Genomic DNA, 72,089 nt, shown 5'->3' with positions numbered 1-72,089 from the left:
AGTAGGACAAGTGGTTAGGCATAGTCCATGAGCATAAGTATTGGTGAAAAGAAAGTGTTCGGTGGTGCCACACCTCACCAAGCACGGTTGAAAGACTACTGTAGGCCTGGGGGTGTGACATCGAGGGTTCCAACGGTAGGGATCGAGCTCAGGAATTTAAGTTTTCCAAGATTAAGACTTGAAGATCTATAATGCTACAATTAAGAGTCTATTCCCAGACTCAAGATACTAAGGTGACAACTCCTGCCAATGTTAACATGATCCTTGCTGCTAAATCCCACTGTCAAAATTTAGGTGAAGGGATCGTACTCAAAAAACCCTAGATCGATTTCAATGATATTGAAGTTTTTTCCACAGATGATAAATTTCTCAGAGGTTAGTTGAAATTAACCCTCAAGCAAGAGAAATTTTCTGTTTTAACTTCTACCTTGAACTCCTAATTGTGTACAAATTCTTGATATGTGGGGAAAAACCTTAATGACATCTGTAAGTAACATGATTTTTATTGTTAGTTCATTTTTGTAATTGCAGTATAAACAATTGTTTTATTGGAATTCAGATCTAAATGGTAATATTAAATTTAGATTGTCAATATTAGTCTCATTGTCCTAGGAACGTGCTGCACACACACTAAAGAAAATTGTTAGTGTTGTTGAAGAGATCAAAGATTCAAGATACGACACGACTAAATTCATGTCACATGAGGCTGAATCAAAGGATCTACAATTCTTGTTCACAAATTATCTATGTGTAAGGGTAGGGAGAAAGGTATACAAAGTAGTAGTAGAAACTTAAAAGAGTCTTTAGGATGGATATCAATCTTAATATTTTTTACAATATTTTGTATTTTGACATTCTATGATATTTTTTTTAGATACCTGGAAGCAAATTTCCAACAAATAACTTTCCTAGAAATGTAGAAAGTAAAAAAATTGACAAACTACGTAGTTTTTTTATTAGTAAGAGTTGTAATCTATTATCTCGATGCGTTATCACTGGAGATGCATACAGAAGGATAAATGAAATTTGTATGCCTATAGAGATGGCCAAGAGAGTAACATTTGTAGAGTGTGTAAATGTTTACAATAGGGAAAAATTGCAGAAAATTGTAGACTATGTTGAAAAAGGAGGTAATTATTGTTCAAATGCATTCAGAAAAGCAATGAAGAAAGTTGAAATTGGTGAAGTGATCAACCATGGACTTCATGATGGGGATTTTGTTTTGATTAATTATCCTCCAAGTGTCCAAAAACATTCATTGTAGGAATTAAAAACATACATTCATCTGGGATCTACAGTGATTATTAATCCTCTCATAAGTTGGCCACTTGGTGTAGATTTTGATGGGGATTTCATTCATGTTTTTTATCCGCAATATTTAGAATATCAAGTTGAGCTTTTGTAGCTTCTAAGCTTGGATCAAAAAATGTTTAGTTCCCATTGTGGTGAGGCAAACATAGCATTGAGTGTTGATAGTAGATACATTGTTGGTTGGTCAGTCATGATGATATAATCCAATGGTTAGGTGGGGAGGTTTGGTTCCCACAGTTGTTAGCAATCCCAAGCAGGACTATGTACACCCCAGAGCTACTCTAAACATTATTTCTTCGGTTGAAAGAAAAAAAATACATTATTGGTTGCCAAGCTTCTATCCAAAAAATCTATGTTGGATAAACCCACACTGAATCAACTATCATTATGGAATTCTGGAACTTTGCCTGAACCAACAGTCACTAAAGTGCATGATGGAGGGCCATTTTGGACAGCTAGCAAACTTCTTCATATGGATTTACGTCGGAATTGAACTGCGAGGAGAATGGGTTTCTCATAAGCAACAGTGAAATACTATTATTCAATGATGATAAAACACAATTGCTAAGTTCCAGACTCAGATTTTTAATGCAATTGTTAAACGAGAAGGTCCAGGAGAGACAATGAATTTCTTGAATTCAGTTCAATGTTTTTTTATTGAATTTTTAATTTTAAATGGTTTTAGTGCAGGTTTGGATGATTTGGTTCTTGCTCATTGTGTTTCTCAAAGAAAGATATCTACGGAAGAGCTAGGAAATGAACTTATTGAAATTTCTAGGCTTATGAAGCATGTGAGGGGAGGAAGATATGATAATGCCATCATTTCCCAAGTGGAGAAGCATCTACTTAGAGTGCAGGAAAATGTTACCAAGGCTATTTATTCTTCAAGTTCCTTTTTTTTTTTGTTTCTGATGGTTGATAGTGGAAATGCAAGATCTACTAAGAAAGTGGTTCAACAACTTGGCTTCTTACGACTTCAAATGTTTCGAGGAAAATGTTTCCTAGAGATTGGCTTAAAAATATTTTTTCACATCTTCCATTCAATGGTTCTCATCCTTTGGATCCACACCAGAAAGATGATTCAGCTATAAGTTTGTGGACTCGTTAAATCATCCTATGTTTGTGGATTAAATCACCGCGAGGCATTTATTCATTTTATCTCTTCCAAAGAAGGTCTTTTCTGCCAGAAGATGGGAATGAAAGAATTAGGAATGATTTTTAAAAATCTACTGGACTTTCTACTTGATTGACAATTAGCTATGATGGGACGATCAAAGATGCTTGTGGAAAATTTCTCATTCAGTTTGAATATGGGAACATAAACTCTTTAGTAGCATGTAATTCCTCAAACAAGATGGAGTCTGGGAGTAGCTTGGATCATTCATCTCCAGGAGAACACGTAGGGACTCTAGCTGCTACAACAATTGCAAACTCAACTTACAAAGCACTTGTTGATTCCTATTTCCCCTTTGGACATCCTTAAGGTAGTTGAGATCATGTTCCTTACCTGTCATTAACGTTCTATTTCAGTATGATTTCCTTTTGTACAGTGGGAGGGCTGAATTTGAAGCCAATGACAACAAGAAACGTTAATGAGTAGATATAATTCTACCTTACAACCAAATGATAGATGGGTAATTATTCACATGAGAAGATGTTGTGCTGATGAAACACATTTTGAGGAGAAAGCTGCAAGAATTCAAGAATCTTTGAAGAGGATTCCTTTGAAATATTTTTCTCTCCAATTTGTTGTTGAGTAAGTGGATCTCTATGTTGCACCTTTTGTTTCAGTTGTGTTACACATAATCATAAAGGTGTCTTACTCTCCAGGTCAATCATCTAACCAATCTGATTCAGAATGCATTTTTGTATTTGAAGGTTGACCCTAATAAAAAATTGTGAATGAACTTCTTGTTGTTTCAAAGTTTCTAGTTGATAATTGTCTTCAACATTAATATTAAAGAAAAATACACCCTAGAATCTTCGATATTCAGTGTTCTCATGTTTAATGAGATTTCTTCAAAAAAACTTCAGTTCGAAATTTCAAACTAAATGTGAATATCAGATCCATGATAATTGAAAAAATGTAGTAATTTATGTTTTGATTCTCTTTGTTCTTTTATCTTTTATCTTTTAATGCAAATGCAATAGAAAATGCATGCATTATAAACTAGTTTTAATCTTCTACATGCAAAAAATGATTTATCCGTGGTAGACATGAGGTTCCTTCACACAACATTCACACTAGCATAAGAAACAATTATTTCACCTTCGACTTTTTGAGAATGTTTCATTGATAAATTGAGTTGCTAAACCACATCCCTCTTCAAGTCACAAACACCTTTGCATCTAAAGTACAAGGCTGCAAATATATTATTATTTGTGGATGTTTAGTGTAAGAATCTATTGTCAGTCTGAACCCAACTTGAAAATCCCAATACCAAATCCATGATAATGGATAAAAAAATGCATTAGTTTCTATTTTGATTCTCTTTGTTCTTTTATATTTTAAATTTTAAAGAAAACACAAAAGAAAATGCATATGTGATAAGCTATTTTTCATATTCTATAAGAAAAAGGAATATTTATTCATGGTAGACATGGACTTCTTTCACATAACATTCACTGATATAAGAAACAATCATTTTACCTTCTACCTATTGAGAATGTTTCATGAAGAAGAAATTGATTTTCTAAACCACATCTTCCTTTAAGTTACAAGTACCTTTGCGTTTTATGTATAAGGCTGCAAATTGATTTTTGTTTTCAGAAGTTTAGTGCAAGAATCTATTGTCAGCCTAAATCTAGTTTGATTTCAATTATGAGGTTAGGTGGAAATCAATTTAAGCTCATTACAAATTTTGATAATCATGATGTCTTTGATGCTACAACAAGAATCTGTTATGATGGTGGAACATCACTCTTTGGATAAGAATACTTCCAAAATACCATTGAGGCTTATTGAAACATTCAAGTAATATGCTATACCATTTTATGTTAGTTTCAGTCTATTGTCCATTTGCATCATGTTCATGGTTATAGGAAAGTACGAGGATGAGAATTTTTTTAGTAGTGGTAGCAAGGAACTGCTTTTCAATGATATTCCTTATAGTGTAGCTGCAACTGTTTTAGGTGAGTTCCTTTATGTTGTAGTGAGAAAGTATTGGATTCAAGAGGATGTTATATTCTTCAAGGATGTACCTCTAAGATACCATTGAGGCTTCTTGAAACATTTAGGTAATATGGGTTCCCTTCTATGTAAATTAGATTATTCATTCCTCTATCTGCATTATATTCCTTTCATGGTTTGGAAAAAGTACATGGACAAGGTGGAAGTTTTATAATGTTAGCAAGCTACAACGTTTTGATTATTGTCCTTGTAGCTCAACAACTATTATAGGTGAGTCCCTTTGAGATTTAGTGTTAACTTTTTAGTGTTTAAGAGTTGTAATATATCATCTCAATGTGTTGTCATTGGAAATGCATATAGAAGGATAATTGAAATTGGTATATCTATAGAAATAGCCAAGAGAGGAACATTTGTGGAGCATGTAAATGTTTACAATAGTGAAAAATTGTAAAAAATTGTACAAAAGGGACAATGTATAACCTATGTTGATTAAGGAGGTAATTTTTGTTCAAATGGATTTGGAAAAACAATGAAGAAAGTTGAAATCAGTGAAGTGATTAATCGTGGACTTCATGATGGGGATTTTTTTTATTAATCGTCCTCCAAGTGTCCACAAACATTCATTGGAGGCATTAAAAGCATATGTACATCCGTGCTCTACAATGATTATTAACCCTCTCATATGTTGGCCACTTGGTGCAGATTTTGATGGGGATGGAATTCATGTTTTTTATCCCCAATCTTTAAAATATCAAGCTGAGCTTTCTTAGCTTCTAAGTGTGGATCAAAAAATGCTTAGTTCCCATTATGGAGAGGCAAACAAAACTGAGTGTTGATAGTAGATACATTGTTGGCTTCCAAGCTTCTATCCAGAAAATCTATGTTGGATAAAACCACACTAAATCAACTATGAATGTAGACTTCTAAAAAATTTCTTGAACCAACAATGACTAAAGTGCATGATGGAGGGCCTTTTTGGAAAGCTAACCAAATTCTTCATATGGGTTTACCTCCGGAATTGAACTGTAAGAAGAATGGGCTTCTCATAAGAAATAGTGAAATAATATTATTCAATGGTGATAAAACCCAATTGCTGAGTTCTTTGACTAAATTTTTTAATGCAATTGTTAAGTGTAAAGGTCTACGAGTGGCAATGAAGTGCTTGAATTTAGTTGAACATTTTTTTTATCCTTAGATGGTTTTAGTGCAAGTTTGGATGATTTGGTTCTTGCTCACTGTGTTTCTCAGAGAAAGATATTTACGGAAGATCTAGGAAATGAACTTACTGAAATTTCTAGGCTTATAAATCATGTGAGGGGTGGAAGATATGATAATTCGATCATTTCCTAAGTTGAAAAGCATCTACTTGGAGTGTGGGAAAATGTTACCAAGGCTATTTCTTCTTCAAGTTCCTTTTTTCTGATGGTTGACAGTGGAAATGCAAGATCTGCTAAGAAAGTGATTCAATAACTTGGCTTCTTAGAGCTTCATATGTTTCCAGGGAGGAAAATGTTTCCTAGAGATTGGCTTAAAAATCTTTTTTCACATCTTCCATTCAATGGTTCTCATCCTTTGGAGCCAAACAAGAAATATGATTCGCCTAAAGTTTGTGGACTTGTTAAATCATCCTATATTTTTCGATTACATCACTGCGAGCCATTTATTCATTCTATCTCTGTCAGAGAAGCTAATTTCTATCAAAAGATGGGAATGAAAGAACAAGGAACACATTTTAAGAATCTAATGACCTTTCTACTCGATATGATGATCTGCTATGATGGGACGGTGAGAGATGCTTGTTGAAAATTTCTCATTCAGTTTGAATATGGGAACATAAACTCTTCAGTAGCATGTAATTCCTCAAACAAGAGGGAGTATGGGAGTAGCTTTGATCATTCATACCCAAGAGAACAGGTAGGGACTCTAGTTGCTACAACAATTGCAAACTCAGCTTACAAAGCACTTGTTGATTCCTTTCAAAAATGTATTTCCCCTTGGGACATCCTTAAGGTAGTTGAGATCACGTTCCTTACCTGTCATTAATGTTCTATTTTAGTATGATTTCCTTTTGTATGGTGCTAGAGGGTTGAATTTGAAGCCAATGAAAACAAGAAACGTTAATGAGTAGATATAATTCTACCTTACAACCAAATGATCGACGGGTAATTCTTCACATGAGAATTTGTTGTGTCGATGAAACACATTTTGAGGAGAAAGCTGCAAGAATTCAAGAATCTTTGAAGAGGATTCCTTTGAAATATTTTTCTCTCCAAATTATTGTTGAGTAAGTGGATCTCTATGTTGCACCTTTTGTTTCAGTTGTGTTACACATAATCATAAAGGTGTCTTACTCTCCAGGTCAATCACCTAACCAACCTAATTAAGAATGCATCTTTGTATGTGAAGGTTGACCCTAATTTTTTTTTACGAATGAACTACTTGTTGTTTCAAGGTCTCTAGTTGATGTCTGTCTTCATTTTTAATATTAAATAAAACTACACCCTAGAAGATTTGATATTCAATGTTCTCATGTTTAATGGGATCTCTAAAAATTGTGCAGTTCTCAATTTCAAACTAAATGTGAATATCAAATCCATGATAATTGTAACAACTGAACCTAAGGCTCAAAACACTTACAGGTCTTTTATTCCATGACGCTAAACTGTCAAGAAGGGCATCTAATGCATACACAACAATTATTTTGATTACCATCATGGATAAAATACTGAGTTCATTCATATAAAATTAATAGAAAAAATATAATTAGGTACTTTTCCTTAGAATGTTACAGTTAATTGCGTTTACTTTCCTAAGAAGCCATTGTCTAACTTTATACCATGATATGTAGTTACTGCAAAGATCTTGACAAACCTAACCAATCATTTATACCTACTATCAAGTAAATATGTAACAAATATCAATTTTCAATCAAGGGTGCCATTAAGAGTTTTAACCAACAAGGGGTAGGCAATGAATCTCTAGATCTCACTAACCTAATTCTGCTCTACCTACCAAGCTACCAGTCTGGCTTGAAATTAGCAGAACTTCCAATGGTTATTACAGTTTACACATGTGACAAATGTAGTCATAGGTTCATCTGCACTTCTTGTTTGCAACTGATAGTAAGTACACTTCCACTGGCCACATTTACCACACTTGAATTGGTATGTTGTAGCTTTAGGCTTTATCCCACGCTCACACTCAAAAAGTTCCTTGTCTTTGATCTGTTTGTTCTCGAGATTTCTTTGATCACTAGCCATTTCTTCCATTGTCATGAAAATAAGTTTCTCTGGCTTAATTTCCCCAAGAAGAACTCTCCTTCTCAAATCTGGATTGTTTGCATCTTTCAGGTTGAACATGATGGACCTATATTTCAACTTCCGGGCTCCAGTAGATAGCCCTAACTTTTCAAACATCAGTGTCTCAACAGAAACTGCAACTCGTACTGGATCACATGCATTTACTCTCACCAGGTTGTCACCCTCGGCTTCGTTACCTACTTTGGAAAAAGCCTCATGAAGAAGCTCATGGATCCTATCCCGTACTGTGTTATTACACTTAATCATACTTTTCATCTTTGGAGGGCCATTTGAAGAGGAAGATACCTTATTAATGCTAATAGATGCTTATTCTTCCTTGGGTTTGTTCTCAATCTTTACAGACTCTTGCTTAACATCATTGACCTCCACTTTAATAGTCTTGGACTGCTTATCTTCTGACTTTGTAGCTTTGTTTCCATTGTTAGAAAGAGTTTATGTTGTCACAACCTTCTTGCAAGAATCAAGTAAGCCAGTGGCTAACACAAATACTTTCTTGAGGATTCTTTTTGAGATGTCGGAGGCATTTTCCAACCTGATAATCGAAGTATCATAACAAAATGAAGTTACTAGCATCCATAAGAAAATAGTCCGCTACACACTTATGAACTAAGCAGTTTACCTTTACTACTTTAAATCAGAGAAAAGGCTACCTTTAAAAGGCCCATGAAACTTAGAGAGAGGCATTAACAAAATCAATGGACTTCAAAAGAGAATTAGACTAAACTTTCAAGATAGAGGTAAATTTTTAAGAGCACTATTCAAAGATAAAGGAAAAGAGCAAAGGAAATGAAGGAAAAACTAAAATTATACAAATGAGACAAATACTTTTCTTTTAGATATGTTATCCATGCTACAAATCCTAATGAGTACCCATAGTAAAAGAAACTTTACATTATAGTTCACAACATCCATCCAGATAGGCATGTGAAAAACAACCATCTTCAAGAAGTAAATTTTGACTTACATTCTTCAATTTATTTCATAACATAAACATATTTCAGTGTAATAAAAAGACTGAAAGAAAATGTCATGCACTACAAGTTAAATTTACAATTCAAATCAATAAAAACGTGTGCCAACATAATACTTTTAAAAATCATGTTCTTGACTTGTACACCATAAAATGAAGAAATCAAAGTATACATTTGCATAAGGGTACGAACAAACAATCTAACGCTTAAAAACCAACTTTGTTTATAACTTACAAGTTACAACTTTACTGATAACAACCTCTACAGTACACCCACTACCTGCACAAGATGATACCGCTGTATTGGGGAATATGATAACACAAATATTAAGTCATACAAAAAAGATTGTTAAAGATATTGTAATGAGATATGATGAATATGGAGTGGCTAGAACTAACCCTGGAGGAACAGAGCCAGAGAGGCCTTGTTATCACCTCAAAATTACAGAACTTCTAATAAACACTAATAACACAATGAAAATGTTATCTCTAGAAATTAATTAAACAAAAAAACAAAAAAACAAAAAGAAAGTCTAGACTTAGTCATGAAAAAATGCTATGGGGATTACAAGCTCACCCTATGCTCATAGACAATGTTGTTAGTAGTAGCACATAGTCCATCAACATTAGGAAACTAAAGGCACTACTTGATGGGATGTTTTTTTTGAAAGGATTGTATTCTCACTCACTAGACATTTGTTTAAGATGACTAACATTTTTTCAAATACGGGGGTTGATCTGGCTTCAAATTCATTGAAATTAAAGACAGTCTGATATGAATCCCCTCTTTATAAGCTGATATGGCAAGGCTTTGAAAGCATTCAAATTGAAATAAGTGGGTGTGTGGTTACATAGAGGTCTCTTTCTCATTCATTTCCACCACTCAAATACTTTCTTGAGAGTAATGGTTGCAAAATAGGAGAGAACCCAAGTAATTATGCCTGAGCAAGTATTAGCTTTAAAAGACAAGGTTTCCGTGCTTGAATATTGAATTTCAGACGCAAACATCAGGAGCATGAGTTTTAAGAAAACTTGTAAGTTTTGACTGCAAACAAAAACTCAAATATTGACCTGCATATTTAGGGTCTCAAGATTCAATCGAAATCCAGAAAAGAGGAAGATGGATGCAACACCTAAAAGATAACCAATTCAAGTAACTAGTCAATAAATTTGATGATAAGCATTGTTGCTGCCAATGCAAGTAGAGTGGAAGTATCGAGAACTGAAGATCAGATTCCTTCCATTTTTTCCCTGTATAACACCCACTTCATTATCAATATTATTTGTAATTTTAGTTGAATTTCATGTATCGGTTGGTGAATCTACAATGGAAATACTAAAAGAGAGTTTGAAAAATGGAACGACTTCAGCGCAAATACAAGAGAAATGTTGAATTGTCTTAGAGAGCTCAGGTTAGCACCTGCTAACCTGCTCCAAATATTTCCAGAATGTATGCAAAAAGTAATGTCAGAAAAATAGAGAAATATGAAAACCTAAAAGTGTAGTAGCCTCCACTAATGTGGAATCAAACCAGATACAACACGATCATAACATGGTCAAACTCCATACAGACAACAGAACATAAAAAGATTAACATAGAATCAAAGCCAATAAAGGGAATAAGAGAATTTTTAACATAGAATCAAAGCCAATAAAGGGAATAAGAGAATTACTGCATCTATTAGATCTGTTGTTGAGAAATACAAGTGGAAACCCTCTATTTATAGCAACCTAGGAGGAGTCCAACATTTAATAAGGATAGTTTGCAAGTATACAAGTATTTAATGATTTACCCAAGTTAACTTACAACTGTCTGTACATTAACAAACCCGTTAAGTGAAACTTAGGTGAGTATTAAAAAGGAGTCTAAATTCCAAAAACAGGTCCCGATTACATGGCCACGATAGGTACCCATGTACAAAATGCTTATAATAGTTGAAAAAGAGAGGGATGATCATTTTGTTGTGGACAACTGAGCACCATATGTTGAAACTGAATACAATCAATGCAAAATAGTCTTCAAATTTGAGGTTGACATATTCAATACCATTATGTCTCTAACTCTCTACAAACATTTGATAAACATTTCCAGATTGCTTCAAGAAAAGTGTCAAAATCCTCACTTTTGTTCTTTAAAAAGAAGACCCAAGTTTGTTTGGAGTTATCATCAATGGATGTAAGCAGATAACGGACCCTTTGAAATGACAAGATAGGAATAATACCTGCAACATCATTGTGAACAAGTTGAAGACCTTTAGAATCTCTCCAATATTTTCCCTTAACAAAAGTACCTTGAGGATGCTTGCCAAGAACACACCCAGTACATACACCATCAAAAAGAGAAATAAACATAAGATTAGTGACCAAATTTTACTTAGTTGATAATCATAGCAAGAGTTTAAGTGACCACATCTCATGTCATAATTTAGTTAACTCATTTGAGTGACAAAGTAATACATTGATAGGAGGCTCCACTACAAAATGAAAAAATAAGTTCAAGTGTGCATGATGATCCACTTTCCCTATGGCAACAATTTGTGAAGGGTCCTCAATTTCATGAAACAAAAATAAAGAGTAAACAAGATTGTTTTCCTTGAAACAAAATTTGTAATTTGATAAATTGAGAGAAAATTAGTTGAAAGATTAGAAACATATAGAACATTGTTGATCATGTCATCTATCATCTCAATGGAACATTGCCCTTGAAGAGGTAAAGGTGAAGAGTTGCCCATAAAGATATGCTTTGTATTGCATGAATTAATGGAAGCAAACAAATTCTTAGGTGCAGCCATGTGATGGGTTGCTCCATAATCAATTATCCATTTAGGTAAGAAGAAACTTGCAATCACAAAGACTGGTTTAGAATTTCTTGTATGATTGTCAAAAGAAGATAGATTGACAATTAAATTGTTTTTCTTCATTTCTAAAGTGAAGGAAACCAATTTCTACAAATAAGATTTTGAATTACCTTTCCATAAAAAGCACATTAATGAGGTCTATTCTTTCCTTTAAAATCTTGTTTCAGTGAGGGATTTGAAAAGTTAACACTCCTTTGTACTTTGAATTTGTTTCCCTTAGATTCCTTTTTATGTTGTATCCTTGAATTTGAAGGTGAGATAGCTATAAAAATTCCACAACCAAGAGCACCCATTTCGATGATCTTATCTTGCTCGCAAGTAGTTTTTCAAAAAAAGAATCAAAAGCAGGTAGACTCACAAAATCTTGGCCCAAGGCATCTTGAGTTCAATATAAATGTGGAAACAAACACTGAATAAAACTTGCCTAACTTAGAGAGCACTGCCAAAATGAGTTGTTCATCACTTTTCTCAATTTTACAATCTTTTAATTGAGGCCAGAGAGATAGAACTTGGAAATGAAATCTTAAGTAGTATCAAAATTACTAGGATTGAGAGTAATTAATTCATTTTCCAATTGATGACCACAAATTGCATCCATTTTTCCATGATGCTTCCATCACTGTGTCTATCATTTAGAACCAAGATACAATACATTCATCTATTTGAAGTCTGAGTGTGATCCAAGTGGATGTTGGTCACCACCCACCTATCCCAGTTAGACCCCCACAACCGTCTCTTTCAGCTTTTTAGTTTCCATAATTGTAGCACAATTTACTATTTTTAGCAGTCTTTCTGGTCCTGAACTTCCGGAGCCATTTTGAGGCCCTAAATGACATTTTTTGGGAAATCTGGGAGCCACATGGGTTAGTAGATTGATGTTGCTCATCGCAAAGTTGTAGTCCTCAGATAGATCTTTCTAACGAGCTATTGTGCACGTCAAATGGAGATCGTATGCCAAAGTTACGACCCTGAGAAGTTGATGTACCAATTTACCCGAAACGGGGCCCACAGTTTGGCGTTTCATCTTCTAGGGTTAGGTTTCTGGATGTTCAGGGTTTTCCATTGTTTCTCAACAATAAATAGGCCTTCGAGCCTCATTGTAGCACAGTTCAGAGGCATGTAGCTGCCACATCTCTTCTCAGAGATAAGCTACCATCGCCCTAGCTAGTTTATTTCCATTTCTATTTGTAAGCATATTTCAGTATTTTACAGTAATGAAATGAAGTATTATTTCCACTGCATATTTGTATTTATGGTTATCTCTATAATTTGTTGCATTCCTGTTTAAATCTGGATCAGTGGTATTAGAGCGGTTTGCTTTTTCTCTGCTTTTTCTTTGCATGTCCCCAACGAGGTCGAGATATAAGGAGTTAGGGCTTGAACTGGTCAAACCTTTGCAAGACCAGCCTAACAAATCCCGATAGCCTCCCATAGCGAATGAAAAGAAAGACGAGGGGGCAGGATATCCTATCAAAATCTTGCTCGAAGAAGCCCTCGAGTGACAAAGGAATGTGATGATGGACAACTTTTTCTAGATTCTTCAGCGACTACTCAGAGGTGATGCATCGGCTTCCAATAGCTACTCTGGAAATGCCACATCATTTAAGGTACAAGTTACTTTTGAAATCCCCATATTCGAGGGTCAGATAGATGTAGATGTTGTAGATAAATGGTTAAAACTAATAGAGGGTTATTTTTCTGTTCATGATTTTTCCAATCGGGGAAAGATTATTTTCACTCTTCTCAAAGCAGCCCCCCACGTCAAGGACTGGTGGGAAACCTACTGCAAGAAGAAGGATGAAAGTACAGGTTCACTATTTTCAACCACACCCACTTGGAATTCATTCCAGGATGCCATCAAGGAGCAATACTACCCTGTCAAAAGCTATGAGGACGAATACATAAAGTGGACCACGATGTGGTAGGGAAGGGACCAAGATGTACCAGAATTCACAAACACTTTTCATACCCTTCGCACACAGTTGGGTATCAAGGATTTTGAGCTACATTTGGTACTCAAATACCGTGGCTACCTACACAGGTACATCCAGGACGAGATGGAGTTCCTGGACATCTCCTCGCTTGGCAAGGCGAACTGATACAATGCTAAGATTGAGCAGAAGTTTAAACAAAAGAAGCAAGACTTTGGATCTGTGAATCCGAAGACCAAAGGACAAAGCCAAGGCAGTGTGACCCAAGACAACCCATCAAAGCCACAAGAAAATAACAACACCACGAAGTCTAAGAAGGACACAGGAAAGTGGTGTGAGTTCCACAAGAGCCCCACTCATAACACAAGTGAGTGTTGGACCAAGCAGTCGTTGGTGGCCAGGATGAAGGCTTCAGAATTAGATGCATGTTCTGACCCTGAGTCAGAACTTGACAAGGGGAATGGAAAAGGGAAGTAGATAATTGATGCGGAGCCCAACACCACTGTTGCGGACCGTCTTTTCCACTAAAAAATGTGGGTGAAGGGTTCGCAGCTACAATTCATTGTTGAGAGTGGCAACCAAAAGAACCTCATTTCAACAGAGGTCATGAAGCGGTTGGGACTATCGACCATACCACACCCGCAACCGTACAATATTGGGTGGCTTCACCAAGGACAAGATCTCCAAGTTTTCCAGCAGTGCCACCTTCCCTACAACATCAAACCCTTCACAGACGAGGTATTATGTGATGTTGCACCTCTGGATGTTTTTGGAGTATTATTACTTGTGGAGGTGACATGCTGTGTATGAGTCAAAGCCTCGTGATGTTATTATTTCTCTGGGTAATTTATTATAGAGGATACTGGAGGTAGCCCCACTTACCACCACTTATTTAATCTCTGCTAAGAAATGCAGCAAGACCATCTCCCAGACTAGGAAATTCATTTTGTGTCCGGTTCGCTCCCAAAGTAAGGGGAAGATCATAGTCACATCCATGACCCCTGCTAAGGGTTCCTCCAAGTAGCAGCAACAACAGATGGATACGGTCATGAAAGAACATAGGAACATCTTCTCCCCATCGACATGCATACCGTTGCACTGTCAGGTCAAGCATTCGATTTGACTCCTAGAGCACCTCTACCCAACGGGTCGATATATCGCCATTCCATTATGGAAAATGCCAAGTACAAGCAAAGACATGATCAACATCAGGTACAACACAAGTTTGAGGTGGGCAACAAATTCTGGTTGCATCTACAGAAAGAATGCCTTACAAGAGCCCATCAGAAGCTTTGACCACTCTGATATGGTCCTTACACCATTACCAAGGCTGTGGGAAACAATGCTTTGGAGCACATCATTTCCATATTCCTTCACTTGCACCGAGTGTTCAATGTGGATCACCCTTGACCATGCTTCCTGGTGGGCCCCAGTATTGTAGCAGTAATGCTACAACTCCTGGAACTCCCTTCTTTAATTTTATCAACCCGATAGTTCGTAACAAACTTGGAAGCGACAGTGCTGTATGCACAAGTACTAGCTCTTGTCGCAGCTGTCACTTGGTCAGCTGGCACAAGTCCGCTAAGGCTCAAGCCAACTTCTATATGCTCTCAGAAGAAGCTTTCTAAATGATGGACGAAGGCTATCTCAAAGGGAATTGATCTACTTTGCAAAAATGAACTGAAAGACAACCAAAACATGGAAACCCTAATTTGACTAGTTTAACCTCTATGATGCAATAGTGAGAGTGAAAATGTCTAAGAATGATGCCATTACTTCTAGTGATGTGAAATGCATGAACTAAAACTACTTCCATTAAAAAGAACATTGTTTTTGTGTTTTTTCTTAAGTGGTTGGAGTGATCATGGTTTTGCTTCTTATTAGGGTTTGGCTGTGCAGATGCGGTGCGAAGGGAGAGAAGGCTTGGGAAAGGTCAGGAGGGCTAGGAGAGGTCCCAGAGGGTCCCTAACATCAGTCCACAGAAGTCCACAACGTTCAGGTGCTCGGCAACCGAGTTTGCAGGCTTCTACAGGATGTCTGCAGGGGATCCTACAGGAAACTCAGGAATTCTACAGGAAGTCTGCTAACTTCTACAGGATGTACTGTAGTGGGAGTTTTGGGTGATGGAGGAGTGGAGGAGTGGTATGAGTGAATGGGTAAGGTGAAGGAGGAGTTTGTGGTGGCTCAGGGACAGAGATCTAAGGTGAGGAAAGAGTGAGTATAGTTGGTTGGTGAATAGAAGGGTGGAGGAAAGGAAAAGTTAAAAAGATGGAGCTACGTGAGAAGTAGATGGGTTGGAAGGCTAATGAGCTGAACAGAGGTTGAGCAAGTGGCTTCAGGTGTGGTGGAGAAGAAAAAGAACACGATAAAGTGATGCTATGCACTGTAAAAGAAACAAATCCTCTATATCTTGCACAAAACCGAGAATTCCATCAACCTATTCTAACTGTGTTATTAAACCAATGAACAGCAATGTAAAGTGTGGAGAAAAATCGTGCATGGTGTTGGAACGAAGTAGTAGTGCTCAAGAGCAAAATGCATGGATGGATCTACAATTGCAATGACTGTGTGGCAGCTTGCATGAAAGCATAAGACTGCGTTTTTGGTGGTTGGTACAGCCCACACCCCCAATCTCTAAACAGAGATGGCAGCGAGTGCACTATCAACCTTTTTTGGAGCTCTAATGAATTACAATCCTCCTACTCTAATCTAAGCAACTGAAAGCACTTGAACTGTAAACTAATCCTACTCAATCACATAAAAGAAATCAAATCAGCAGACTGTAAATTCTAAATGCATGTCAAAACAGAGGAAATAAAGTGCTGCAAGGAAACAAGTAACAATACAAGGAAGAGGAGGTCTATTGCTCTTAGGTTGGGCCCTAACCTGAGAGCTATAGCTCCCTTAAAAACTCAGAATTGAATCCAAAGCTGCCTGCCTTTATTGAATAATCATGAGTCTAACATCATGCCAAAACTGGCTTACAAAGAGCAAAAACCAAATTGACTAACTGGCTAAACAAATTGACTAACTACTAGCTACAAAAATGACTACCAACTAGCTAACCAAAATGAGGCCCTAAGCCTTCTTATTTATACAATTTGAGGACCCAACAGTCCTCCTAAAATTTAGGGACTTGGCTGCCCAAGACTTGTAGTTAACAGCAGTCCTACTTGACTTGCTTGGCTGCCCTTGTGTTGATTGATTCGGTGGCCCTTGAACTCCGAGCTGATGGTGGAGAATTCGAGGTAAGGGCCCATAAATGAAGGGGACACCTTCCTACAAATCCTCTAGCTTGTTCTCCCACGAATTTGGCTGCCAAGTGCTCATTAAGACCTTCAATTTTGTCTCCAAGTTGACCAAAAAGGCTACACAAAGCACCCATTAGACTTGTTGGCATAATGACTAACCAAATTCACTCTATTAACATAAATATAATAAAAAACATGCAATAAACTAATGAGAATGGTGGATTAAGTCAAATTAGAAGGTTGAATGAGCCCAAATAATTGTCCATTTTTGGGGCTCATCATCACCCCCCTACTGAAAGTGTTGCTCATCCTCTGAGCAACCAATCTCTCTCCTCATCTTTGATGGCCCTGGTGGCTTCTTTGGCTAACATCTCGGCTGATTTCTCCTTTGGCTTTCCTCTTTTCAAACTTCCTGTAGAAACAGTTCTCTGTCTTCCTGTAGAAACAGTCTGCTAACAGTTCTCTGTCTTCCTGTAGAAACAGTCAGCACCACTGTATCCTGTAGAAACAGTCTGCTAACTTCCTCTGATTTGGCTTTCTTGGCTGGGGCGCCTTCTCCTTGACCTGTGTTGTGGTTGCCTTGGGTGTGTCCCTACTTGTTTGGCCTTTTTCAATATTTTCTGCTCTCTTCTGCAATCCTTTTCCAAGGTGTTTGTGCCATTGTTCCTCCCACAGTTTTAGGCTTAGCAATTTGGCCCATTTCTCCTTTTCCTCTCTGTTTCTTCCTTCTTTTTCTTTCTTGCTTGTCGTCTTGCTTTCCTTGTGGCTTTTTTCAATTCGTTGATTGCATGTTGTACCATAGGCCTCAGGAATCAACCGCGCCACCACAATAATTTCAGGTTTGATGTCCAATCCTTGATGTGTTGTTCTCAGCAACATTTCATTCTCCAATGCACAAACTTGATCAAGTATATACACAACCTGTCCACCAGTATCTGGCATTCCTAAAACAATTGCTTTGCCAAAATAACCCTGAGGTGAAAGAATCACAACATTAAGACCATAGGAATCCTTCCTAGAAATGTTTCTAAAGTTGATGGATCAGGGGCCTGCAAATTCTCCAAGAGCAAATGAATCATATCCGAGACAGGTTCTGCATTGTCTCCCCATCCTTTTTCCAATCCCATTTCTTGTAATTTGTATTCAAACTCTGTATGTGGTGTATTCTTGGGGAACTTTTTAAGATATTCCACTGCCTTTACCAAGACTGAGCGTAGCTTGGACAAACTTTGTATTCTCTCGTTCATCATCAGCTTCTGGCCTCTGTAGCTGTGTGCTCGAAGGAAATGCAGCAAGCGCTGCATGCTTTCTCTATCATGGAATAATCTTGAGGACAACTGCTGATTGAGAAATTGAACTCCACTACCAATGGAAGATGGCCGTGTTGGGCGAGGAAAAGATTCATTGAAGGGCTCACGGTCTAGCTTCAATGCATATTTATCCTTGACACTTTCATCCACAAGGTGCTCCTTGAATTCCAAATATTCAGCCACAGAAAGTTGTTCAACAGCAAGTTCATCAACATTTCACACGGACATAATCCCATATACCAGACCTTGGTCGTACTGCAAGGACAATCTATGGTGGAAGAATGATGTCCTCCTGTGTCTTAACACATCTCCAAATAGCCCTTCTGTGAGCGTTTGAAGTTCATCATTCTCTCCCAATACCTCTGTTAGTCATCTAATAAATGATGAGGCCGCAAAATCTTCTTCCCTTGTGCTACATATCTCTCTTCAGGCTCCAAATTTAATGAAGAGAACTCGGGCTTTTCTGCTCTGGACGGCTTTGCTATACTTCCCTGTAGGACGTCTTCCTGTAGAAACGTCTGTACAGTGCCCCTGCGCCTCTGTGCGAGCTTGATACACAACAGAATATCGAAGACAGGTAGAGAAACTCAGCGGAGGACGATAGGTTAATCATTTTGTGGAAGCAGAGGATGCATACTTCAGTTGAAAATGTTGCAAGTGCAAGTTAGCAACAATCTGTGAGTTTCAGCTGAGCGTTGATTAATTGTTGCGTGATTTGTGGTGAAGGAGTGCAGTGGCCAAGCGTACGTGGCCACATGCAGACGGCAGTGCTGTGAAGCTGCATGTCCTCTTCCCGTTAATCAACTGCACTGGAGTTAAACTCTCTATCACTGTTTTTTTCTTTTAATTTTTTTTTAATTTTTACGTGAGTCCACTGTCCACGTGCACTGCGTGACTGCCGGCTGAGTGCTAGAGAAGACAATCGGTTGAGCCTCGCTAATCCATGGCTTAATTCCACCATTCCATCAATTCATGCAGTTTTCAAATTAAACTTATGCAATAGAAGAATGAGATCAGTCACATACCTCGAAGTTGAATGGTTGCCGTGAGCTGCTGTGGCCTGTCATTGCTGCATGCATTGGTTTTTCTGATTGCATGTGGCTTGGCTGCTAATCTTTGATTTCTTTTCTTTGTGCAGGTGTCCTCTGGCCGGATCTGAGCTGCATGCCATTGTTTCCATGTTCAGATCTGCACCTTCAAGCTGCTGCTGCTGCATGGTCACAAAACCAGAACTTGTTTTCGCCATTCCTCCCAAACGGCAAAGCGGATCGATCTGAAACTTGCTGAGCATGTTTCTATCATCATTATGCATCTCCCATAGCAAAATCGTGATCAATGGATGCACGGATTTCGATAAAAATGGAAAATGGCTGAATATTTCAGAGCTTGATTTCTCGGAAACCGTGCATCGGAATCGGCTGAAACTGCTTGGGTAGGTTACCATTACTCACATGCATATCCCCATGAAACAGGTTTTGAAACGGATGCACAGATATGGAGAAAATGCAAAAATTGCTGATGGTGATGGAGGCTGATTTCTTGGAAACCGTGCACCGGAATTGCATGAAACTGCTCAGGCATGTTTTCATCAACCTTGTACAATTCCCCATAAAACGGTTTGTCAAATGGATGCATGGTTCTCAAGTTATGGCAAAAACAAATTTTGTTCTATGTCTTTTTGCTTCAAGGCTTTTTGCAAGTGGTTGCATGGAAGGAAAAACTGAGCTTGGGCTGTGATGCAGGTATGGAGATGATGGAGGAGGAGTTGGAAGATTGCATGAGGACTTCTGAACCCTCGAGGAAGCTACCATGTTCGCCAAACCACTTTTTGAAATCCATGTCTAGTTTCCCACAATTTCTACAGGAAGTTCCTGTAGAAGCACAATGAGAAGCACAAGGAGGTGGAAAAAATGATGGATAAAGGCAAGGGATGGACACACAAGTGCTTGTAGGCCTAATCAATAGATTCCCACCATTAGATTCACTTTTGAAATTGGATTTGGCTCGTCCAAAGGTTCTACAGGATGTTTCCTGTAGAAATACAGAGCTTCCTGTAGAAGGCAAGGAAATTCCTTTGACCTTGATTTGAGTGCTCCTCCTGTCATGAAACGCCCTTCTTGCAACCTGCAATGTCACTGCTGCAACATGAAATTATTCAATGGAGATTAGCTTTATTTTTCTTTTTCTTTTTCTCTTTTTTTTTGAAAAACAACTAGGGCGCCTCATGGAGGTTTTCACCCTAATTGCCTGCCCTGGCCGCCTCCAAGGGAGGTTTTCACCCAGAGATCTTATTCTCTTTTTTCCTTTTTTCCCAACCCATTGACCGCCTCATGGAGGTTTTCAATCAATGAGCCAATCTAAGGCACCTCCGAGGAGGTTTTCACCTTAGATTTCTATTTTCCTCTTTTTTCATTTTTTTTTCTTTTTCTTTTTTTCTCTTTTTTTTTTTCTTTTTTTTTTCCTACCCTACCCTACTTGAAAAAAACAAAATCATTTTCAAGTATAAGAATACTTCCAATGGAGCCATGTGCACATCAATATTAGAGACAAAATGATGTGAAGGCTCGGAATGCATGCTTTGACAACTATCCAAATTTCAGAGACAAAATGATCTGACTTTGAAAGTACAAAACATAGCTGAGGAAGAGAGTACTGCTGCAACTTAGTGACTGTCTGGAACCATGTCTCAATATAGCTTTGATATCCTTGGTCCCTTTTCTGATCTGGATCATTCTTCCTATCACCTTCTATCATGACTTTCTCATCTTCCTCCTTTTGCTGACTGGTTGGGCATAATATGGATCTGTGAAGGAACAAGGAGGAGATGTGAACCAGGAAGGATGAGCAGGGGGACCCCAAGAAGGCATGAAAGTGGCTTGATATGGGTCATAATAGGTCTCGGATGTCCCTTGCACTTCCTGCTGATAAGATCTAGGTTCATGTGGCCAACTTTGGTTCATGTAATAGAGTGATTCAGTGGCTCCTTTGGCTCTCTGATATGCAGCTTTGAATCTGGGTAAGGAAGGGCACTGATCTATAGGATGGTATTCTTCACAGATGAAACACACTTCTAGGGAGTGCATTGGACATTCGTTCCTAGGATGCTTTCTAGTGCACCTAGGACAAAAAATGGCCAAAGCCCTCTTGGCTTCTTCTTGCTTCTTTTGGATCCGCAAGGTATCAAGTTGCATGGCAAGAAACTGCCTCATATCACTCTTGAAATCTTCCAGCTGATTTGCAAATTCGTGTTGGGACAAGGTACTGCTCCCAACATTCCTGCTTGTAGCCATTTGCTCCAGAGGAATGGTTTCTTCTTCTTCTTCCCTAGAGGTTCTTTAAATATGTCTTGCTGTCCACCTAAGGGTTCTTTAATCACAGCCATCGAAGAAGAGAGAGAAGGTTGGATGTGTGAAGCAGTGGGGGTGTTGTGCAATCATTTTTCTAACTTATCTCTACTCCTACAAGGCATGAAATGAAATCTTTTTGGTTGATTTTTGTTTTTTTCTACTTCTACTTGCAAAACTGAAATAGATTGAACTGCAACTAACTATCTTGCTAAAATGAAAATGCGGAATTGAAATGAAAGCAGGAAAGGACTAATCTATTTTGCTCAAATGAAATTGCAGGAATGAAATGCTAATCTACGCTTGCAGAATTGAAATGCTAATCTATGAAAGCGAGAAATGCTAATCTATGAAAGCAGGAAATGCTAATCTATGAAAGCAGGAAATACTAATCTATGAAAGCAGGAAATGCTAATCTATGAAAGCAAGAAATGTCTATGCTACTTTTGCAGAATGGAAATGAAATAAACTACTTAGCAGAAGATTGTAGTCGAAAATAGAAGAAAAGCAACAATTACTAATACTCTGACGCTTCCTCAGCAACGGCGCCAAAAAGATGGTGGGCCCCAGTATTGTAGCAATAATGCTACAACTCCTGGAACTCCCTTCTTTAATTTTATCAACCCGGTAGTTCGTAACAAACTTGGAAGCGACGGTGCTGTATGCACAAGTACTAGCTCTTGTCGCAGCTGTCACTTGGTCAGCTGGCACAAGTCCGCTAAGGCTCAAGCCAACTTCTATATGCTCTCAGAAGAAGCTTTCTAAATGATGGACGAAGGCTATCTCAAAGGGAATTGATCTACTTTGCAAAAATGAACTGAAAGCCAACCAAAACATGGAAACCCTAATCTGACTAGTTTAACCTCTATGATGCAATAGTGAGAGTGAAAATGTCTAAGAATGATGCCATTACTTCTAGTGATGTGAAATGCATGAACTAAAACTACTTCCATTAAAAAGAACATTGTTTTTGTGTTTTTTCTTAAGTGGTTGGAGTGATCATGGTTTTGCTTCTTATTAGGGTTTGGCTGTGCAGATGTGGTGCGAAGGGAGAGAAGGCTTGGGAAAGGTCAGGAGGGCTAGGAGAGGTCCCAGAGGGTCCCTAGCATCAGTCCACAGAAGTCCACAACGTTCAGGTGCTCGGCAACCGATTTTGTAGGCTTCTACAGGATGTCTGCAGGGGATCCTACAGGAAACTCAGGAATTCTACAGGAAGTCTGCTAACTTCTACAGGATGTGCTGTAGTTGGAGTTTTGGGTGATGGAGGAGTGGAGGAGTGGTATGAGTGGATGGGTAAGGTGAAGGAGGAGTTTGTGGTGGCTCAGGGACAGAGATCTGAGGTGAGGAAAGAGTGAGTACAGTTGGTTGGTGAATAGAAGGGTGGAGGCAAGGAAAAGTTAAAAAGATGGAGCTACGTGAGAAGTAGATGGGTTGGAAGGCTAATGAGCTGAACAGAGGTCGAGCAAGTGGCTTCAGGTGTGGTGGAGAAGAAAAAGAACACGATAAAGTGATGCTATGCAGTGTAAAAGAAACAAATCCTCTATATCTTGCACAAAACCGAGAATTCCATCAACCTATTCTAACTGTGTTATTAAACCAATGAACAGCAATGCAAAGTGTGGAGAAAAATCGTGCATGGTGTTGGAACGAAGTAGTAGTGCTCAAGAGCAAAATTCATGGATGGATCTACAATTGCAATGACTGTGTGGCAGCTTGCATGAAAGCATAAGACTACGTTTTTGGTGGTTGGTACAACCCACACCCCCAATCTCTAAACAGAGATGGCAGCGAGTGCACTATCAACCTTTTTTGGAGCTCTAATGAATTACAATCCTCCTACTCTAATCTAAGAAACTGAAAGCACTTGAACTGTAAACTAATCCTACTCAATCACATAAAAGAAATCAAATCAGCAGACTGTAAATTCTAAATGCATGTCAAAACAGAGGAAATAAAGTGCTGCAAGGAAACAAGTAACAATACAAGGAAGAGGAGGTCTATTGCTCTCAGGTTGGGCCCTAACCTGAGAGCTATAGCTCCCTTAAAAACTCAGAATTGAATCCAAAGCTGCCTGCCTTTATTAAATAATCATGAGTCTAACATCATGCCAAAACTGGCTTACAAAGAGCAAAAACCCAAATTGACTAACTACTAGCTACAAAAATGACTACCAACTAGCTAACCAAAATGAGGCCCTAAGCCTTCTTATTTATACAATTTGAGGACCCAACAGTCCTCCTAAAATTTAGGGACTTGGCTGCCCAAGACTTGTAGTTAACAGCAGTCCTACTTGACTTGCTTGGCTGCCCTTGTGTTGATTGATTCGGTGGCCCTTGAACTCCGAGCTGATGGTGGAGAATTCGAGGTAAGGGCCCATAAATGAAGGAGACACCTTCCTACAAATCCTCTAGCTTGTTCTCCCACGAATTTGGCTGCCAAGTGCTCATTAAGACCTTCAATTTTGTCTCCAAGTTGACCAAAAAGGCTACACAAAGCACCCATTAGACTTGTTGGCATAATGACTAACCAAATTCACTCTATTAACATAAATATAATAAAAAACATGCAAGAAACTAATGAGAATGGTGGATTAAGTCAAATTAGAAGGTTGAATGAGCCCAAATAATTGTCCATTTTTGGGGCTCATCACTTCCCACCATTACTGGACACATCAGAGATTGCAGAACAGCTCACCAGGGACCCAGCTCAGCAAAAGTTTCCTCATCTCAGTGAGGAACTCAACATAATGGGGACCATTGCTTCCAAAGGGGGGAGGAATGATCCAGGTGGATGTTGGTTGCCACTAATCTATCCCACTTGGACCCCCACAACTGTCTCTTTTAGTTTTTCAGTTTCCTTAACTGTAGCACAATTTACTATTTTTAGCAGTTTTTCGGGTCCTGAACTTCCAGAGCCATTTTGAGGCCCTAAACATGGTTTTTTGGGAAATCTGGGAGCAACATGGGTTCAAGGATTGATGTTGCTCGTCCCGAAGTTGTAGTCTTTGGATATATCTTTCGAATGAGCTATTATGCGTGTCAAACGAAGATCGTATGCCAAAGTTATGACCCCAAGAAGTTGATGTATCAATTTACCCAAAACGGGGCCCACAGTTTGGCATTTCATCTTCTAGGGTTAGATTTTTGGATGTTTAGGGTTTTCCATTGTTTCTCAAAAATAAATAGGCTTTCAAGCCTCATTGTAGCATAGTTTAGAGGCATGTAGCTGCCACATATCTTCTAAGAGATAAGCTACCATTGCCCTAGCTAGTTTATTTCCATTTCTATTTGTAAGCATATTTCAGTGTTTTATAGTAATGAAATGAAGTATTATTTCCACTGCATATCTATATTTATGGTTATCTCTATGATTTGTTGCATTCCTGTTTAAATCTGGATCAGTGGTATCAGAGTGGTCTGCTTTTTCTTTGTATATCCCCAACAAGGTCGAGATATAAGGAATTAGGGCTTGAACTGGTCGAACCTTTGCAAGACTAGCCTCACAAATCCTGACAGCCTCCCATGGTGGATGAAAAGAAAGATGAGGGGGTAGGATATCCTATCAAAATCTTGCTCGAAGAAGCCCTCGAGTGACAAAGGAACGCGATGATGGACAACTTTGCCCAGATTCTTCAGCGGCTACTTGGAGGCGATGCATTAGCTTCCAACAGCTACTTTGGAAATGCCACACCGTTTAAGGTACAAGTTAATTTTGAAATCCCCATATTTGAGGGTCAGATAGACGTAGATGCCATAGATAAATGGTTAAAACTGCTAGAGGTTTATCTTTTTGTTCATGATTTTTCCAGTCAGGAAAATATTATTTTCGCTCTTCTCAAAGCAACCCCCCACGTCAAGGACTGGTGGGAAACCTACTACGAGCAAAAGGATGAAAGTATAGGCTCACTATTTTCAGTACACCCACTTGGAATTCATTCTAGGATGCCACCAAGGAGTAGTACTACCCTACCGAAAGCTATGAGGACAAATACATAAAGTGGACCATGCTGCGGTAGGGAAGGGAGCAAGATGTACCAGAATTCACAAGTGCTTTTCATACCCTTCGCACAAAGTTGGGTATCAAGGATTCTAAGCTGCATTTGGTACTCAAATACCACAACTGCTTACATAGGTACATCTAGGATGAGATGGAGTTCCTGGACATCTCCTCGCTCGGCAAGGCGTACTGATACGCAGTGAAGATTGAGAACAAGTTTAAACAAAATAAGCGAGACTTTGGATCTGCGAATCCAAAGACCAAAGAACAAAGCCAAGGCAGGGTGACCCAAGACAACCCGTCGAAGCTACAAGAAAAGAACAACACCACGAAGTCTACGAAGGACATAGGAAAGTGTGTGAGTTCCAAAAGAGCCTCTCTCATAACAAAAGTGAGTGTTGGCCCAAGCAATCGCTGGTGGCCAGATTGAAGGCTTCAGAATCAGATGCATGTTCTAGCCCTAAGTAAGAACCCAACAAGGGGAATGGCAAAGGGAAGCAGATCATTGATGCAGAGCCCAACACCACTGTTGCCACTGCCAAGATCTAGAGGAATGAACCCAAAGATCCAGAGGAGGTGGAATGTCTTTTCCACTCACAAATGTGGGTGAAGGGTTCGCCGCTACAATTCATTGTCGAGTGTGGCAACCAAAGAACCTCATTTCAGCAGAGTTTTTGAAGCGGCTAGGACTACCGACCCTACCACACCCACAACCATACAACATCGGGTGGCTTCACCAAGGACGATATCTCCGAGTTTGCCAGTAGTGCTACCTTCCCTACAACATCAAACCCTTCACAGACGAGGTATTGTGTGATGTTGCACCTCTGGATGTTTTTGGAGTATTATTAGGCCAGCCATACTTGTGGAGGTGACATGCTGTGTATGAGTCAAGGCCTTGTGATGTTATTATTTCTTTGGGTAATTTATTATACAGGATACCAGAGGTAGCCCCACCTACCACCACTTATTTAATCTCTGCTAAGAAATGCAGCAAGATCATCTCCCAGACTAGGAAATTCATTTTCTGTCTGGTTTGGTCCCAAAGTAAGGGGAAGATCGTAGTCACATCCATGACCCCTACTAAGGCTTCCTCCAAGCAGCAACAACAACAGATGGATACGGTCATGAAAGAACACAGGAACATCCTCTCCCCACTGACATGCGTACCATTGCACTGTCAGGTCAAGCATTCATTCGATTTGACTCCCAGAGCACCTGCACCCAACATGTCGATATATCACCGTTCCATTATGGAAAATGCCAAGTACAAGCATCAACATGATCAACATCAGGTACAACACAAGTTTCAGGTGGGCAACAAATTATGGTTTCATCTGTAGAAAGAATGCCTTACAAGAGCCCATCAGAATCTCCGACCACTTTGATATGGTCCTTACACCATTACCAAGGCTGTGGGAAACAATGCTTTGAAGCACATCATTTCCCCATTATTTCGCTTGCACGGAGTGTTCAATGTGGACTTCCCTCGACCATGTTTTCCACCATTATTGGACACATCAGAGATTGTAGAACAGCTCCCCAGGGACCCAATTCAGCAGAAGTTTCCTCATCTCAGGGAGGAACTCAACGCAATGGGGACCATTGCTTCCTAAGGGGGGAGGAATGATCCAGGTGGATGTTGGTTGCCACCCACTTATCCCACTTGGACCCCCACAACTGTCTCTTTGAGTTTTTCAGTTTCCATAATTACAGCACAATTTACTGTTTTAGTAGTTTTTCGGGTCTTGAACTTCCGGAACCATTTTGAGGCCCTAAACGAATTTGTTTTTGGAAATATGGGAGTAACATGGGTCCATGGACCGATGTTTCTCTTAAAAAAGTTGTAGTTCTTGGATATATCTTTCTAACGAGCTATTGTGTGCGTCAAACGGAGATCATATGCCAAATTTACGACCCTGAGAATTTGATGTACCAATTTACCGGAAACGGGGCCCACAGTTTGGCATTTCATCTTCTAGGGTTAGGTTTTTGGATGTTTAGGGTTTTCCATTATTTCTCAACAATAAATAGGCCTTCGAGCCTCATTGTAACACAGTTTAGAGGCATGTAGCTGCCACATCTCTTCTTAGAGATAAGCTACCATTGCCCTAGTTGGTTTATTTCCATTTCTATTTGTAAGCATATTTCAGTATTTTAGAATAATGAAATGAAGTATTATTTCCGCTGCATATCTGTATTTATGGTTATCTCTATAATTTGTTGCGTCCCATTTAAATCTAGATTAGAGTGCCTTTAGAGCTAGAACTTTGTAGCAGTACTTGCAAGAGTATCGAACTTGAGGGCTTCCTATGAAGACACGAAGAAAGAGGAGTGTGTATAGGGAAGTGCAAGACACGTGTTTGATACTTACACACATTTTGAGGGCATGCCAATAGAAATGTCATTGTTGTTGGATACACTAGCATTGGTTAGCTTAAGAACAATTCTCTGTCAAATATGTTGTTTTCATGAAGTAATATTTCCAACCAAGAGGATAAAGACTTGGCATGCCTAAGGTATAGTGGTGTTATTTCTTGCATGTATTTGTGATTTATTAGTATTCCACCACTAATAAATTCATTATGTAGCTACTCGTTTAGTAATATATTACAATAATGACTTGTTAAAGGAGAAATATTCTGGTTTGTTTGAATACCATAAACTGGAAGGAAATCTAGCTTTGGATTAGAAAAATGGAATATATTTTGAAAAATATGTTTTTTGATCAAATATTATATATGCCCATTGCATGATCATTAAAAAAAACAGTCATGACAATAATAAATGATTTTGGACACACTGAATTACATAACTCTCTAGCTCAAAAACATGTTAGCATATTCAATTTTGTTTGCATTAGAGAAAATGAATGAGTAACATTAAGTTTGCTTTGAATATTTATAGAATCATTTTAGAGATTCTAAATGGAAATTGCATGTGCTAATCTTGTTAGAGGGAAAACAAGGGGCATACATAATTTGTTGGCTTCTAGGAATTGGATTCCTTTTCTCTCAGAATGGTACGCTGACAATTTAAGATTACTATGTTGAATCTATATTCTTGGTTAGTATCGCAATTTACAAATTTTTGTCTTATTATTTTCTAGTTTATTGTTGTAATCTTGTGTCAGCAATACTTTTCTCCACCCATTACATTTCTATTGACCAATTTTATTGTTGAATTGTCACTGCTTCTTAAAGACAACTAGTGGAAACGATACAACTACAAAAGTGAAGCATGAAACATTCTTAATAGAAATTGCTAGCTCCGATGTGTTTGATTATGTTGGATAAAATCAAAATTGCAATGTACCATAAGCATGGGGATTCAAAATATTGGGATAGAAATGTGTGCTTCTATTTTCCTTTATTACTTTAGTTGAATATAACATTTCATGAACAAATGTTGTACATTGAGAACATAGTAGGTACAAAATTTATTTTATGGTGATGTTTTATTTTCTTTGCTTATATAGGTCATCTGGCCACATAGTGGCCACTATTGCCCAACTAAAGAAAACTTGTTCGAGTTTCTTTCTTTTATGGGGAAAAAATGACATTAACAGTATTTCTGATGTTGAGGTATATATTGTATAAATCTTTTATAGTCTACTTTAGTTTATATTCCAGTGTTCATCAAATTTCATGCCTTATACTTTGCATTGTATCTGTCTTTTTTTTTTTTCGGAAAGGAACTCAGTATTGATGGTAAGCAGTGGGAATCGAAGAAAGAGGAGAACAATAACACTAGATAGACAAAATGAAAATTAAAAAGAAAGAGAAGAGCGCTGGTCTAGTGGTACCCATAGAGCCAATATCCCACATAGGACACACATAAAGACTAATGGTCAAATCTTCAGAGTTTGTGAATTCACCTGTAATGCCTTGGTAACACATTGATAATGTTTTGAAGTGATGAAACAATATTTCATGTTTAAATCATACTCCAACCAATACTAAGTTGGAAACTCATATTGTAATACTTGACATTTTATATAATATAATTTATGTGGTTGGAATTATTTATAGTTGCACTTGATATTACTTAATATTGTAATTAACATATGTAACTTTGTGTTTTCATATTATATGAACATGTACATTGTATGTCATTTTTTATTATTATTTTTATTTAGTTGCCAAATCATACTAATTAATTTATGTTGATTAATAATGAAAACATAAATTCAATCTAAAACTACTAAATTAGTAGTGTATGTTTATTAATGATGAACACATAAAATGAATATACTACTAAATTAGTTGCTTATAACGATTGTTAATGAAAATAAATGAAATGAATATAAACTACTAAAGTAGTAATTTATATAATGAATATGATACTACCAAAAAATATAAATGACTAATGCAAATGATAAATTTGTGATTACAAATGATGACTAAATTTTGCATATATACAACTATTAGTAGCTAATTTACAATATCTTATAACATGACTAAAATTTAGTCATATATCTTTGGTCATTAATTGGTTTCAAACGATGACTAAAATTTGCATATATATGACTATTAGTATCTAATTTACAATATCTTATAACACGACCAACATTTTGGTCATATTTATTTGGTCATTAATTGGTTTTCTTGGGTGATCTTTTAGTAATATATTTGTTGTATATTTGGTCATTAATTGTGACAATTAATGATCAAATCAAAGATTAAATCAATGACCAAATCAATGTCTAAACTAATGACCAAATTAATGACCAAATTAATGACTAAATTAATGTCTAATTATTGGGGCCTTCATTTAATTTTGACAGATTTTGACCAGTTTTGACTGACCGAAGGGCGGGAAAGAGACAGATGGAAGCAATGGTTGGGTGGTGGAATGAACAGTTGCAAAGGAGAGGTGGAAAGGTGGCAGCGGAAAGCAAATGCAGCCAAGGAGGCGGGAAGGCATAGAAGCAACCAAGGGAGAAAACATCCAAGCGAGAACTAGCAGTCCAGGTTGTTGAGAAGGACATAAAAGGGGAAGACCAAAGAGGAAAAAGGTTGTGGTTAAACCTGCTAGCAGAAGGAGTCGGTTGCAGGTGAAGGGATACAAAGTTGCAGAGGCTGAATGATAGAGTGCTGGGATCCGAGGGACTTGGTTGCTGAACTGATATGAACTCGAGCGATTAAGCCAGGTACTTTATGTAATGCTTACAGTGAATGCCAGATCATAATATAATCTTTTATGTTAAGTTTAATATAAGACAAAGCCGATGTTGGTTGTGACTTCTGATGTATTTGGCCTTGTGCTTAATTGGTCTATTAAACTTTGGAATAGTCTATTAGTCGCATGTGGACGATAATTCATAGATTGATCCAAGGATGCTGTTATCTCTGTGTTGTATATAATGGATATATGTGTATGATTCAAGGATGTTGTTATATTTGTTTCCCATATAATGGATATGTGTGTGTGTGTGTCATCGACTATGCTCGATTGATACTCCTTCAACCCCATGCTGAACCCTTCTCCCTTTTGGCCACGACGCGCCTCGAGTGAGACTCCTCACCCTTCAAGGTAAGGTGAAAATGTCGGCACTGTCCTAGACTACAATGGACCACTATTGGCCTCCTGTGCCTAAACCCAGGGTCTTTCCCCTAATGACTCTTTTGAGCCAACAAATGGTTCTGTTGCTGGGACCCGAAGTTGAGAGAACTGGTTCAGAATATGGTGTCAAGGGTATTTAAAAGAGAAATCAGAGACTGGTGGAATCATAAAGTAGATCAATTTGTGGCAGAGAAAGCTTCCCGTAGGAATCAACTGATCGACAAGGTAAGTGAGGGGATTTTATACGCTGATGGCATCAATGACCAGTATGAAATTTTCTGGTGCAAGTTCCTTGAGGACCTATATAATTGGTTGAGAGAGCTGAAGAGGCAGAGTCAGTTATGTGGACTAGTGACAGTTTGCCATAGTTGGACTTCGTCCGATATTGCATTGCTACAACAGCTGGATAACGATCGGACTAGAGTAGTCGATTTCTGGGTGAAGACTATGGTGGAAGGGTACGTGGTTGAGTTTGCTGCAGAGACCTACCAGTCTTTCTCAAGGGCAGAAGCTATGTTCGGCTCTGGGTTTAGGGGGGAGTTGATAAGAGAAGTCTCGATGTGGATTATAATGTTTATGGTAGGGGAAGCACTGCTATCCTTACCCACTGCTAGGATGGAGGCATAAAACCCAAGTACCGTGTGAAGGAATTAGAGGGGGAAATGCTGCTGATGGAGGGATAGGGATGCTGCGAGGGGATGGATGCAGAAGGATTGAAAAGAGTTAGGGATGTTAGAGCACAGAGGAGGGCACTGCTAGCAAACAAGTGGCAGGCAAGAGTGTTTCAAGCTCTAGGGAAGAGAGGGAGGGGGCCCCACCAAATAGGAGTGGTGATGGGAAAACCTCGAGTTGAAGAGGAGGGAGAAGATGGTGCTAGGCAACCCGAGTGTGGGAGAGAGGGATGTTGGAGTCGGGAAAATGAAGGACATTTCCTGCAGGTTGTGGAACTACAATTGCAATAGAAAATCGAAGGAGGACCGTCTCAGAAAGTTTTGGAAGTAGAATCAGAATATGGAACAGATGGGGGACGGTCCCTGCAGGTTGTGGAAGTAGAATCACAAGATCAGAAACCATATCGGCATGAGGAAAGAGATGATGATAATGTGGGCGATGGGATGAGGAGGTTGTTCGATGAGGAAGAAGCATCCATCAAAATTCAGCAACCCCAACCCCTAAACATAAGTGGTGTTTTCCCCAACCTTCCCCTGGTACCTTATCACAAATCAGAGGAATTTGTCATTAGCTTAGCCAAGGCAGTGCGAGTACATAGTGCGTGGGAGAAATACAGGGTCGATCTCAATATTGGAAGTAATACCAGAACTAGTTATAGTAGTAACTTGGGACTACACGGATCCCAATAGTTGGGAAGCAAAGGTTTTGTGTTGTTAGCCCATACTCAGAGCAATATGGTGGGGTCATTTACTAGATACCCAAAATTTGCAGGAAGGGGGAACGAGGATGTGGAGCAGCACTAGTATTGCTGTGAAGCCATCTGGAGGGCCCGTCAGACTCTAGATAACTTCTGGGTGGTGGAATTCCAGACCATGCTAAGAGAACAGGCTCTATGTTGGTTCATAAAGTGGGCAGATCAGAACCAGAATCTCACAATAGATGATATTAAGAGGGGATTTGTGCAGGAATTCAAGGTGTCATAGACAAACCAACAGGGGTTATCAGAGCTATGGGAAATTAAGCAGAGGGAGGGTGAGACGGCTTGGGAGCTAATGCAAAGGTTTAAGGATGCCATCGCCAAGCTGAGTTACACCCTGGACCCAAACCACCAGGGGGACTGGTTTATCAAGGCACTCTTACCTTTGACCAAAACATTGCTGACACAATAGAAGATAGGAACCCTACAGGATGCATTGGAGCAAGCATCTTGAATAGAAGTAATGGCGTGATACCCCCATGAATATCGAGGAGGCACAAGTCTACAAAATCCAGCGAACATAGGCCTGCAGAGCCAGATTGTGGACTTGATCGAGAAGTTGAGGGATCTCTAGCTGTACGACTAGCCAGGACCAATGTTTGGTGCACCCATTACCTAGTGGAAGGGCATAATGTGAAAAAATGACCATGGTTGTGGGGAGTTAATCACCCAGGGGGTGGCAGGGTTGTCAGGGGCCCCTCCCACCGTAGGGGTTGCGATAGTCGGAGCGCAAGGACCCTTCCCAGGAAGGAATAACCAAGACTTCTACGAGATCTGTAGGGCATATGGACACCTACTGTGGATGTGCCCAATTCTACAAAAATACTCTAATGTACCCTATAACAATGACTACGAGTTTTGTGCATCGAAAACTCATCACACCAATTAGTGCCAAGCTCTGGATGATCTAGCAAAAATGCTGGATAGATCCACGTTCAGGGTCAACGAAGCGAGTCGAGGGGGGCGAGGAGGCAATGGACACGGAGAAAGAACGGGATGAAGAGGGCCCTTAAGGTGTTACATCTGCGACCAGGAAGGACATATCACAAGACAATTCCCACTCCCGAGAAGACCCTGGTGTTCATAGTGCAAAGTTAACACCCATGCGACAGAGGACTACCTAGAGCTCATTGTGAAGTGGGAAGAGAGAACCTGACAGTGGGGGGGAAACTTGGTGAATGTTGAGCCTCAGACCGATGATGGCTTCCCCACGACCAATATCAATATAGTCACCCGAGGAGGGAAGAAGATAGGGGAGGACCGCTATGCTGAGGACTCCCCCTTGATTGTTAAAGCAACGTCACCACAGAGGGCATATCAGCCCAAGTGCCAAAGACAATATTATCAAGAAGCAACCAAATTGTTCGAGGGAATGACTGAAGATAGGGACACCCAAAGACCATAATTCCACGTGCCTGATCACACACAACCGATTGGGGAGTGGTTTAAATTGTTCTTGAAAATTGTTAAGGATGAGGCCATGCTGAAGGAATTGCGGAAAAGCTTAAAGGCCGCAGTATCCATGGAGAAAGGGGGAGCGGGACAACCATGTGTAGCCTTGCTGGAGAAAGCCTCCAGGAGAGAGAAGCGGATTAAGAAAAGGAGCGGAAAGGAGTTTTGAATCAATGCACAAGTGGCAGGGTTCCAAATAAGAGATATCATGCTAGATTTAGGGTCGAATGTAAAAATCCTACCCAAGAAGACTTGGGAGGCAATGGGGAAGCCACAGCTAAAGTACTTGCCAATTCAATTAAGAATGGGAAATCAGTATTGCATATTGCCCATTGGGAGATTGGAAAATGTAGAGGTGGATGTAGCAAGGGTGAAAATGCACACCGAGTTCAAAGTAATTGACATTATGGGCGATAAAGACCCGTATCCAGCACTATTGGGGATTGACTGGGCGTATGAAAACTACACTGTCATAGATTTGAAGAAGGAGCTAATGATTTCTGAAGCAGATGGGCTAAGGGTGATCCAGCCGTTAGACCCCTACCAAGGACCTAGGTTTACAAAGCCAGCAGATGACAGGGACAAATTAGGGGTGTTAGATCAACTATATACGCTCACAACAGGGAAAAGGGAGGACTACATAAATCCTACGGCCAAAGGATCTGTTAGCTAGAGAAGCATTCAAAGCTTAGAAACTGGTTCAGAAGCTGCATGGGATGCATGGAAGTAGGGTGGATATGAACTGACAACTCGACGATGTGCAATGATAATCCGAGTAAACTAGGAAGACATGGGAATGGACGACTACCTGAAGTACTATGGCCTTGAGTCGGTAGATCATTTTTTAAACAGGGTGGACTAGGACATACCAGAAGACCAAAGGATTCCCTTTCTAGACATCGTGCTTATGGCAACGCTAGCAAGATGGTGGAAGGCACACTGCAAAGTATTAAAAGACTGGAGGGATGCTAAGCAAGCAATGAAGGAGAGGTTTGGCAGGGAGGCAGATCGGCCACAGGATGAAGGAAATACATGGGGAATTCAAGTCCCGAGAAGCACATCAAAGATTGCACGACCAGCTGGGAAAGCTAGGAACTACCAAGGAATCAATGGGTACATGCATTTATACATACCCTTGGCACTTTTCCCCGAGCTTGGTATATCCAGGAGGATCTACAGCAATAGATAGCTAGTTGGTGTACCTTTGAGGCACAGTTTGTCAGTTATTCTTCATTCAAGGGAAATGAGCACAAATGATGGATATAATCCAAGTAGCAAATGGGGTTCTGTTCACCCCAGAGACGTTAGTTGAAGGGGGGCATGAGGGAAAATTTCTGTAATGCTTGTACGATATGGAATCATCATCATTTGTGACCTGTGACAAAATAGATGCAAAACTAGAGGAGGATGGATTGGAGGGGCTTAGACACCTAGCCATTGAAGAAACAGAAGGGGAAAGAGGTATTCAGGAGAACCCTTCGACGAAAGGTACCCATCTCCTACCATTGAAGCTGAGAAAACAGAATGTGGGGACGAAAGATAAGCCCAAGATAGCATTGGTGGGAGACTACTGGGACGAACAAACGACCAAAGAAATTTTTGACTTATTGCAAGAATACCAGGACCTGTTCCTAGCTTCAGTGGCAGAACTCAAGGGGATAAAAGGTAACTTGGGAGAAATGAAATTTGTTCTGAAACTAGGCAGCCGACCTGTAAATCACAGACCATACCGACTGAACCCAAGGGTAAAAGAGAAAGTTTAAAGGGAAATTGACAAAATGTTGGATGCAGGAATCATATTTCCAGTAGATAAAGCTGAATGTTTAAGCCCCATAGTTATTCAGAACAAGAACGATGCAACTGAAATTAGGGTATGCGTTGACTATAGAAGCCTGTCAAACAATGCATGCATGCATGACCCGTTCCCCACGCCATTCAATGACGAAATCCTAGACAATGTTGCAGGGAATGAAGCATACTCGTTCATAGATGGGCTCTCAGGTTACCACCAGGTCCGAATAGCTGAAGAGGACAAAAAGAAAACAACTTTCATGATTGAGTGGGGGTCGTACACATACAATGTAATGCCATTCGGATTAAAGAATGCACCAATAGTCTTCTTAAGGATTGTAATAGCTACATTCCGGGATTATATTCATAAGTTACTAGAAGTTTACATGGATTACTGGACAATATAAAACATATTGAAGAAGAATACCAGCTTATTGAGAGTGATGTTCGAGAGGTGTAGATAGTTACAAATTTCCTTAAATCTAAAAAAATGTATTTTCGCAGTTCCCTTTGGAACTCTACTGGGCCATATCGTCTACAAAGATGGAGTTTGTGTGGACCCTGCCAAGGTTGCAACAATTGTCCACATGGAACCACCACACAACGTGAAACAACTAAGGGCAAATCTAGGCCACATGGGGTACTACAGATGGTTCATCAGGAACTACGCAGCCATAACAGCCCCGATGGAAAAACTGCTAAGGAAGATGAAAGAGTTCATCTGGATTGCCAACTGTCAAGCATCTTTGAATAAACTGAAGGAAATATTAGTAAGCACCCCCATACTAGTGTACCCCCACTGGAACAAAATGTTCCACGTACACATTAACGCGTCTGGAATAGCACTAGGAGCGGTCTTAGCACAACCAGGAGAAAGGATGGACCATCCAGTATACTACACTAGTAGAAAGCTCTCTACAGTGGAAAGGAACTACACAACAACAGAATGGGAAGCTTTGGCAATGGTTTGCTCTCTCCAAAAGCTCAGATGCTACTTACAAGGTGCACCGTTCAAATTCTTTACAGACCATTCCACACTGAAGTACTTAGTAAATAAGCCAGTACTAGAAGAAGAATATGCAGGTGGCTTTTACTATTCCAGGAATTCATGTTTGAAGTGGTTGTTAAGCCCAATAGATTGAACGTAGGACCAGATCACCTGTCATGCCTGGATATAGGGGAGAATGAAGAAGCAATAGACGATCGCTTGCCCAATTCCAACCTATTAAGGATATAGGAAATTTCCGACCACCTAGAAGAGATTGCTACATTTCGAACAATAGGTCATTGCCCAGAGGGATACATGGCAGCACAAAGATGACACTTGGTGGTTAGAGCAGTAGATTTGCAGCTCATCGTGGGACACCTCTACAAAATGGGCTTGGATCAAATACTCAAGACGCTGTGTCTTGCAGCACAAAAGAAAGGACGTCCTATAGTGCCACGCAGGAGTCGCAGGAGGCCATGTAGGAGGAAAGGCCACTACAAGAAAGATACTACACGCAGGATTATGGTGGTCCACTATCCATAAGGATTCTAAAGAATTTTCCAAGGAGTCTGATGTATGTCAAAGGGTTAGTAAGCCTTCCCAATGCGATGAGATACCAGTACACCCGGTCCCTACGGTGCAAATCTTTGATAAGCAGGTAGTAGACTTCATTGGAACAATTTCTTCACTAGCAAGACACTTGCGAGCCCAATACATAATTATAGTGACAGAATACCTCACAAGATGGGTAGAGGTCATGCCAGTGAAAGACTATACAATAGAAATAACATCAAGGTTCATTTTTGAAAATATTATTTCAAGGTTCGGATGCCCAAGGAGCCTCACAAGTGACTAGGGAAACCAATTTCTCAATAAAACCATTGAGGCTCTGCTAACAACTTTTATGGTTCAGCATAATAAGAGTAGTCCTTATCATCCGCAAGTGAATGGTGCAATAGAAGCATTTAACAAAACACTAGAGAATGGGCTAACAAAAGTTGTATCTACCAACTGGGACGACTAGGAAGAAAGAATTCTAGAGACTCTATGGGCATATAGGACAAACAAGAAAACCCCTTTCCAGCATGTGTATGGTAGAGAAGCAGTGGTACCTGCAGAATTTATACTGCCCAGCATGCTCATCTTAGAAGCTACGGGAATGATGGATAGCAATGCCTTGCGGGACAGGCTAAGCTAAATGATGGAACTCAATGAAACCCGGTTCCTAGCAGAGTTCCATCAATCAGTCAAGCAATGAAGATAAAAGGCTTGGTACGATAGGCACATCAAGAAGAAGTCGTTCGAAATCAGAGACGAGGTGCTCCTTTATGACAACAAGTTCCAAAAGTTCCTAGGAAAACTACATATGCACTGTTTAGGCCCAGTCATAATCACAAAAATAAGAGAATCGGGCGTGGTAAGACTCACGCAACTGGATGGACTCCTCCTGTAGGGATGGGTGAATGGTGCACGCCTAAAGCCATTCCGCAAGTATATATATATATATATATATATATATAGATAGATAGATAGATAGATAGATAGATAGTGTGTGTGTGTGTGTGTGTGTTCGAATAATAAGGTTGCAGCAAAGCTTAGGATGCTGCAACCCATTTGTGGTCGGGGGTGGGTGGGGGGGGGGGTAGTGTTAGTGGTCACATTGGTAGGCCTAGTCAACAGAGACAATGGCCACATAGGTCATCCTAATCAATAGAATACACGTAGGTTTTAACCTTTTCCAGAATTGATGCCCGCACAAGTACTCATCCTATCCACCGTACTAGTAGTTATTTCCCGATTAAGTAATTAATAAGGAAACTGTCAAGATAGGGTCACAAAATCTTTCCCGTTAAGCATAGAATTAGTTAATAAATAAAACCATCATGACAAAATAAAGACGCCATGCAGCCCACTTTGTACTTTCCAGACCATGTCATAGTTGTCACATCCAAGTCAGTTGATAGCGGAAAGATATAGCTAGAATAAATGGAAAGGTCGTTGGAGTAATTAGTTGATTGAAGCCTTGTCAGTTAGGGGGCTTGATGTCAGAGTTGACTACTTTAATTGCAGGAGGATGCACAGGACTCTAGAATTTAAAATCATAGAAGAATTATAGGATCGCTTTGAAGAATAGGGGCAGAGGAAGAGAAGAAAGAAACCTCCAATGCAGATATTTTATCATAGAAGAGAAGCGATGGGGAAAGGAATAATATCAATCCCACAGAACGCTATTGATGCATGAATTGAAGCAATGGATGATCTATATGGGAAGTATGATAGGTTGAATCTGATCGATAATGACTTCACAGATGGTTTCCAGTTTCCGACCATGAAAAGGGAGGTGTATGCGGAAGAATTTCAAAAGGAGGATGGCACCAAGACTTCCAGAATCAGAGATGAGTTTAGGGGGATACATAGGTCCATGCTATTCCACTTAAGAAATTTTCCCATATTCGACACCCAATTTGCGACCATGTAGTGCACAAAATTGCTGGCAAGCAGGATGCATGGTGGGTCGCTATGGTTGGATAAGGAATACCCCATTCATGTCGAGGATATCAATCAACTCACCGGGCTGGCAGAAGTTAGAAATGCAGTCAGCACAACGTTCTAGGCCAGGATCAAGCGGGGAAAGAAGAAAACGGAGGACAACATCTATGCCAGATACGGGACAGAGTGAGGTGTGAGGGGCATAAAGCTGGACATAATTAACAAGGATAATATAAGTTTTTCTTGCTTTCTCATTGCAGGTAAAACAATGAGGCATTTCATAAGGAACGAGTGCACCTTGGACACCATTTTAGTTGTAGAACATCATTGCCAAGGAGAAGTACTCAACTGGTCAGCGTTCGTGCTCAATGAACTATTTGAGGCTTGTGAAGATGTTTACAGGAGGAGCACTGGATTTGTGTGCGGGTACTTGTTAATGGAACTAGAAATGTGGAAATGGAGGCCACCACCATAGAGGTAAATGGTAACCCTTACTGAAGACCAACCAATTACGTTCAAGTAAAAACCGTAGAAGGCATCGGGGGATCCCAACACAAAGGAAATCAACGAGAATTCATCCAAGAGAGCCTTGGGTACCCTCTTTGTGGACTGAATGGTATCTAGTCGAGCATGTTTAAGTTGAGGCCATAGAGGTTTAGCCTGATGGAGGAAGCATTGTGCAGAGAGGTGGAGTCCTGGCCAGGAGTGGCCTACGAGGTAAGCGAAGGGAAACCCAAGTACCTTTTTGGAGCCTTGATGCCATAGGGCCGAGAGGGAGATGGGGTAGAAAGCAGTCAAAAGTGGGCAGCTGACGAAGTACTCTGGTTGATGCTACTCCAGATGGAAGAAAAGTTGTTTGAACTAAGACAGACCATCGCCAACTTCAAGCCAAGTGAAAGTAATTATCCTGAGAACTTTCGAGGTTCCACCATGCTTTCCCCCATTGTAACGCCACTTCTCACTATGCCGCTTCCCTCGAGAGCAACTCAGGCTCGCTCCCATATCACAATCCCCAAACATCAGAAAAAGTGAGTCATCCGAACCCAACATGCCAAAAATCCGGCTACCAAAAAGCCGAATATTAACGCGTCAAATCTAGTCGTCGACCTCACAGTTGAGATCGAGTAGTCAATTCCTGCAACCACCATAGTCTAAGAGATCTGTGCCACTACTTCCACTGCATTACATTAGTCGTGGGAGTCATCCCCGAAAACAACTTCTACTTCCGCGATCCTGTCCGAGATCCTCCCGTTTGGGCACTGAAGCACTATTGCAGAAGCAAAAGTTCAATCAGCTGGTCGGACAGAGGGCACCACCTTGACCATGAGAATTCCACCAACAGAGAGTACATCACCAATTCTTGGGCTGGACCCACTAGCAGGGAGACACCTGGATACCATTTGGCAAAGAGAAAGGGTTGAACTGTACTTGCCCGCTCTCCCTATAAAGCTTGCAGTACTGCCAAACCCTAGCATTATTCCAGCCACCCCACAATTCACTCCACCATCACAGCAGGTCCACTCACCCACCTCCCATTTTGAAAAATCCATCGCCAGCGGCCTACCCCCACAGTAGCAGTTCCATGAACCAAGCACAATGCAGGTCGATACACTGCATCATTGATCATTGGCCCAATTATTTTCCTTTATTCAACAAGCAACACACAAGGCCAAGAGCCTCCATGCAGACCTAACTAAAGAGCATGAACAATAGATGAAGCAGTTGCACATGGTTATGGAGGAGAGAGATCGCCTATGGGAAGAAAACACGAAATTGCAAGCCCAGGTTGATTAGATTACACAACGGTTTAGATCAATATGGCCGACCATCATCGAGGCCAACACTGAAGCACCGACAGACATGACTACTTGCATGTTGGTCGGCTATTACGATCACATACAAATGGCATGCACGAGCCTGGAAGCCACCAATGTTGAGATGAGGCGGAAGTTAGAGAAGGTAACATCCACACTACCAGATCCCGTGGAAATTTACACATGGACGGTTGAGGGAAAGGTCAGAGAAATGGAAGTGAAGAAGAAAGCCTTGGCCAAGCCCCTCACCAATGGATACACCCTAATGGGCAAGGTCCACGACTGGTCAGGTAGTTTAGCACTAAAGAACCACCAAGTTTACCTGCTAAGAGAGCAGATTCAGTCATTGTTTGCCAGCACAAGGGATTGTACAGACCATACTCAGCTGCAGTAGATCAATGAGAAAATCAACATCCTCCAGGCCCAAGTTGACAACATTGAGGAGGAGTTAGCAAAGATGAAATGGATAATCAAAGATTTGCGGCCCCCGGTTCAAATGCAAGTTCTACTCTTGAAGGAGGCATGCGAATCCAACGGCTAGCAATGGGACGACCTCAGTCCCAGAGTTGGAGCCATCATTTAGAATAGAGGAACCACAAGGGAAATAAAAGGCCATAGGAACAAATGCCATGCTGTAAGCCCAGATTGAGGCAGAAGAGGCACCCACTCCGCAAGCAACGATCAAAGCAACATAAGTGCTGGTATAGCAAAAAACATATAAATCTTCGGTAGTAACGTAGCCACCAACTGTAGAGCACATGGAAGTAACAGTAGAACAGCTAGAGGTCGAAATGACTTGACTCGAGGACAAGTCAAGAAATTGTGGTTGGGGCCTGTTGGGGCCTTCGTTTAATTTTGAAAGATTTTGACCAGTTTTGATGACTGAAGGGCAGGAAAGAGACAGATGGCAACAACGGTTGGGTGGCAGAATGAACAGTTGTGGAGGAGTTGTGGCAATGTGGTAATGGAAAGCAAAGGTAGCCGAGGAGGTGTGAAGGCGCAAAATCAGCCAAGGGAGAAAGCAACTGAGTGAGAACTAGCAGTCCAGGTAGCTGAGAAGGACATAAAAGGGTAAGGCCAAAGAGGAAAAAGGTAGTTGTTGAACCCGCTAGCGGATGAAGGAGTCGGTTGCAGGCGAAGGGATACACAGTTGCAGAGGCTGAATGATGGAGTGCTGGGATCCAAGGGACTTGGTTGCAGAACTGATTTGAACCCGAGCAACTGAGCCAGGTACTTTATGTAATGTTTATGGCGAATGCTGGATCATAATGTAATCTTTTATGTTAATTTTAATATAAGACAGAGCCGATGTTGGTTGTGACTTTTGATGTATTTGGCCTCGTGCTTAGTGGGTCTATTAAAATTTTGAATAGTCTATCAGTTGCATGTGGATGGTAATTCATAGATTGATTCAAGGATGTTGTTATCTCTGTGTTCTCTATAATGGATATATGTGTATGATTCAAGGATGTTGTTATCTCTGTTTCCTGTATAATGGATATGTGTGTGTGTGTGTGTGTGTGATCAACTGTGCTCGATTGATACTCCTTTGACCCCATGCTGAACCCTTCTTCCTTTTCGTCGCGACGCGCCTTGGGTGAGACTCCTTCCCCTTCGGGGTAAGGTGAAAATGCCGACGCTGTCCTAGACTACATCAGACCACTATTGGCCTCCCGTGCCTGAACCCAGGGTCTTTCCCCTGATGACTCTTTCGAGCCAAAACTAATAATGACTTAATATACTACTAGACAATAAAATTGAGACAACCAATTAATGACTAAGCTAAAAATGACTAAAAGTTGACCGCGTCATAAGATACTATAAATTAGCTACTATTGGTCACCGACAGAAAAATAGTCGTTTATATGCAAATTTTAGTCGTTTTTTAGTAATTAATTAGTCATCTTCTGCTAGTGTAAGTATTGTGTTTGAATAGATATCTTATCTTTGTTTGTGAAATTTAGGGAAATTCTTATGCATGGAAAGAAATTTTAATACATGTGGTCATTGATAAATGTTGTAGGCATTTGAAGGAATGACTAAGGTTTGGAAGTGGCTAGACATTGCTGGCATAATGTCAAGGAAGAATGGATGAAGAGGACCATGTTGTTGACATAACTAAGGAAGCATTATGGAACATAAATACAATAAAATAGGGCACTTAGAATGGTGTGTTATTGAAAATACACCTAAAATGTTGTAATTTTACTAAGAATGACACCTAAAAGGGTTTGAACACCATCAATGGAACCCTTTTAAGGAGGATGGTATTTTAATTCCACCAATAGTTAATCCCTCATAGATATTGCAATTTTAATTGATTGTGCTAAGAATTCCTACATGGGAAAGTAAATGTAAATGGGTTAAATGACTGAGAAAAATTGTAATTATACTCTAATAACAACTAATGAAGAGGCAGAGCCTTGATACGAACCATAAAAGGTTATGAGAGGGAGTGAAGCTAGTACAAAAGGGATTTATGGAATTAACCTTGCCAATAGATGATTTTCAAAGATACTACTCATAAAATCTAAGCTTATTAGCTTTCCCAATTAAAATATCTAATGGGAAGGTGTGGTAGTAACTCCCACATGCATGGAAGTAGTGGGATTGTACTCAAATTATCTCATCCAAGGTATGGGAAGAGTACCACTTAAATACTTATAGATTTTAATCAAAAGCTTTTGATCTAATCAAGATGGGAAGACTTTCCAAGAGAGATAAAAAAACAGCAAGGAAGGTAGGTGGGAGAGACAGGGATGTGTGTAGAGGAAAAGGAGAGGAGAAATCATGGAGAATGAGAGACAAGAAATAAGGGCAAAGAGGGGAGAGAAAACAACTCATGGGGGTGCGATAGTAGAGTAGAGAGATAGGTAGACAAACAAGAGAGTTGATGAGTCTGATTTGATTAAGGAGAATGGCCTTTAAAACCCCACCCGATATTGTTGAGTGAGAAGTTCCCTGATGTCTTCTTGGTCTAGCCTTGGGGTGTCTAGCTATAAGAAAGACTATAATTTAGTTGAACCTATGGTGGGGTGGAACATGTCTCACCCTTCATCAATTATAGGAAGCTAATGGTTTGGATCAAATAAGTTCCCCTCTGGAATTTAAATATATAAGGTAAATCATATTAAATGAAATAAGAAATAATGTTGATAAGCTATGGGCATATATGAGCTTGCTTGTTGAATGTATAATATACCCTATGTGATGCTTGATTTTGATATGAGAGGGTGCATATGGTTGTAATGGCTACACAATATTCATATGGTTTCTTGTGGATCTCATGTGCTCTTATGATGTGTCTTTAGAAGAATAGGACTAATAGCTTTTTAGTCCTATTATTAGTTAATTGTTCATGGTTGTTATGGTCCTTTGTTAGGAAAGAAATTATGACTAAGAATATAGGTGAGGTTAACCCCCTTAGTCTCTTGGATGGCTAGGATGGTTGAATGGTTTTGAAAGGCTCTCAGTGAGTCTTAATCATGAGTTTGATCTACTTTAGATAGACCAAAATAACCCTAAGTTTACTATGGAGAATAGTAGGTATTTTGATGGTGTGGATTTAGATGTTAGATAAAACAAAATCCTTAAATGTAAAGTGGAGACTCAAAAGAAAGAGTCTTCACATAAAACTTGAGGTGGATTGATGATAGAATTCACTAAGGAACCCTTGAGCTAGTGGAAAGCTTGTTTAATGGCTTGATGTAGACTTGTGTGGCTTTAAATGTTTGTGTTTGGACATTGTTAGCTTAGCTGAGGGATTAAACAACTATGTTGTACCCCTGCATGACCGCTAAATTATTGAAAGGTTTCCTTAGTTTTGGAGACAAGATATGAAGGTTGCATACAAGGAAAATTGTGTATAATGACCTCTTCAATTTCTTGGAAGAAGGTATGGTAAATGGATGTGAAATGGAGGATCTCAAATGCCTTTGTGGCTAGTGAATACCTCTGTAGTTTTTGGAGTATTTTGGTACAATCATGTTCTTGTTAAAGTCCCTTTTAGTCATTGGACACAAGTAAATAAAATCCCTCTCTATGTCTACATTATCTTAATATCAGACATATAGTTAACTTAGGTATCAGTCCCTTTGGTTTTAGATGTTTTGGAAATTTGGGGCTAGAAGTTCTTAGTGAAAAACCCTTGTTATAAAATCGACATGGGAACATGACCAAGAGTTAGAAGAAAAGGGATTTCAAGGATTCAAGCTGTCGGTATCAAACTATCAATCTATTAGGTCTTGAGTGTTTGAGATCACATTGAGTGACTACCAATGCAAACCAAAAATACCAACAAATACTAAAAATTTGTTGAATGATGGGAATATTTCCATCATTTTTTTGGTATCATATCATTGATTATTAATTTTCAAGATATCAGGATGGTAGCCATTGAACAAATCCGTGATACTAATAGAATTTTAAGCACTTGTTGATTAACAAATATCAAAGGTTTAGGATCCATCAAGTGGAAGGGACTAAGAATTGGGTTATCGGGGTAACGGGTGCTATGTGTTAGTAATAATCCAAGCATGGGTTGGTACAATGTCCCAACATTAACAGACACAATACATATTTTGACTAAGGGAGATGGAGAGCCAAGATATGATACATGAAGGGAAGGTAACTTATCAAGATATCAAGTGATTGGTGTTGGGAGGTATGGTGAGTAATCACCAATGAAACCCCTAATAGTAAAAAAAATATGAAATGATAGGAGATGGGAAAATAAATTTATGATAGTTGATGGATGACTGACTAGTGGATATCAATCCTTTCAATTTTTGAGTGTTCGGTGATTGGAATGCTACTTATGAGGTTTCCTACCGATATTGATGGAACCCGATAAGGTGAAGATTTTCCATGCTAACATGGAAGTATTTGGTGACATGGAATGATAATATGGACCTAACATGGCGATATGACATGTCATAATGATATGGCATGAAGGCAAGGTTTGTTGATGTGGAAAGTCGACATGGAAGGATGTTGTGGCATGGAATGACATGGATCAGAGTAGGAAATGGTGCCGAGGTGGAGTCTAGGTAGTAGATGATGTAGTACAAATGAAAGTGTGACATATGAGGTGATGACCACATGGATAAGTCCTACCACGTGTTTTCCACATGGCACTGGTATAGATGCTGATGTGGCATATAAACTGGGAAGATATTCAAATGGGAATAACTTTGTGCTTGAAGATTAGAATGTGATGAAATTTATATCATTGGAAATCTCTCTACAAGAAAAATATGATTGTGGTCTTAGAAACTCGTTTTAATGTGGTTTGAGGAAGAGGAAATTATAATAACACCACTTCATTAAAGTGACCTATGAGATTGGGTTTGGACACCTTTCATATTTAATTAGGCATTAAGGGGATAGGTATAATACATTCATCTTGGTCTTATGTGGGTTTTAAAGATACTTCACATTTGATTGAAATGCATGGTCATCATCAGCCAAGTAGTTCCTCAATCAATCTTGAATGGTATTTTGTGTTGTTTTGATAATACCATGATCTAGATTAGCATTAGTGTTATTATTTCCTTGCTTCATCTATAACTTTCATAGGATATTCAAAGCTAATAATTGCTTCTTCATCATAAATAATGTTATAGTCTCTCCTCTTACAATGTAAATAAGTTTCATCTGAATCGACTATGTTTTAATCATCACTAGACATTAAATCATCCTAAGGCATAAATCTTTTATGTTTCAGTTGTTTCTTCTTCTTTTGAGTAAGAGTGGTAACCTTGTTGGAATCAATGTCAATATTACGTTCATTTGGAGTTTCCATATATTGAAATGTGACTTTTCTAGCCATATTAGACTATTGACCTTTCTTTCTTTTTTGTTCATGTTTCTTTACTTTTGTTACTCTTTGTTTCTTTTTCCTTACTTTTTGTCCCTTGTTGATATGAAATACAATAGTGACTTCCATGATGTTTTCTTCTATAGTATTAATCCCCGATACCATATGTGGAAGTGACATAGCAGGATCTTGTAAGAAAAATACAATCTTTTGATGTCATATAGGTTTTTAAAAATATCATGGTACTTGTAATTATACATTATACATAAATAAGAATAAATGATTTTACATTACCTCTCTTAATTTCTTGCACGATATATACACATAGTTCTATAAAATATTGTTCATGTAAAAAAAGTTCATTTTGAAACAATATCTAATATTCACATATGTCTTGGCTTGTTTCGTGAATGCATAAAAAATCTCTGCTCATGGAACTAAACATATATCCCATAATGACACAAGTACTTGATTACTTCCTAACATGTGTTCAAACTTAGTGCACTGCACACACATAGACACACACACACACACACACATTCTCCATTATTCTTTTGTTTGTGGGAGCAGGCATGGTGTTGGGGGTGGGGAGAGGGTGTTGTATCTACAACCTTAGGGGAATAAAAGTGTATTCATACACATGAAGCCTAGGGTAATGACTAATAATGCAACAAAAATATATATGCCCTACTTCAAGGTCTAAAACTAGAAAAATAAATCAAAGCTCGAAAGTTAATAGTGCTTGGGGACCCTGTTTTAATCATCAGTTTGTCTACTTTTCATTCAAACCTCACAATATTATCGGTTATAACCCATATGGAAAAAATTAGACAAGAGAAAGGTAACTTGGCCTCAGTTTCCTACTTCTAAATCTTTTGGTATCAAAATAAAGAGGTGTATGTGCTAGTAAACTTGGAAACAAGAAAGAAGATGAGGGTAATTTTAATTAACTCCAAGGAATATGATAAACTAGTTCCATAAATCCTTGATGAACCTCTTTGTTGGTATTATCATGAGACACATTAAGGATCATGATGTGGAAATGCTCTCATATTTCATGGGAGGTGGTTGATAATGACCTCCCACCACCCTCTCATTCTTCTCATGATGACTTCACCCACTTATGATTACCTCTTCTATTCAAATGGTATGCATTTTGGATCTTCCCCATGGAAGGAAAACTCAAACAATTTTAGGTCTAATATCTTGATTTATTGCAATTCTCTATAGTTTAGGTGTCTTTTGTCTTAAATTCATCTTATTTGGCATCCCAACTCCCTTCTCTTGTAGGAATTCAATGTCAGTAACATTGGTAGTCTCGTAGCAATACAATTCATGGCGTATTTTCTCTATCCCTCCAACCCAACTCAAATATTTGGTTTTCCCTATGTCCGTTTCCATTTATTTACTTCTATTCCAGAGACCTCCCACCCGTCTCTGTGCATTCTAGAGGTGAAAAGGATGACACAAATCACTAAAGGATTGAAGCCACTTTTTCCATTGGTTATCGATATTACAACATCAATTTGGAAACAACAACATGGATCATTCCCAGGATGCCTTGATTTGTGGCCAAAACAATAACCCTATTTGGAAACTTATGTTAGTAATCAAAAGTACAATGGATGAGCATCACCTCCACCACATGGACTATATATAGAATTGATGGAAAAAACAATTTCTGACAAGCCATAAAGCTAGGATCAATATCTCGATAATAAATTGGGGGATTTTAGAGCCAGTTATAATCCCAATGAGATCCATTCTCACCCTCAACATCTATAACTCATGATTGCAAATAAAGTTGTCATTTTTTTCCTAGTCTTCCAATCCCATTGCGTTTCGATTCCAGAAAAGGAAGTTCATGATCTTCAGCTTCATTTGGCCCATCATTCACCTCAGACCTCTGCTCCTTTTTCTTCAAGGACTCACTATCACAATATAAATAATATTCTCTTAATGAATTTGTATCAGAGGTAAGCAATCAACCATGAATACATTCAAAGTTGCCACTTCAACATTTAGGGAATATCATGGCCATTAACTCAAAGAATAACGATGTTTTTAATGAGTGAATCTCATCCTCTGCAGTTTAACTTCTAATGTACTACAACGGATACCTCATCCTAGGACCTTTTTGTAAAATTGATGCTTATATGTTTTTTAGAACCATGATATGCCAAAAACTTCCTACTATGGCTTTAGTGGGCTACTATTCTGAAAATGATTGTCATATTTTTCCAACACAAGAAGCCTCTTTGTTGTACACTTGTAATGCCTTTTCATCACAATTTTGATTTTAATATAATTTTTTTCCTAGTTTTCGTTAGTAATAATAATAATATTTTTTTCAAAATTGTCAATTTCATAAGGTTTACTAAAACACAATTCTATTAAAATAAAAATAAAAAACACCTTTACCCATGTATTGAAAAATAATATGATATTTAACCATAATCTAAGAAAGAAAAATTTCATGCCCATAAACACAAACACATATAAAAGCTTAAAAAAATAAAAACAATAAATATAATAAAGAGATAAAAAAACCTTTATTATACATTAATTTTAAAAATATAGATAAAGTTCAATTAAAATAAAAATAAAAATGAAGAGAATTTTGAAAAATATAAAAACAAATTAAAAAAAGGGCAAAAAAAAAAAATTAATTGAATTAAATCTATGGCAATTAGAAGGGAAGTGATTCTCAAAATTTTCTTTCACCTTATATGATCTAATTCACCCCTCGATACATAGGTTGTGTGCGAGGATTGGTATACAATTACGAGAATGTTCATTCCCCTCAACACTACAATATTTTTCAATTGTTTGTTTGTTTGTTTTAAATGATTTGATTTACATTTATTTTTTAATGTTTTTAGTTTATACAAGATAGAACAATAGGTGAATGGGTGCATTATTAAAGAATTATTTGTGTGATGATCACTGGGTTGAAACTCTATGGGTAGTCCCCAACCTAATCCTAAAAATTAAAATAATTTTTTTTTTTAATTTATTTAATTTTTTTTTTAATGATTCAAATTTTTTTATATTTTTTTGATTTATTTTATATATATATATATATATATATATATATATATATATATATATATATATATATAAGTTTCTTTGGATAGTCCCATGAAAGAAAATTTTGCTAATCAAAGACACCTCCTTTTTGAAAGTTGATTTCTTCTTAAAGGACTTAAAAACATATTAAAATTTCTTGACTTATAAGGACAATGTTAGATATCTATCATACTTTTACTACGACACTTTCTACTTCAATCAACAAGGTTTTTATTGAAGTGCCATATAAAAATAATAATAATAATATAATTACCAACCATTGATATTATGATGAATGTAAGACTACTAGAAAGGCATTAGGGATGCTTCAAATGAATATTTAAAACTCAATATGATAAATACATGGAAGAAAATGTACTATATAAATAGAAAGAAAGAGTAGCTATTGCACCTTTCTAAATTGGATCATAGGAAGGTTTGGAAGAAAATTATGTATCTCGTAACATCTTCGACACCATTTCAAATATTCATATAGATAATGAAATATTTTCCATGGAAGACATAGAGTTTGAGGTTAAGTAGCTCACAATTAGGAAAGCTAAGTCACTAAAGACTACCAATATGAATTTTTTAAAATTTGAGGGCATATACTCGTCTCTGACATTCACAAGCTCTTGCATTTGGTAGTGAAGCAAGGTGTCCCTAAACCATGGATGAAAAGTCTTGTTGTACCTATTTTTAAAGGTGGGATAACAAATTTCTGTCTAATTATAAAACCATTATGATTAGCCCCATTTTAACCAAGTTGTATAGAATTATTTTTGAAAAAGAATATTATCTGCTAGATATAAATCCATGAAAAAAGAGCTAAAGGTCAATTAGAGTTTAGGAGATATCATTCAACTATGGGTAACCATGCTATTCTTAGGATATTTTTTGAGGAGTGCTACAATAATAAAATTGATCTCCTGTGTTGTTTTGTTGATTTTAAAAAAACTTTGGACACTATTCCTAGGACAAATATTTTGAAAAGGTTGGAAGAGAGAAAGGTTCCTTTTAAGTTGAGGGCCATTGTAACAAGGTTTTATGAGAATTTTATTTCCACGTTTATTTCCACTAAGTGATTGGAATAAATTTACAATATCAAATTCAAGCAATGGTGTCCACTATCCTGTACCCTTTTTGGCATGTACATTGATAAGTCAGAAGAGTCTTTGGAGGAAGCAAGCTATGTTGGTCCAATTCTCACTAGCATAGTCACCACTCTTCTTCTTTATGATGATGATATTTTTCGTTTAGTAAGAATTCCTTTCGATATTGGAAAGAAACTAATAATCCTCAAATATTTGTGTTCCAAGATGGGTTCCACTATTAATGTTAAAAAAAAAAGAGTCATGATAATTAAATATAAAGATATATAAAGATATCACATATGATATTTTTGTATATGACAACAACAATTTGGAGGAAGTGCCTTCATACAAATATCTTGAAATGAATATCCATCACAAACTCAACTGAAATTATAACATTGAGAAAATGATTAATGAAGGGTGGAAATCTTATCATGAGCTTGAAAGTAATTGTAAATCAAAAGAATTTAGATATGATATTAAAACAAATCCTCTTTGAGACTCTCGTTAGTCATGTAATATTATATGGATGTGACGTTTGAGGAAGCAATATATCTAGATATTGTTAGAGAAAGATAGAACATATCCAAAAGAAACTTATAAATTATAATCTCAAAAATAAAGGATATACACCCTATCTGTTGGGTCCCTATAATACTAGTGATTACCCCATTACTATTGTAGTTGTATCTCTTATTTATATTGTTGTGCCCCTATTTTCCCCATATTGTTATTACTGTGCCCCATAGAATCCCTCTATTGTTATTTTTGTGGCTTTATATTATTATTGTTAGGTCGGCTGGGTTATATTGTGACTCCTTAGACTCCTATATATAGAAAGGAGGTTTTGTCATTTGAATCATCAATGAATTGCTCATTTGTGTAATGTAAAGGAGGTTGTCCCCTCGAAGAGGCTGAATTCTAAGGCGTTGATCTCTCTTTTCTATATTTTTGTGAGTTGGTTTCATAACGTTTGGTATCAGAGCTTTAGATTCTAGGGTTTCGCTGCTCCAAACAGGTCATTGTGTCATTTTCGCTATAACTTTTTTCTGCGACGTTTTAGAAGCTAAAAAAAATCCCATTTGAGAAGAAATCATGCTAAATCTTGGGTCTGAATTTCAGAGCTTTTTGCGCTATATTTGCAGAGATATGATCTGAGGAAGTTCGTCTTTTTGTAGACTCCTGAATTACATTCCAAGCAAGTGACCTGGGGAAAATCGTCATAACTTTCTCTTTGAGCATCAGATTGAAATTTCGTAAGAAGGTACAGAAAGAGGACAAATTGTAGTTTCTTGTATATCTTTTTCAGATCCAAAGGTCGAAACAGTGACTCATGGTACATCATACAAATTCGCTCTACTGAACTAGTCTATAATCAGGTCATCTCGGGAGATTGGGCATAACTCTTCCTTGGAGAATCCAATTTGGATCAGACTGGTGACATTAGAAAGAGGACACAGAGGGATACTACAGGTCACAATTTCAGAACTAGGTGATCTGAAATTGCAGAGATACATCAGATTCAATATCAAGCTTCTACAAAGTGAAAAAATGTGTGTAGTTTTTTTAAAAATTTTGCATAAGCTTGGTTTGACAAATTAGTTTGAATTAGTAATTGATGCCCTAAGGAAAGAAAATGCAAACACCTAGTAAGCAACCTAAAAGCTCTAGCATGAATCATGAAGAAGAGGAAGAAATGCAACATGATATATCAAAATTACAAGACCAAGTGCAACAATTGTCACTTGCACAAAAAGCAACAAAATCTAAGATGGATGGTTTTAAGGAAAGATGTAGAAGCTAAGATGGATGGTTTAAAGAAAGGTGTAGAAGCTAAGATGGATTGTTTAAAGAAAGGAGTAGAAGCTAATATGGATGGCATGTAAGCTAAGATGAATAGCATGGACGCTAAAATTGATGGCATGGATGATAAGATGGAAGAATTGAAGATAAATATGAATAAGTTGCTACAGGAAATGGTCACTAATGGTGAAAGGGTAGTAAAGGAAACTCATGATGAGAACAAAAGAAATGCTAATCATGATTCCATAGACTCTAATGTTGGATCAAAGACCCACCATATTAAAAAAATCGATATGAGGAAGTTTGATGGCAAGGATCCCGCAACATGGATATTACATATGGAGCAATTTTTCGATCTCAATAATGTGCAAAACACACAAAAGGTACGTATTGCAACTTTATATTTGGAACCAAATCAGTTTGTATGGTATCAATGGCTTTTCTCTCGTAAACAAATTATCACTTGGGCAATTTTTACGGAAGAATTGATGGCACATTATGAGGATACAAAAAGCAACACTTTTTTTAGCCAATTGATAAGTCTCAAACAAAAGGGTTCAATAATAGAGCACATTGAGGAGTTCCAAAAATTGAACATAAGGGTAAAAAATATTCCATAGGAGCATAGGATTGATGTGTTCATAGGGAATTTAAAGGATAATATCCAACATGATGTTCGCCTTTGGTAACCTGATTCATTAGAGAAGGCATTCAGGTTAGCAAGAAAAATGGAAAGCCTAAATTATGGCAACCGGGAAGCATACCACTCACAACTATAAAGATGGAAGTGTTGTTTCCCCTAGTCTTCCACAACCTATAAGGTTGACACCATAAAAATTGGAGGAAAAAAGAGAAAAAGGGCTTTGTTACAGTTGTGATAGCAAATACAGTAAAGGTCATATGTGTGCTCAGAAGAAATTATTCTACATAGATTGTGAAGAGGAAGAAGAAAAGGAGCAAGAAAGGTCAAAATAAGAGGATATACTCCAGGAACAAAGCCTAGATAAAGAATAAATGAATCCGACCATATATTGTAATGCATTGGCGGGAATTACCACTCCTCAAACCATCAAGATAAAAGGACAAATCAAGAAGAAAAAGATAATAGTGTTAATTGATTCAGGAAGTAACCACAATTTTATTCATTGTAAGGTAGCAAAAGAATTGAATTGCTTCTTATATCCAGCACCAGAGTGTCAAGTGATGGTTGCAAATGGAGGAACAATAAATTTCTCTGGAAAGTGCCATAATATCAAGCTATCCATGGGAGAATATGTATTGATTAGCCTAATGCTTTCCATTCCAATGGGAGGTGTTGATGTTGTACTAGGAGTCTAATGGCTACAATCCTTGGGTACAATAGCTTTTAATTTTCAAGAACTTTTCATGAAATTTTCTGTGGAAGGAAAGGACGTTGAATTAAGGGGTATTGCAGGGAAACCGGGAAAGATAATCAGCTCTAACGGTATGACAAAGCTTCTAAAAAAGGAACAAAGAGGTGTAATTGCACAATTATGTTCGCTAGATGTTTCCACATTGGAATCATATATTTCTCCAGATACCCAAAAAGTCTTGGACAATCATTCCAAGGTATTTGAGACTCCCAAAGGTCTCCCACCTATTCGTGATCATGATCATGCTATTCATATGATTCAAGGAAGTGTTCCTCCAAACATCAGGCCGTACAGATATCCCTATGCCCAAAAGAGTGAAATTGAACTTATGGTTGCAGAAATGCTAGAGGCTGGTATAATTCAACTGAGTCAAAGTTCTTTCTCTTCTCCAGTGGTATTGGTGCACAAGAAGGATGGATCATGGCACATGTGCCCGGATTACAGGGAGCTCAACAAGCTCACTATTAAAGATAAGTTTCCCATTCCTGTCATTGATGAATTACTGGATGAATTACATGGATCAATTTACTTCACCAAGTTGGATCTTCATTCAGGATATCATCAAATTAGAATGAAGACCGAAGACATTCCGAAAACAACATTTAGAACTCATGAGGGTCATTATGAAATTTTTTGTCATGCCTTTTGGCCTTACCAATGCACCTTCAACATTTCAAGGTTTGATGAATTCCATTTTCAAACGATTCCTTAGAAAATTTGTGTTAGTATTTTTTGATGATATACTAATCTACAGCAAGTCTTGGAAGGATCATGTTGAACATGTTGACAGGGTGCTACAACTATTGGAGGAGAAACAATTATATGCAAAAAGATCCAAATGTTTCTTTGGAGTACAAGAGGTGGAATATCTAGGTTATATTGTATCTCATGAAGGAGTTAAGGTAGACCATAGCAAAAATTAAAGCCATTAAGGAATGGAAAATCCCCACATCCATAAAGCATTTGCTAGGATTTCTTGGGTTGACAGGGTATTATCGCAAGTTTGTTAAGAATTATGGGAGAATAGCAGCACCTCTAACAACATTATTGAAGAAAGATGCATTTTCATGGACTCCAGAAGCAACAAAGGCCTTCGAGCATCTTAAAGAGGCAATGTGCCAAGCATCGGTCTTAGCTACACCAGACTTCACAAAAACCTTTATTGTGGAATGTGATGCTTCAGGAAATGGAATTGGTGCTTTTTTAATGCAAGATGAAAGACCCATTGCTTTCAAAAGTCATCCAATCAAGGGAAAGTTTTTACACAAAGCTATTTATGAGAAGGAAATGCTGGCAATACTCCATGCACTTAAGAAATGGCGACCCTACCTAATGGGAAGACAATTCAAGGTAAAAACGGATCATGATAGCCTTAAATACTTTTTAGAACAAAGATTATCCTCTGAAGAGCAACAAAAGTGGGTCACAAAGATGTTGGGTTATGACTTTGAAATCATCTACAAAAAAGGGAAGCAAAATGTAGTGGTAGATGCACTCTTAAGAAAGGATGAGGATGTGGAAGCATTGTTGTGCACCATTTCTATTATCCAACTAGATTGGATAAATGAAGCAAGGGAGGAATGGAAGAATGACGAAGAAGTGTGGGCACTTATTCGAAAGTTACAACAAGACTCCAGTACGTCTGATACATTTAGCTAGAAAAATGATTCGTTATGGTACAAAGATCGCTTATACCTCTGTAAGAATTCCCAGCTAAAACAAAATATTCTTATGGAATTGCACACTTCTCCCTTAGGAGGACACTCAAGATTTTTAAAAACTTACCACAGGGTTAAGAAGGAATTTTTTGGGAGGGCCTTAAATCAGATATTCAAAATTTTGTGGCAGAATGTTTGGTTTGCAAACAAAATAAAGTTGAAACAATTAATACATCGAGTCTATTACAACCTTTATCCATTCCAGGCCAACGTTGGGAGGAGGTTTCAGTGGATTCTATCACAGGTTTACCCAAGTTTGAGGGAAAGAGTGTCATCATGGTGGTAGTTGACAGACTTACCAAGTATGCACACTTTTGTGCATTATCACATCCATTTAAAGCCAGTATAGTTTCTACTACATTTATGGAAACAATTCAACAGCTACATGGAAACCCAAAGATTATTGTAAGTGATAGAGATCCCATTTTCACTGGAAATTTTTGGACAAAATTATTTTCTTGTCTTAGTACTCAGTTAGATCATAGCTCATCTTATCATCCTCAATCTGATGGGCAAACTGAGATAGTAAACAAATGTTTGGAAGGACATCTTCGTTGCTTTGTATCTGATAAATAGACACAATGGGTCAAATGGTTTCCTTTGGCTGAATGGTGGTATAACACTTCCTTCCATACAACAACAAAAATGACCCCATTTATGGCACTTTATGGATATCAACCACCATCCATCACATAATATTTAAGAGAAAATTCTAAGGTTCAAGCAGCGGAACATGACATCGAACATCAACAACATGTCCTCCAACTCTTAAAGGATAACCTCGTGTTGGCACAGAATAGAATGAAACAATAGGCAGATCAACATCGCAGTGAAAGAAGTTTTGATGTAGGTGATTGGGTATTCCTACAGCTACAACTATATAAGCAAATGTCCCTCAAGCAAGCTAAGAAGGATAATAAATTATCACCAAAGTATTATGGTCTGTACAAGGTGTTGCAAAAGATTGGTACTATGGCATACAAATTGGAGCTTCCTGCAGCTTCTCGATTGCACCCAGTTTTCCATGTTTCATGTTTAAAGAAGGTTATAGGTGACAAGCTCCCAGTTCAAACAATATTGCCAGAACTTGATGAGGAAGGAAAAATTATATTGGTACCAGAAGTAGTCATAGAAATAAGAACTCGACAGTTACGAAATCGATCAATTTCAGAGTATCTTATCAGGTGGAAGAACTTATTTGCTAAAGATTCCACATGGGAGGATGAGAATTTTATACAGAAGCATCCAAAACTACTGAAGTGTTGAGGACAACACTTTTTTGAAGGAGAGGGACATGTTGGGTCCCTATAATACTAGTGATTACCCCATTACTATTGTAGTTGTATCCCTTATTTATATTGTTGTGCCCCTATTGTCCCCATATTGTTATTACTGTGCCCCATAGAATCCCTCTATTGTTATTTTTGTGGCTTTATATTATTATTGTTAGGTCGACTGGGTTATATTGTGACTCCTTATACTCCTATATATGGAAAGGAGGTTTTGTCATTTGAATCATCCAAGAATTGCTCATTTCTGTAATGTAAAGAAGGTTGCCCCCTCGAAGAGGCTGAATTCTACGGCGTTCATCTCTCTTTTCTATCTTTTTGTGAGCTGGTTTCATAACAATATCCTGTCCTCCTCATCCAATCAGGCCTTTCCTCCATCGCGAGCATGGGTATGTATGACTAGGTATTTAGCATATAAGAAAAGGTTAAACAACATGGAAGATAAACGACTTTCTAAAATTTATTCAAGCTCTAGCCAAAACCACCTTTGGTTCAATTCAGGATGGCATAAGGATGTTAAATTTTGACTAGACCATTGGGGATAAAGGAAGAGACCATTATAAAGAATAAGGATAATATACAAAATATTGTTACCTCGGATTTTTAGTAGAAATTGTGGTGTGATAATGATTTAGAAGAGAAAAGGAAATCAAGATATTATAAAGAGGTGATCAACCCAGCTCTCAAAAATTATATATATATATATATATAATTTTAATTAATTTATTTCATTTTTCAATTTATTTATTTCAATTTAATTTTTCTTTTCAAAATTTAAAATTTTTATTTAAATTTATTTTACTTTCAATTTGTTTTTTAGGTATTTATTGTATAATTAATTTCTTTTATGTTTTGATTTCTAATATATTTCCCTTTAAAAATTTTGTCATTTATATATATGTCTTAAAATTATTTAAAAATATATTTCAATGATTTTCAAATTTTAAAGTAAAAGAGGAGAAAATTTAGAATTATAAAAGAAGATATAACAAATAAATTAAAAACCAAAATTAAAAGTTTCTATTTTGTTATTTACTTTTGAAATATTATAAAATTTTGAAAATTTTCTTTGGAAAGTTTTAAAAACTAATAAAAAAAGTTTAATATGTTCATAAAATATATAGAAAATCCTAAAATAAAAATAAATGGTAAATAATATAAATGGAAACAAATATTAAAATTTGAAGTGCTAAATGCTACTGGTTGAATGTTTTTTATGATTTTAAAATAGTCTTTTAAAATTTTCCATATTCTTTACCTTGTGCTCTTTAAAATTGGACATGAGGTGAAGAATACAAAAAAAATTATGTTTGTAATAAAAATAGATGAATGGTTGCTATTGCGTTGAGAAGCATTCTTTAGCTTGGTATGGAAGTGATGTTGTAATATCTTGTCCTTTTTCATAGGTGGGAAAACCTATCATAACTCAGTTGTCAAACTAGCAGGGAGAAAATCCATCTCTAATTGTTATCCGCGAATGCAGGTTGACTCATCACTGTTAATAAAGGAAAACCACACCACCTGCAAGAACCCGCTGGTGGTCCATAAGGGGATAGACTTTCACTCTTGCTAGATGCCTCTGGGTCTTGGGTCATTAACTTGTTTCCTTATGTCCGAGGAAGACGAGCTCTTAGCCAAGCAAAAACAGTTTTAGGGCATACTCTAGGCCCATTGTAATGTCTTGTCCTATTATGTTATGTAAATTTTTTGACTCGACCAAATTACATTAAAAAAAAAATTAATAATATATATATATATATATATATATATATATATATATATATATATATATATATATATATATATATATATAAAATAAAATAATAAAATTAATAATTATAATTATTAATAATTAAACTAGTCTAGATCCATCTTAACTTTGGATCTACCAAGCATTGAGAGGGATCAAATCTCCTTAGGTGAAAACCTCTTTTATAGTGAAAAGAGATTTGATCCCTCTCAACACTTGGTAGATCCGAAATTAAGATGGAACTAGGCTAGTGTTTAGTGAATTTGGAATACATAAAAATAACAAAAATAAATTAATTACTTAATAAATGACAAATAAATTGAGTAAAATATTTATTTTATTCTAGAGGAAAAAATTGGGGGAGTTCAAGGAGGAAAATTTCATTCTCCAAGTTATAAGATTGTCATTTGTAGGGTAGACATTTGTATTATTCTATGTTTTTAATGAAAATCCATGGGTTTGTCTCACAAAGAAGTCTATATTTCTAAAGCATCAACATCTTATTTGTGTATCTTTTTTATTGGTGCCGGTGAATATTATGGGATTTCTTCTAATGTGAATGGAGAGTTAAAATTTTCACCTTGTGAGGAGTTTAATCATAGTGCAAGCAATGAGATTGAGCATGTTGATGAAGAATTGAGGATTTTGATAGCACCATTGATGAAGGGGAGAAATATGATGCCAATGATCCTTCTTAATAGTTTAATGATAACATCAATGATGTGGAAAGTAGTCAAAATCTAGCTCTAAGTAAATATTTTGATGATAATTTAAATTATTGGAATGATCATTTTTTTCCTAGTAATGATTATAATGGAAATGAAAATGGAGATTCTAGTGATAGCATCGGAGAATGATGATGATGCCATCAATAATGATGGATATTTTCATCCAATGATAGAGTTTAAAGGCTTTGATAAATTTGATGAAGATTTCCTTGCAAGTGCAGGTTTTAACGACATTGATGGGAATGATGAAGATTTTCCCTCAGGCGGGTATTTTAAAAGTAGTGAAGTTGATTAGATGATGGTGGAAACATTCTTCCAAGTGGGGAATTTAAAATCACCAGTGGCGATGATGATGATTTTCCTCTTAGTGAGTATTTTAAAGGCATTGATGATCATGGTTTTAATTATGAAGACATTCCTCCTAGGTATTGAAGGTGATGACGATTTTCTTTCAACTGAATAATTCCATGGTAGATATAATGACATTGATAAGGATATAAATAGTTTTTTTACTGAGTTCGATATTCTCCTTATCAATTAGATTCACAATGAAGGTGATGATGGATATAGGAGTGAAGATGATGCTCTAAACAACTCAAGTGTGGGAATTCAAGGTAATTGACATTCTATTGTTGGGTCTCCTAACAATTTTGAGTAAAATTATATTGAGGATGACATTTATCTAAGTCATTAGGAAATTCCTTCATGAGGATGATGAAATAATAGAGAGATTGTAAAAGAATATTGTATCTAGTACCAAGAATAGATTTTTTTATATCAATCCAAATCATTCCAACCATACAATGTTTATGGTAGGGAAAATTATAAGGATGGGAATTTGTGTTAAAGTGTAAAATCCTAGCAAATATTACTAGTCTCTAATATGAAAACTATAAAATGTTTGTTGAATTTTTGGTAAAATATTCAAATTTTTAATGATTTTATATATTCTCTATATAGAATATTGGCAATTTTTAAGGTAAAATAATTTCATCTTATAAAATTTGATCAAACCAATTTTAGGAAAATAGATTTTTTTTTGGAAAAACAATGGAAAAATAACCTATTTATGAAATTTAGCCCTTAATATTTTTCTTGGTTTAGGAAATAATTTCTCACGATATCAAGTTCCAATAATGATTTGATTTCAAGTGAATGTTGTAAAAATAATTGTTAAAAAGGATATGCAACATATATACCTAGGAGAAACGTAAGATATATATTTCAATGAATAAAAGAAAAAAATCATATTTAGTGGGGTGGGTGATATGTAAAAAATAGATTATGATTATTTCACTAGGAATCTTTCACTTCGTAGGTGATATGTAAAAAATAGATTATGATTATTTCACTAGGAATCTTTCACTTCGTAGGTGATATGTAAAAAATAGATTATGATTATTTCACTAGGAATCTTTCACTTTGTATAAAGGAATTCAATAAATTTCACTAAATATCAATAATCTTCATTTATCAAAAATCCAAAATTTGTTGGAGAAGGTTCCTATATTTTATTCAAAATTACATTATGGACGAGAGAGTGGAACATTAACAAACACTACAATGTCATGGGTGCATTTATTTTCCAAACATGGAGAGTGTATGTTAGATAGGGAAATAACACATATTCTAGATAGTCCTCAATGCAAGAAATCTACAACTTATATAAATAATATGTTGAAGGTGTGGAAGGAAATAGTCATTTCATTACATATGAATATTTTACAAGAATATAGAAGAAACAATTCAATAATATATGTATTTTTAAGAAGTTAAAAATGGGGGTTTACAGTACATGTAATTTTCTTAAATCAAGAAGGGGTGAAATTATTTTTTTAGAATTAGATAGTTTATCAACTATGAAAATTGATTATCAATATACTTATTTTATGTTATGTGCAAATTCCATTGAAAAAGAACTCCAAGAACATCACAATCAATAATTAAGTGAATAGAAAAAGTTGTGAAAACATAAAAAAACAAGTGTTATGATGCTCCATATAAATGTATAGGTTTAATAATTGATGGTGTGGAGCAAGAAAAAACACTTATGCCACATTTTATCCATAAGCCAAAAAAATTACGAGAGGAGGATTTTATTCATTTTCACTTCTTTATATGTATGGTTTTTAATGGAAAAATGTGTCCAAGTTTTTACTTTATAGCTCCAAGTATTTATAGTGATGTAAATCTAAGCATAAACATAATTCATCATGTTCTTACTCACTAGTTGACTAATATTCCTCATGTTATGTATCTACAATTAGACAACACTAAGCATGGACACACAAATCAATTTGTATCTAGATATCTAAGCTTTATTGTTGAACTAGGAACATTTCAAACAATAAAATCTAGTTTCCTTCTTGTTGGGCACAATCATGACCATATTGATCAAATTTTCAATCATTTGTAGTAGCATTGAAGAGGAGGGAAGTTGGGATCGTACCATAATTAATTGAAAATACTAAGAAATCATACACTCCATAGCTCATTTTTCAGATATTGGAAGAATTTGTTCACATCAGGAGATTTATTGAGGGATTACATGGTGAAGAAAAGTGCATTGAACAACTTAATGACATTTTCTTCCAACATCAACTTTGTATCAAAAAAAACTATTGGGAGACACTTGTGTGGGGCAATAAGTATTTAACTAGTGCATAATGGGGACCTTAATAATGTTCATAATATTTGAATTCATTCCAAATATTCCAATGTTTTCATCAAAGTTATAGTTATTGCAATCAACTATTGAAATCCATAATGGATGAAGGCGTAATAAAGATGTAAATTATTTTGAATGCTTGGATGAAATTAAAAAGGTCTATTAAAGATACATATTAGTACTCTGATGTCATTGGTTCTATTTAGCGTGATTTTTTTCAATGGTCAAAGTGATATAATTTCAAGCTTAATTAATGGAAACACATTTTTGAAGGCTCCATTTAGCTGGCCACAATGTAACCAAATGAATATGAGGAAAGAAACATTGTTGAACAACAACAATATTAGAGTATGTTTATCAACATTTATTCTCTTTTCTTAACCCCTAATACTAGGAGTAAACAACCTTCCTTTCCAAAAACTTGGCTTTTTTTCATTCATGAGGGATGTGGGTTCCTCTTTCACCCATTTGTTCCATGCACACCTCATAGCCTAAAATATTCAAGTACTTAGTCCCTTTTCATCCATGTGAGTTGTGGGTTATTTTTTCACCAAACTCACCTCACATTCCTCATTTTTCACTCTTCAACAATCAAAAGGTACCTATATATCATGTGGGTGTGGGAGACCTTTATTTTTCACCTCCTTACATTTCCTCAACCTACCTAGCTTCCCCCACATTGCTCAAAGGGACCTGTAAAACTTCATACTTAGTCACTTTTCGATTCACTACCTCTATACTATATTATGTCTCACATGCCCATATTAAGAATTTTTTGAGCTATTTACAAGAATTCTTGGCCAAAACTCTACTGATTTTGTTTCTAGATATTTTCTATATGACGTACTACATTATTCTGCTAGTAAGGAAGCGATATACGATTGGGACATACAATTTCAGCTGAACTATAATATCAACTCAGGGATTCCAATCAAACAAAGAAGTTCTTCATGAATTGATACTTAGTTTATGATATTTCTTATTGTAATTTTTCAAGGTCCTACCTAGGTCACAACACTCCAACATTTACATCGATCCAATATAGTTTTAATATCCATAATTATGGAAGAAAAAGGCCCTATTTTAATTTTATCAACATCAAAACTTTTTCCTTGCGAAATGTAGAAAAATGTTGGTTGGTTCTTTATATACTATATGTCCCTTTGAAGCCATTCCTTTTTTAGAATGAATGCAAGTTTTTCATATTCAAGAAAGCTGCTCATTCATTTGATTGTTTGGGTTTGAAGGAAATCCCTTTATGCTTCTAATTTATGTATGTGATAAGTTTTTCTTGGCATAAATCTATTGGAAATGTACACATTGAGCTAATTTATTTAATGAAGAAAGAAGAAATAGGTCATACCATTCCCTATGAAATTTGGTCACTTGAGCATCAAAATTATTACTCATTTTGATGAATATCTTGCTTATTTTGGGATGTTCAAAGTAAAGGAATTAGAAGAAGTCAAGGGTTTCGACCCTAAGGCCATTTTCTTAGCCATCTAATTTCTATTGGATAAAATGCACCTTTTTTGGACAAATCATGTAGAATGTGGAGGTGATAATCTCTTGAACTTATGTTGACTAGAGACTCCAAGATTATCCCAAAATTTGATAGTTAGGGGAGAGGTCAATTGTTTGACCTCTCTCCTGACTATCAGATTTCAAGATATTCCAAAAATATGAAATCGACATAAGGATGTATGTGATAATCAAGTTTTATTTAATACTATTTTGGAAGTCATTATCTTGCATATTTGGAATAAACAAGACAAACAACATGGGAATTTGGTTACAAGTGCTAGTTTGACTCCATAACAATATCAAAGAACTACTTCCACATCACATGGTAAAAGTTAACTCGGAAAGAAGTAACCAAGGAAATATTTTGGTGGTACTGCCAGAGAGGGAAGTGATGGTAATCACCCCAAACATAATTTGGAAAATATTTGTACAGCTACAATAAATTTAAAAAGGAAAAGAAACACTTTTAAAGGAAACACTAAAGATTTATCAAGGGAAGTGGATGTTCAAGAAATGAAATTGATGATCTTGAAGAAATTGTTTTTTTTTTGGACAGTAACGGTTATATTGAAATGGGCGGTAAATCAGCTACCGCATGCTTTACAATTCAGGTGAGTCCATGACAGAGAACAGGGGAGTGCAAGGATTTGCTGATCAAATTCGGGGGGAATGCTGTTCAAATCGAGGATCTGGAATGGAGAAATAAACTACTTCGGCATATTGATGGCTGTAGATGAGACGGCGCCCCATGCAATGTCCTCAATTGAAGGATGGCTCATCAGAGAATAGAGGGATTTCTCTGCAAAATAACCGTTGGCACTTTCCATTTGTTTGTCAATACTTGTAAACTCGAGTTTCTGTCGCTGTCGTCCACCATTTTGTAGAAGGAGAGCATACTTGGATTTGTCCTGATGCTTGAGCGTGGCACTTAAGTTCCAGGAGGTGTGCTTCTAAGATTCCTTGCAATGAAATTTTCAAACCCCTGGAGGTGACCCTAAGACTGATTTCTGCGCCTTTCCACCATATCTGAGCACGTATAAGGGCGTGCGGCAAAGGGAAGGATGCTGATTTCGATCTGGCAGAATTGATCTCACTGGAATGATTTCGGTCAATCAGCTGCAAGATGAGCTAAGGAGTCCTTTCAATAAACGGATGGGTAAGTCACACGAAAAGGTTTCGGTCAACAGATGCAAGATGAGCAAAGGGATCCTTTCAATAAACGAATGGAAAGATTTGCATTGATTTGTTTCTGTGTAACCAGGATGTTTGGAGAATCTGGAGTAAGATGTTAGTCCAAGCTTGAGCTAGCTGTGTATCAAAACTTCACTTCAGATGGCTGCCTGCGGATCTTTGAAGTGCTTTTCCAGCAGACATCCTTGGCACAGGAAGCTGAGTGACCGCAGAATGAGAGGAAGTCTTCAACAACTTGGATCTCCAACGCAGAATTTGGGAGAAGTCACAAATGCTACTTCCCGGGGAAGACTGACTCTGAGATTTCTGATCCAAACCTTCAGAAGAAAGAGACAGAGGTAGTGCGAAACTTCACTGGGATATACCTTTTAGGGACCTTTAAATTCGATGGGGAAACAGGGACAAATCAGATAACAGAAAACAAACTCGGAATCTGGGATCAGCCTTGGGTTGTCGGATTACAAAAAAGATTGAACAGAGAACCCCTATTTCAAAAAGGAATGAAGGATCGAGCTGGAGATTTAAGGAATTGAGCAAGATGATTCTGATGAGTTAATAACCAGGGATCTTCGAGAACAGAGGACGCCAAGGTTGGCCTCAGAATCAGCTAGGGAGTTGAGGTTCCTTAAGATATGAAAGAAGGATATTTTGTTAAATTTGGGCAGCAGAAGTCTGATTTTCCTGATGATGGAGGCTAACTGAACCTGGTGAGATTTCTTAGGATGAAGCATGGCCTGGATGATGAGTCTTGAGTCTCCGAAGACTGAGAGAGAAAGGATATTTCTTTTAATCGCCTGTGTCAGCCCTTGCCACAGAGCCAGAGCCTCCGCTCTGTTGTTAGTTTCAGTTCCTAGACCCCAATGGAATCTCAGTTCCGGAGAGCCTCCAGGGCTCAATAGAACTCCCTCGCTGCCTGCAACCCCAGGGTTTCCTTTAGAAGCCCCATCGAAGAATAAACAGTGATCTTCCAAGGTTGATCTCCACTTGATAAACTCTTGTTCTTCCAGCCTAATCTCCCAACTGGAATGAACGGGAACAACTTGAGGAGGCCTTTCCTTTAGCATTGGAGCTAATTCTTTGAACCATTTCTCTTCTTCTCTGAGCAGTCTCGTTTCGTTCCTTGATGAATTGTTGGCTTCCAGTGCCTCTCCCAACAATGCTTTTATTTTAGAGATAACTTTTATTGTACTGCAGCTTTCTTCTCGGAAAATTCTGTTGTTTCTTTCCAACCATAATTTCCAGCAAATAAACTTAGGGATCCACATCCAGCTGGTTTTAAGAAGACTTTTATTTTTAAGGCAGAAAGGAGATAAGTTGGCCCAGGTTCTGAACAAGGTAGGAATGTTGTCTGGGAGAGCAAGGATGGGCTCTAATAGCAGCACCCCCCTCCAGACTTCTTGAGCATAGGGGCATAGCAGCAACAGGTGATTGGTAGTTTCTTCATCAGACTTACAGAGGGGACATCTGGAAGTTCCTTCCATCCCTCTTCTTCTTAAGTTATCTCTGGTGAGGATGCTTTGATGTGCCACGGTCCAACAGAAGAAGTCTATTTTTGGGAGAGCTGGAAAGTCCCATATAAATTTCCATTGGGCCGGATTTGGAGGAACATGAGGAACAACCATGATTCTTTTGTAACCTTCAGAAACAGTATAATGGCCAGAGCTGGACCCCCAGCCTCTTTTGTCTTTAGCAGTGGTTTTTGAAGGCGATTTTCCTTGGAGCATATCTAGTAGTAAAGAGGCTTCCCCCTGCAGCATTATGGGGACCTCCCCCAGATTCCACCCATCCCAGGTTCTGTCAGGAGCTTCTTTCCAGTTCGAAATGTCCCACAATGTGTGCAGATTACGAGAATGAAGCCAATTTTTGATGTTTGCAAGCCCATTCACATGCTTCATTGGCTGGTCACCCAAGATCGAATCATCCCATATATTGATTTTCTTTCCATTACCAGGGATCCAATATAGATGTTGGCTGAATTGCTCCCTTGCAGCATTGCAAAGATTGAATATTGGAGAACCTTTTAGAGTTCTTGGAGGTTTGTCCAGGCATCTCAAACGCTGCCCATGGAAGTATTTCTTCCAAATAACTCTTTTACTCCAGCTAGTATTTCCAGAGACTAAATTCCAAAGGATCTTGGATCCCAAAGCAAGATTTTGAGCAGCCAAATTGCGCAGCTGGAGGCCTCCTTCCTGAAAGGGACTTCTGAGGATTTCCCAGTTCACTAAATGGATTCTTCTATCATTGTTATTCCCACCTTCCCACATAAATCTTCTCAACAGGCTATCTAACTTACTGAGAAAGGTTTTTGGGGCAAGGAGGATTGAGTTTTGGAATAGAGGCATGCTTATTAGGACCGATTTCATGAGGATGATTTTCCCTGCATTGTTCAACCATGAGGCACCCCAGGCTTGGATTCTATTTTTTATTTTGTCAAGCAGCGGCAGCCAGTGAGCAACTTTAGGCTTAGAATTGAAGATTGGTATCCTGAGATATTTAAATGACTCCCAATTTCGAATTCCTTCCATTTCTAAAAGTCTTGCTATGTCAGACAACTCTTTAGTCGAGCAATTCCAGCCATAGATAGAGCATTTTCTATAATTGATTTTGCTGCCCGAAATCAGTCTGTAAATGTCCAGTTCCCTCTTGAAATGACTTGCAGAGATCAAGCTGGCTCCTCCAAGCAGCAGAGTGTCGTCAGCAAATTGGGCATGATTAATGTCTTTCACCTTGTGAGTAGTTCTGAGGCCAAGCAGTGTTTGGATTTGCTGATTATGATCTAGTTGGAAGCTTAACACCGAGGCTTGGATAGCATATAGGGGCGGAGACAATGGGCATCCCTGTCTCAGGCCCCTAGAAGCTTGGAAGAAATCAGTAGAACGGCCATTACCCAAGGGCGCAATCCAAGGCGAGGCAATACAGGCTTTCACCCAGTTGATGAAGTTTGTTGAAAAGCCTAGCTTCTTCATCACAGCAAACAGAAATTCATGTCTCACCCTGTCAAATGCGTTAGCCAAGTCGAGCTTAATCACCATTCCTTTCTCCTTTCTTTGGCAACTGGAGTGGACTGCTTCTTGGACCAGCACAATGTTATCCAAAATCTTTCTGCCTTTTATGAAACCGCCTTGATTTTCAGGGATGATGTCTGGCAAGATATTTTTCAGCCTGTTGGCTATTATTTTAGAGACCAACTTATAGCTGGAATTACACAAAGATATTGGCCTAAATCTACTAAAGTCAGAGGCGCCTTTTTCTTTTGGGATCAGAGCTAGGAAGGCTGAGTTGATGCCACCACCTATCTTGACACAATTCTGGGATTTTCTGACCATCCTCAGGAGATCTTTTTTGATTATTGACCAGCAAGTCACAAAGAACCTTACAGAGAACCCATCTGGCCCTGGGGCTTTATCAGGCTCCATATTGTTCAGTGCCTCCTCAAGCTCTTCCATACTAATCGGTGCTGTCAGCATATCGTTGTCCGATTCCTTGACACAAGTGGGTATTAAATTGATTGGATAAGCGTGGGGATCAATAGCTGGTTCTTCAGGAGCCGAATACAGATCTTGGAAGAAGGAGTATGCAGCTTTCTTGATGCCTTCGAAATCCTTGATCACGGTATTTTGGTGTTTAATCTCTGAGACTGACTTGAAGTTCTTTCGGGCTTCCGCTTGCTTATGAAAAAAGCTGGTGTTCTTATCGCCGGATTTCAGCCAGAGAGTTCTAGACTTCTGCCGCCAGTATTCTTCCTCTTCCCTGCTAGATCTATGAACCTCCTTTTGAAGCTCGACTTCTTTTAGAAGCATACCTTGGGAAACAAGATTTTGCTCCATTTCTTGTTGATGATCAGCAAGCCTATTTGTATTTTCTTTTCTTTTGGATGAGGGGGTTTGCAGTCTTTTAGCCCAGACTTTTAGATTTCTTTTTAGAGTCCTAATTTTCTCTTCCCACACAAAGAAAGGAGAACCATGGACGGGCCTATTCCAAGAGTCGGAGACCACATCTTGAAAGCCTTCTTGCTAGATCCACAAAGGGCTAAACCGGAAAGGGATGGGGCCAAGATTGCAATCAAGGGAAAGCTCGAGAAGAATGGGTTTATGATCAGAGGTGAGATTTGGGAGGATTTTTGAAGATGCCATAAGACCGCTGGTTAGGAAGGAAGAATGGACAAGAAATCTGTCCAGACGGGCAGCAATATGATTGGGGCCTGTTCTTTTATTGGACCAAGTGAATTTCCCTGAAGATGGTTTAATATCCTCCAGGTCCCAGCCCAGCATTATGTCTTCCACCCATTCTCTGGCAGGGTCCCTAACAATGGAACCTCCCTTTTTCTCATCAATATCAAGGGTGACATTAAGGTCACCTGCAATTATGATATTCTCGGGGTTTTGCTCTAAAAGAAATGAATGGAGCGAATTCCAGCATATTTTTTTCTCACTTGAAAAAATAGGAGCATAAACATTAAACATACTTACTTGCTGGCCAGAGTCCTTGTGGAGTAGCTAAGTGAAGAGCCAGTGAGCACTGCTTTTTTCTTGAATAAAGTCATATATGGTGCTGTTCCAGAAGGTGGCTATTCCACCAGAGGCACCTCTTGCACTAACCGCTTTTCCATGGCCTTTGTTCCAAAAAACTTTACTAGATTGGAGGAGGGAAAGATCCTCCAGCTTTGTCTCCTGGATGAGGAGGATTTCAGGCAAGTATATTCTCACTAAATCTTTCAGGGCTTCCTCTTTCGACCTGCTGCCTAAACCTCTGCAGTTCCAGGAGACGTATTTCATTATTTACTTTTGTGGGGAGAGGAGGCTCCCATTGGAGCCTTGTTGCTTTTACGCCCAGATCTGGTATTCATCATTGATTTGAGAGTTTTTTGGGATCCCTGGAGGACATCTTTGTAGGTTTCTTCCTCTCTCTGTTTCTTCTTGGATTTCCGCCCTCTGGTCGTCTTGATTGGAGTGGCTAACGAATTGTCAGATTTAGAATCTCTCTCTTCTGAATCGCCTTCAGAATCTGAGGCTAGACTAATGTGTTCTTCATTACCTTCATTTCCCCTCTGACCCTCCTCTGGTGTGGGAATTGATGATTCTGCTTCGTTTGTTTTTCCTTGTTTCTCCATATTTCCGGTTTCTTCTTGGTTCTCCTTATCATCCATCTTTTCTCCAGATGGAGATCCGTCTTTAGAAGCAGCAGCGGCTTTTGGATTGGTGTGAGGCTTTCCCGATGGGCCGGTAGTTTTCTGTCCGGGAGGCTTTGGGATGGCCTTTCCCTTTTTGATTTCTTTCCATCCATCTTCTTCAACTGTGTTCCCTGATGGGGCTTTTGGGCAGTTTCTCTAGAAGTGTCCATGCTCATGACAAGTTCGACATTTGAAAGGCAGCTGCTCGTAGTCCAACTTCTGGTAATGCTGCCATTCTCCAACTTTGAGTTTAATCGCTTCTGGTAGCCCGGCTTCCAGATCAACTTCTACGCAGATTCTGGCACAAGTATATTGGCCCTTGTGATCAGCTTTGTCAATGAATCGGCCCAGCCCATTACCAATCTTCTGCAGAGATTGATAGCTCCAACAGTGAAGAGGGAGATTGGGTAATCGCACCCAGACCGGCGCCTCCTTGGGGACATCAACGGATGGGTCAAAATTAGGACTCCATTTATTGAGATACAATCCCTGATTTCCCATAAAATACGACCCGTTTCTGAAAACCAGGTCGCGATCTTCCTTGGTGGTAAATTCAAAGATGAAATAGCCTCGCCCAACAGCATAACAAATCACATTATTTTCCAGCTGCGGTCTCCAGTTTCGTTGTATCCAATCGTCCGTGGACTTAGTGGACGGCCATCGGCCCATAAACTGCCCTACCAGGCCTCTGTCAGACAGTGCAAGAGCGATTTTAATCGATTGTTCCTCTGGGAGTGCGATCTCTGGTATTTCGTCCAGCTTTTTAATGAATTTCGGCACTTCAACGTGCTGGTGCTTCTTCCCTTTCTGAGTTAACAGCCTTCTGAAGGCATCTGCGATGGAAAGAGGAGGGGTGGGAGCAGACTCCCCACCCCCGGGACCGCTCATGGCAGCGTCCAAGGGTTTGGCGGCGGCAATCTACAGGCGGCTTCAGAGCAGCAGCGCGCGCGCGAATTTTTTTCCTAGATCGGTGGTGTGATTGAACTAGAATATTAACCTGAAGAAGAAATTGTTGAAATACCATATTGGGTTGAAAAAAAATTGCTTGAAAGCCAATCTATTGTAGATTTATTGACTTATGAAGACCTTGTTGACTTTGAGGAGGAATCATTCACATTGCATCATGCAATGTATGACAAAAGTTCTAAGAAAATACAAATTAAAAAGTGAAATTGAGGAAAAAGCAAGTTGCTGAAAAAAAATTTGGAAATTGATACTAAAGGACTTAATCCTTCCAAGCATTTTTAATTTCATGAAGCATGTTATCACTAAAAAAATTCAAAGAAAAATGGTAAGGTAAGGAAGAATTGGTCTAGGTCATTTTCGTGTTCCTTTCATGCATAAGAAGCACTTGGCAAGCTCAGGGTCAGCATACATCAAAGTTCTTTGAAGGCTCAAGCGAGGCAGTTCTCCATTTCAACTCAAGCAAGACAGTTAGCACTCAAGAAGAAGAATGTAGCTTTGAGGAAGTCAAAAAGAAATTGATGTCTATCAATATTAAGATTTCCCAACTCAAGGAAAGGGCAAGAAAACATGCAATTGAAAGGGAAAATTTCAAAAGAGTAAAAGCTAGTTGGGAAGATGGGAAAGTTCCAAGATATGAAGTAGTGAGCAGTCATGATCAATACTTCACTCAAGATATGTCAGAAAGATAAATGGAAAATTAAGAACTAAAATCTGGATGCTGAAAGGACAGGTTGAGGACTTGAAGATTCAATTGAATGAACTAGAGGATGAGCCTCAACTTAAATGAACCTGATAGTAAGTGAAGAAATTTTGACACAATTTTGATGTGAAAATTACTTTTTGAAGATTGAAGGTTATTTTTGGATGAACAATGTCAATTTTGTTTGACCCCTTAGCATATGGAGAATTCATTAAAAAATTCCAAGAAGGATAAAAACTGTGTTTTTAACTCACATA

General features: G+C 38.0%; 1 protein-coding gene and 1 pseudogene across 1 annotated transcript; both read right to left on the bottom strand.

Annotated features, from left to right (window-relative positions):
- Positions 1 to 7,336: 7,336 nt before the first annotated feature.
- LOC149148914 (transcription elongation factor TFIIS pseudogene) lies at positions 7,337 to 8,426 on the bottom strand (annotated as a pseudogene).
- Positions 8,427 to 41,455: 33,029 nt separating this feature from the next.
- Positions 41,456 to 68,823, bottom strand: LOC149148913 (uncharacterized). Its single transcript, XM_089442310.1, has 3 exons — positions 68,369 to 68,823; positions 66,633 to 67,990; positions 41,456 to 41,697 (listed from the first exon to the last, which is right to left on the bottom strand). The coding sequence occupies exons 1-3, from the start codon at positions 68,821 to 68,823 to the stop codon at positions 41,456 to 41,458; spliced, it is 2,055 nt and encodes a 684-aa protein (XP_089298436.1).
- Positions 68,824 to 72,089: the final 3,266 nt, after the last annotated feature.

The sequence above is a fragment of the Pinus tabuliformis genome, chromosome 9, assembly GCF_031772625.1.
Source record: "Pinus tabuliformis cultivar Carrire ecotype Pingquan chromosome 9, CPIR1, whole genome shotgun sequence".
Classification (NCBI taxonomy): Eukaryota; Viridiplantae; Streptophyta; class Pinopsida; order Pinales; family Pinaceae; genus Pinus; species Pinus tabuliformis.
The sequence above is the reverse complement of the archived record's forward strand: the minus strand, read 5'-3'. Positions and strand labels throughout refer to the sequence as shown.

Excerpts from the sequence above, each read along its gene's own strand:
- LOC149148913 (XM_089442310.1), bottom strand. The coding sequence starts at position 68,823 with ATGGAGCAAAATCTTGTTTCCCAAGGTATGCTTCTAAAAGAAGTCGAG. Across the intron at positions 67,991-68,368 it reads CCAGATGGGTTCTCTGTAAG|GGTGAGACATGAATTTCTGT; the intron begins GTTCTTTGTGAC and ends CGCATTTGACAG. Across the intron at positions 41,698-66,632 it reads CCATTATACTGTTTCTGAAG|TTGGTGGCTACGTTACTACC; the intron begins GTTACAAAAGAA and ends TGTGCTCTACAG.